General features: G+C 37.1%; 1 protein-coding gene across 5 annotated transcripts; it reads right to left on the reverse strand.

Annotated features, from left to right (window-relative positions):
- Positions 1-30,645: 30,645 nt before the first annotated feature.
- PLSCR1 (phospholipid scramblase 1) lies at positions 30,646-60,228 on the reverse strand. 5 transcript variants are annotated; one of them, XM_030822686.1, is made up of 10 exons: positions 59,835-60,172; positions 51,813-51,861; positions 51,652-51,677; positions 48,594-48,674; positions 43,741-43,958; positions 40,745-40,787; positions 37,007-37,155; positions 36,718-36,879; positions 32,477-32,638; positions 30,646-31,570 (listed from the first exon to the last, which is right to left on the reverse strand). In XM_030822686.1, the coding sequence occupies exons 2-10, from the start codon at positions 51,818-51,820 to the stop codon at positions 31,514-31,516; spliced, it is 906 nt and encodes a 301-aa protein (XP_030678546.1). In that variant the 5' UTR covers positions 51,821-51,861; positions 59,835-60,172; the 3' UTR covers positions 30,646-31,513. The 5 variants fall into 5 exon arrangements, with proteins under 5 accessions (XP_030678546.1, XP_030678545.1, XP_003256723.1 ...); XM_030822685.1 differs by having other exon boundaries at positions 37,007-37,227; XM_003256675.3 differs by lacking the exon at positions 51,813-51,861 and having other exon boundaries at positions 37,007-37,227; positions 59,835-60,228.
- Positions 60,229-60,948: the final 720 nt, after the last annotated feature.

Below are 60,948 nucleotides of genomic sequence, written 5' to 3' on the forward strand. Positions count from 1 at the left end.
TATAGCACTAAATGCCCACATCGCAAAGCTAGAAAGATCTCAAATTGACACCCTAACATCACAACTAAAAGAACTAGAGAAGCAAGAACAAATCTAAAAGCTAGTGGAAAACAAGAAATAACTAAGATCAGAATGGAACTGAAGGAGATAGAGATATGAAAAACCTTTCAAAAAAATCAATGAATCCAGGAGCTGTGTTTGTTTTTGAAAAAATTAATAAAATAGATAGACTGCTAGCTAGACTAATAAAGAAGAAAAGAGAGAAGAATCAAATAGACACAATAAAAAATGATAAAGGGGATATCACCAATGACTCCACAGAAATACAACAAACCATCAGAGAATATTATAAACACCTCTATACAAATAAACTAGAAAATATAGAAGAAATGGATAAATTCCTGGACACATACACCATCCCAAGACTAAACCAGGAAGAATTTGAATCCTTGAATAGACCAATAACAATTTCTACTATTGAGGCAGTAATAAATTGCTTACCAACCAAAAAAAGCCCAGGACCAGATAGATTTACAGCTGAATTCTACCAGAAGTACAAAGAGGAACTGGTACCATTCTTTCTGAAACTATTGCAAACAACTGAAAGGAAGGACTCCTCCTTAATTCATTTTAGGAGGCAGCATCACCCTGATACCAAAACTTGGCAGAGATACAACAAAAAAAGAAAACTTCAGGCAAATATTCCTGATGAACATCGAGGCTAAAATCCTCAGTAAAATACTGGCAAACTGAATCCAGCAGCCCATCAAAAAGTTTATCCACCATGATCAAGTCAGCTTCATACCTGGGATGCAAGGCTGGTTCAACATATGCAAATCAGTAAACATAATTAATCACATAAACAGAACTAATGACAAAACCTACATGATTATTTCAATAGACATAGAAAAGGCCTTCAATAACATTCAACATCCCTTTATGTCAATAACTCTCAATAAACTAAGTATTGATGGAACATATCTCAATAAGAGCCATTTATGACAAACCCACAGCCAATATCATACTGAATGGGTAACAGCTGGAAGAATTCCCTTTGAAAACCAGCACAAGACAAGGATACCCTCTCTCACTACTCCTGTGTAACATAGTATTGGAAGTTCTGCCCAGGGCAATCAGGCAAGAGATAGAAATAAAGGGTATTCAAATAGGAAGAGAGGAAGTCAAATTGTCTCTGCTGGCAAATGACATGATCCTATATTTCGAAAACCCCATCGTCTCAACCCCAAAGCTTCTTAAGCTGATAAGCAAATTCAGCAAATTTCAGGATACAAAATCAATGTGTAAAAATCATAATCATTCCTAGAGACCAAAGAATAGACAAGCAGAGAGCCAAATCATGAATGAACTCCCATTTCCAATTGCTGCAAAGAGAATAAAATACCTAGAAATACAACTAACAAGGGATGTGAAGGACATCTTCAAGAAGAACTACAAACCATTGCTCAAGGAAATAAGACACAAACAAATGGAAAAACATTCCATGCTTGTGAACAGGAAGAATCAATATCATAAAAATGGCCAATCTGCCCAATATAATTTATAAATTTAACACTATTTCCATTAAACTACCATTGACATTCTTCACAGAATTAGAAAAAAAACTGCTTTAAAATTTTTAAAATTCATATGGAACCAAAAATAGCCCTTATAGCCAAGACAATCCTAAGCAAAAAGAACAAAGCTGGAGGCATCATGCTACATGACTTCAAACTATTTTACAAAGCTATAGTAACTAAAACAGCATCGTACTGGTACCAAAACAGACATACAGATGAATGGAATGGAATAGAGATCTCAGAAATAAGACCAGATATCTACAACCACCTGATCTTTGACAAACCTGACAAAAACAAGAAATGGGGAAAGGAAAATTATTCCCTATTTAATAAATAGTACTGAGAAAATGGGCTAGCCATATGCAGAATATTGAAATTGGACCCCTTCCTTACCTCTTACACAAAAATTAACTCAAGATGGATTAAAGACTTAAAGGTAAAAACAAAAACTATAAAAACCCATGAAGAAAATCTAGGCAATGCCATTTAGGAAAGGAATGAGAAAATATTTCATGACAAATACATCAAAAGCAATTGCAACAAAAGTAAAAATTAACAAATAGGACTTAATTAAACTAAAGAGCTTCTGGACAGCAAAAGAAACTAGCATCAGAGTGAACAGATAACCTAATGAGTGGGAGAAAAGTTTTGCAGTCTTTCTATCTTACAAATGTCTAATATCCAGAATCTACAAGGAACTTAAAAAACTTTACAAGAAAAAAAACAACCCCATCAAAAAGTGGGCAAAGGACATGAACACACACTTCTCAAAATAAGAAATTTATGTGGCCAGCAAACATGAAAAAAAAGCTTAACATCACTGATCACTACAGAAATGCAAATCAAAACCACAATGAGATACCATCTCATGCCAGTCAGAATGACGATTACTGAAAAGTCAAAAAACAATGGATGCTGGCGAGGCTGTGGAGAAATAGGAATGCTTTTACACTGTCGGTGGGAATCTAAACTAGTTAAACCATTGTGGAAGACAGTGTGGTGATTCCTCAAGGATCTAGAACCAGAAATACCATTCGACCCAGCTATCATTACTGGGTATATAACCAAAGGAATATGAATCATTCTGTTATAAAGATACATGCACACGTATGTTAATTGCAGCACTGTTCACAATAGCAAAGACACGGAATCAACCCAAATGCTCATCAATGATAGACTGGATAAAAAGAATATGGTATATATACACCATGGAATACTATGCAGCCATACAAAGGAATGAGATCATGTCCTTTGCAGGACATGGATGGAGCTGGAAGCCATCATTCTCAGCAAACGAGCAGAAAACCTAACACAGCTTGTTCTCACTCATAAGTGGGAGCTGAACAATGAGAACACATGGACACAGGGAGGGGAGCAACATACACTGGGGCATGTTGGGGGAGCAGTGGGGGGGTAGCATCAGGATAAATAGCTAATGCATGTGGGGCTTAATACCTAGGTGATGGCTTGATGGTTGCAGCAAACCACCATGGCACACATTTACCTATGTAACAAACCTGCATGTCCTGCACATGTACCCCAGAACTTAAAATAAAATAAAATATATATTAAAAATAGCTATGTGGTGAAATATTATTTTTCACTGACTGAGCTCAGAGTTAGGTCAAATAAAGACAAGCTCTGCAAATGGATTTTCAAGGGAACTTGTAGACTAGTAAAATGGCAGCAATTCTTAGAGAATAAAAATTTTAGAGAGGTCCAATCATGTTCTGTTCCCTCCAGTGACTGATTGCTTGGCTGCTAGTTTTTCACACTTACTAATTTCTCTCTTTCTCTCTGTTGTAACAAATTAACACAAACAGTAATTTAAAGGAATGCAAGTGTATTGTCTTTCATTTCTGGAGGTCAGAAGTCTTAAATGATTCCTCGCAGTTCTTGTTCCAGAAACTATACAAAGAATACTTGTTTGCCTTTTCGATCTTCAAATCTTCTGACCTTGTGATCTCTCATAAGGACCTTTGCTGTTACAGAAGACCCACCCAGATGGTGTGGAATAATCTCCCATCTAGAGATCATTCAATTAGTCGTGATTGAAGCTACCTTTTTCCATGTAGGCAATACATTTATGATTTCCAGGGAGTATAATATGAACATTCTGGGAACTATTTTTCTCTCTACTATATTTCTCCTGCTTGCTTCAAAAGATTCATAGCCATCTCACATGCAAGGCACATTTACCCCATTCCAGGTCTCCAAAACCTCAACACATTACAGCATCTACTCAAGTCCAAAAATCTCAGCATAAAAGTCCCAAATCTTTTCATGTAGATCATATGTTGATAATAACTTTGAGAATGATCCATCTGGGTCAAAATTTCTTTCTTACTGTGGACTTCTGAAACTGGAAAAATAGTTAGTGCTCCCAAAACACAATAATGGGACATGTTTAGGATACCTATTATAGACGTTTGTATTCAAAAGGGGGAAAAAATAGAAGAAAAAGAGGAACCACCATTTGGAGGAAATTTGAAATTCAGCAAAGCAAACTCCATTAGCTCTCAAGGCCTGAGAATATTCCTTTGTGGTTGTCAGCTCCATTCTCTGAGCTGAGAGCTCTCTGCATTCTGGGCTGACAACTATGCCATGAGAATACTTCCTTCCTTCTTTGAAAAGGAAGCATGCCTTTTAGATCTGTTTGACACTGTCAATGGGATGTTGAAGACTCCCCTATTATTGTGATTATCTAATTGTGGTTATCTAAGTCTCTTTGTAGAACTCTAAGAACTTGTTTTATGAATCTGGGTGTTCCAGATTACATATATTTAGGATAGTTAAGTCTTTTTGTTGAATTGAACACTTTCTTGTTGTGTAATGCTCTTGACTTTTTAGGTTATTTAAAGTCTGTTTGATCTGAAATAAGAATATCAATTCCTGCTGTTTTTTGTTTTCCATTTGCTTAATAGATATTTCTCCATCCCTCTACCTTGAGGCTGTGGGTGTCATTACAGTTGAGATGGGTCTCTTGAAGACAGTATATGGATGGGTCTTGCTTCTTTATTCAGCTTGCCACTCTCTGCCTTTTAGGTAGGGCATTTAGCCCATCTACATTCAAGATCAATATCGATATGTGAGAATTTGATGCTGTCATCATGTTAGCTTGTTATTATGTAGACTTGATTGTATAGTTGCTTTATAGTGTCAGTGGGCTGTGCACTTAAGTATGTTTTTGTGGTGACAGCTATAGTTCTTTTGATTCCATGTTTAGCACTCCCTTAAAGACTTCTTGTAAGGCAGGCCTACTGGTAACAAATTCCTTAGAATTTGCTTGCCTGAAATAGATATCATTTCTCCTTCACATTTGAAGCTCAATTTGGGTGAATATAAAATTCTTGGTTGAAATTTCTTTTCTTTAAGAATGTTGAATGTAGGTCCCCAATCTTTTCTGGCTTGTATGGTTTCTTCTAAAAGTTCTGCTGTTAGACTACTGGGGTTCCTTTTTTAGGTGATCTGCCCCTTCTCTCTAGCTGCCTTTAAGATTTTTTTGTTGGTTTGTTTGCATTGACTTAGAAAACCTGATAACTATGTGTCTTGGGGATGTTTGTATTGTACAGTATCTTACAGGGTGCTCTGAATTTCTTAAATTTTCACGTTGAAAATTCTCTAGTAAAGTTGGGGAAATTTTCTTGGACAATATCTTCAACGATGTTTTCCAAGTGCTTGCTCTTTCTCCATCATTTTCAAGAATGCAAATGAGTCATAGGCTTGTTCTGTTTACATAATGCCTTATTTCTTAGATGTGTTATTCATTTAAAAAAATATTAAATTTTGTCTGCCTGCATTGAATCACAGGAATGTTCTTCAAGCTCTGAGATTCTTACTTCAGTTCATTCTACTCTGTTGTTAATGCTTCCAATTGCATTATTAAATTCCTGAAGTGAATTTTTTATTTCCAGAAGTTATTTTGGTGCTTCCTTAAAATGACTATGCCATTTTTCAACTCTTGGATCATTTTATTAGTTTTCTTGAATTGGGTTTCAAACTTCTTCTGTATCTTTGAGGTTCCTTGCTATCCATACTCTGAATTCTATGTCTGTCACTTCAGCCATTTCAGTGTGACCAAGAACCAGGAGCTAGTGCAGTTGATTGGAGGTAAGAAGACACGCTGGCTTTAAGAGTTTTCAGAGTTCCTGCACTGTCTTTTTCTCATCTGTGTGGGCTGGTGTTCATTTAACCTTTGAGGTTGCTGTCCTTTGGATGGATCTTTGTGTTTTTATATCCTTTGATGCCCTGAAGGATTTGACTGTGTTATAAGTTGGGTTTAGTCAATTGGCTTCATTTCTGAATGCCTACATGGCTCCGAGGCTCAGATCAGCACTTCTCAGCTGTATATTCTGACCCTACTGACCTGGAAACAGGCCTTCAGTTGTATGTGCTGGCCCCTTGAGATCAAGTACTCACTGCATTGCAGAGGCTGAGGTGTTCCCAGTCCACTGGCAACAATACTCTGCAGAAAACTAATGAAGCTATTCAGGACTTAAACTCAACACTTGACTAAACAGATGTAACACACATCTATAGAATACTCCACCCAATAACAACAGGATATACATTCTTCTCGTCTCCACACAGCACATACTCTAAGATCGACCACATACTTTTGCATAAAGCAATTCACAAAAAATTTTTAAAAAATCATACTCATCACAGTCTTGGACTACAGTGCAATAAAAATATAAATCAATACTAAGGAGATATATCCAAATCATACAATTACATGGAAATTAAACAACTTGCTCCTGAATGACTTTTGGGTAAAGAATAAAATTAAGTCAGATCAAAAAAAAATTTGAAACTAATGAAAACAAAGATAAAACACACCAGAATCTCTGGGACACAGCTAAAGAAGTGTGAAGGGGAAAGTTTATAGTGGCAAACACGTACATCAAGAAGTTAGAAGGTACTCAAATTAACAAGCTAACATCACACCTGGAGGAATTTAAAAAAAAAGAAGAAGAGGAAACCAACCCCAAAGCTAGCAGAAGAAAAAAATAACCAAAACCAGAGCTAATTAAATGAATATGAGATGTGAAAAACCATACAAAAGATTAACTTAGACCAAAACTTGGTTTTTCAAAAGAAAAATCAAGCTTGCTTTGATGGACCACTAGCTAGATGAATAAAGAAAAAAAGAGAAAATCCAAATAAACTTAATCATAAATGACAAAGGAGACATTACTATGGACCCCACAGAAATACAAAAAAAAAAATCTCAAAGACTGTTACAAACACTTCTATGTACACATACTAGAAAATCTAGAAGAAATAAATAAATTTCTGGAAGTATATGACCTCCCAACGTTAAACCAGGAAGAAATTGAAATCCTGAACAGACCAAAAACAAGATCCAAAACTGAATGAGTAATTAAAAACCTACCAACAAGAAAAAGCCTTGGACTAGGCTATTTCTACAAGATATACAAATAAGAGATGATAACAGTCCTACTGGAACTATTGCAAAAAATTGAGGAGGAGGGACTATCTTCTAACACATTTTAGGAGGCCAGCATTATTCTCATACCAAAACCTGGCAGAAACACTACAAATGAAAATCTTCAGAACAATATCCCTGTTGTAAAACCCCTCAACAAAATATGCAAACCAAATCCAGTAGCACATCAAAAAGCTAATCCATCATGATTGAGTAGGCTTTAATCCTGGAATGCAAGATTGGTTCAGCATATGCAATTCACGAAATGTGATTAATCACATAAACAGAACTAAGAACAAAAACCACATGATCATTTCAATAGACATAGAAAAGGCTTTTGATAAAAATTCAATATAAAAACACTCAACAGCTAGGCAGTGAAAGAATATACCTCAAAATAATAAGAGCCATCTATGACAAACCCACAGTCAACATCACACTATTAATAAATGAGTGAATGCTGGAATCATTCACCTTGAGAACCAGAACGACAAGGATGACCATTCTCACCACTCCTGTTCAAAATAGTATTGGTGTAATTCCAACAGTTTGGGAAGCTGAGGGATTGCTTGAGCCTAAGAGTTTGAGACCAGCCTGGGCCACATGGCAAAACCCCATCTCTACAGAAAATACAAAAATTAGCTCAGTATGGTGGCATGCACTTATAGTCTCAGCTACTTGGGAGGCTGAGGTGGGAGAATCATCTGAACCTTGGAAGTTGAGGCTACTTTGAGCCATGATTGCACCACTGCACTCCAGCCTAGACAACAGAGAATGACCTGGTCTCAAAACAATAAAAATTTTACTGGAAATCCTAGCCAAATTAATTAGTCAAGAGAAAGAAATAAAAGGCTTCCAAGTACGAAGAAAGGAAGTCTAACTATTTCTCTTTGCAGATGATATAATTCTATGCCTATAAAACCTCATAGTCTCTGCCCAAAGACTACTGGAACTAAAAAAAAAAAAAAAAAAAAAAAAGTTCAGTAAAGTTTCCAGATACAAAATGAACATATAAAAATTAGTAATATGTCTATACATCAATAATGACCAAGCTGAGAGTCAAATCAAGAACACAATATCATTTGCAAATAGCCTAATAAAGAATAAAATACCTAAGAATACAGCTGACCATGGAAGTGAAAAATCTCTACAATGAGAATAAAAAAACACTGCTGAAAGAAATCAGAGACAACATAAACAAATGGAAAAACACTCAATGCTCATAGTTAGGAAGAATCAATATTGTTAAGATGGCCATACTGCCCAAAGCAATTATAGATTCAATGCTATTCCTATCAAATTACCAATGTCATTTTTCACAGAATTAGAAAAACCTATTCTAAAATTCATATGGAACCCAAAAAGAGCCTAAATAGTCAAAACAATCCTAAGGAAAAAGAACAAAGCTGGAGATATCATACTATCTTACTTCAAACCGTATAATGAGGCTATAATAACCAAAACAGCATGGTACTGATACAAAAACAGGCACATAGACCAATGGGCCAGGTTAAAGAACTCAGAAAGAAAGCTGCACACCTATAACCATCTGATCTTCAACAAAGTCACCAATAAAAAGCAATGAGGAAGGACTTTCTATTCAATATAGGGTGCTGGGCAACTGGCTAGCCATATGCAGAATATTGAAACTGGATCCCTTCCTTTCACCATATAAAAAGTCAACTAAAAATGGATTAAAGACTTCAATGTAAAATCAAAAACTACACACCCTAGAGGAAAACTTAGGAAATGCCATTCTGGACATAGGCCTTGGCAAAAATTTTATGACAGACTTCAAAAGCAATTGCAGCAAAAACAAAAATAGACAAGTGGGACATAATTAAACTAAAAAGCTCATGCACAGCACAGCAAAAGAAACTGACAGCAAAGTAAACAGACAACCTACAGCATAGGAGAAAAAAATTACAAACTACTGTGCATCTGACAAAGGTCTAATATTCTGAATCTACAAGAAACTGAAATCAACAAGAAATTAACAAACGACCCCATTAAAAATGGGCAAAGGACATGAACAGACACTTCTCAAAAGAAGACTTATATGCAGCCAACAAGCATATGAAAAAACACTCAACATCACTAACCATGGAGAAATGCAAATTAAAACTGCAATGAGATACCATCTCACATCAGTCATGATGGCTATTATTAAAAAGTCAAAAAATAATGGATGCTGGTGAGGTTCCTGTGCTCACTGGTAATGGGAATGTAAATTAGTTCAGCCACTGTGGAAAGCAGTTGGATATTTCTCAAAGAAGTTAAAACAGAACTTAAAACCATTCGACCCAACAATCCTATTACTGGTTATATACCCAAAGGAATGTAAAGTATTCTACCATAAAGACTCATGCATGCCTATGTTCTTCACAGCACTAGTCACAAGAACAAAGACATGGACTCAACCTAGATGCCCATCAATGGTGGACTGGAGAACGAAGATGTGATGCATACATACCATGGAGTACTTTACAAACATAAAAAAAGAATAAAATCATGTCCTTTGCAGTAACATGGATGGAGCTGGAGGCCATTATCATAAGTGAATTAATGCAGGAACAGACAGTTAAATACAGTGTGTTCTTACATGTAAGTGAGAGCTAAACACTGAGTGTACATGGTCACAAAAGTAGGAACAACAAACACCAGAGTCTACTTGAAGGGGGAGGCTTGCAGGAGGGTGAGAGTTGAAAGACTACCTATCAGGCAATATACTCACTACCTGAGTGACAAAATCATACCAAACTCCAACAACATAAAATTTACCTATGTAATAAGCATGCACATGTACCCCCTGAACCTAAAATGCAAGTTGAAGAAAAAAAAAAGGTAAGCATGCGTTTTCAGCTGAGTAATTTTATTAGGCAATATTCTGTTTATAGAATTTCGGGAGTCCAGCGAATTTCTTTGATTTCTTCTTTCTGTTTTTCTCTTTCAGTCCAAGGTGGCATTTTTTTTTGCAAGTGTAAAAACTTTGAGAACATTGTGTCTCTAAAGTATATGTCACTGGATTCATTCTGTAGACATTATGTTGACATATATAATAATGTGTAAGATAATATGTTTATGGTTTTGGGGAATATGACATACACATCTTTAGGTGGAATTTTTCTGTTGATTACATCATGGCTACTGTGACTACAGAGCTGTTGGTTTGCAAATCTTCTCTGAATCTGGGGATTGGAGGATGGAAATAGAACAAGTTGAAATTCCACAGCTCACTGTTCTATGATAGTTTCACATTTTTTAAGATGACCTTCAGATTGTTTGAGGTCATTGGTTAATGTTTAGAGTTCTAAAATTTTGGTTTTGACCATTTTTACCTGGGTTCTGACTGCTTTCTTTGAGGCACAGATTTTTGGAGCCCTTACTCTGAATTTTTTTGTGCATATGAAATTGTACATAGACAGAGACTACTATTTGAAATTAAAACAAATAAGAACTATGTCACATCTATGTATATTGGTAGGTTCATAAATATTTCATATACATAAATGGCAATGTACTTAATTTAAAAATCCCAAATATGTATGTATTTATTAATTTTTATGTTTTATTAAGTATATTACCGTTTTTCATATTGTCTACATGTGTGCATATATAGTGCATATATGTATATATGTTTTAATACTTGCTAATAAGTATAACTATATTGATTTTTAAACATACATGTCACCAGACAAAATATATAATTATGCCAGACAAACTGGTGGTCTTCCAGTTGTTTTGTCAAAGAATCTCAATGTTACATTGTTGTATTATTCATAAGTCTATTTAATTTGATAAAGTAATATATTGCTGTCAGTGAACCTAAAATACAAACACTGTTTTTAAACACTCGTGGTTTAAATACTTTCTAAATCACAGATCTTCAAAGAATAGTAATAATCACACAATTATATTAGTTGGAAAGTTCTCCTGAAGTCTTAGAAGGAATATGCATTTTGCATTATGCTTCACCCAAATATATAGGTTCCTTAATTTTGAAAGAAAATTCAGACTTTCCTTCATGAGGTCTCATACTTACGAAACACTCTGTCTCTAGAAGTGTTTCCTAGTGGGTTCACAGTAGAAACCTGCAGATCATTTGTAGGTCAACTCTGATCCCAGTTTTATGGATCAAAATATGAGCCTCAGAGATGTTGTGTTATCCATTAGATTTATACATGGAAGAGCTATAAAGTGAATCCAGGTATCCTAAAGAAGAGGAATGGCAGGAATAGTGGACATAAATAATGGATTGGGAAAGAGGAGTATCAATTAGAGTAGGAGAGAAGAGGTTCATTCCGGGTCAGACATATGTCATATATATGGTGATTTTCAAGTTAGATGTAAGATGAAGTTGGAGGCTTTGTCACACTCCAACTATGGCATTCGTTTTTCTTCTCTCTAGAGAAGAACATAAATGTCTTCTTCTATTTTTGGATACTTTGTACTGAGTGGAAGCTCAGAGATTTGTCCCAAACCTGGAATCCTAGGCAATGTCTCTAAAAATACATCACAATATTCTTTTATATTATATGGGCAACAGTGAAGCATCAGCAAAGTAATAAATTCTGAATACTACAGTTTCCCAGTCCAGTGGACTGAATATATCTTTCTGAAATTAATATGTTAAAGTCCTAACTCCCAGTGGTTTTAGGAAGTAGGGCTTTTGGCAGATGATTAGGCCACAAGGGAGGAGTTCTCAGGATTGGGAGCAATGCCTTTATAGAAATAGACCCCAGAAAGATCCCTCCCCACTTCTGCCCTGTGAGGTTACAGTAAGAAGTTGTTCATCTGTGAGGAAGTGAACCCTCATCAGACACCAAATCTGTTTAATTTTGGGCTTCCCAGCCTCCAGAAGTAGAGAAACCAGTTTCTGTTATTATGTCACCCAGTCTATGGTATTTGTTACAGCAGTTCACACTGTTTAAGATACCTAGTATGAGTTTAAGGTCCCCATTAGGTAGTTCGTGAATAGGAACATAAGCATAAACAAAAGGGAGTATGTAGTAGATATAGAGACCAACATTTGAAGCACATTAGTCTCTGGAAACTACATGTCATTGGCTACCTGGGAGGTGAATTTGAAAAGGCTTCATTCTCCATTCGGCCTACAATCCACAGTCTCTCAAAATTATTGCTAGGAAGAATCTAAGATGGGCAGATACAAGCAACCACAACAATAGACACTCCATTTAGAACTTTGAAGCTAACTAGTTCTATGAATAATTGTACTCATACCAGGATATAAAGTTTGTAATTCTCCCATGGTGTTGGAATGGCAGCAAAGGCTCAAAGCAGTGGTCACGCCTCCTGTAAGCAGTGTGCCACCTCAAAGCAGTGTTCACACCTCAAAGCAGTATGTCACACCTCCTATATTCCAATAATTCATCAATTGGGGCCAGTTCCACATGAAGTTTCTGATACCTAAGGCTTTACCACTACATGTTAAACAATAAAATAATTACACGATGGTGCATAAAATGGTTTCAGAGCATTGTTCATTGTCCTCTGTTGTACTAGTTTCATTACTTTGCACTTTGTGCAAGAGCACACTGTTGAGAGATATTCTCAGTCATATAGAAAGAAAGCCTAAGTGGAATGTAAATTAGGACATTATGTTTTGTAGTAGAGTTTGAGTAAGAAGAAAAGTATCTCTTTGGTATCTCAGAACAGGAAGGAAAAGTATTCACAGTGTATGAGAGATGAAACAACCTGGATACATTTCAATTACAGGATCTAGAAGCAGAATGGTAAGGATACTATGTTAAGTGACTCTTTTGTGTGAGCCCATTTGCCAAGCTTAGCTATGGACAACCCAACAGACTTGGGTGTTTGTAATCCCCTCTGAACAAAGTGAAGGGATTTGGACTCTTGTGAAGGTACGTGGCCATGAAGTTACTTCTTCCACTGACCATGATGTCAATGAACCCCAGGGTGGTGGGGGGGTTGCATTTCCTGTGAATAAGGGCACAGGTTTAGCACCTCACAGCAGCAGCTGGTCAAGACAGATAAGAACCTACTGGCATTAATCAGTAGAAACAATATAGGATAAAGGCTGCCACTTTATGAAAGATGAGCTTGGCCTGTCCAGAATAAATTGTGTAATTTCCCCATGGAGAAGACAATAGAGGCTAAATAGGTCACAGGCAAATAGCAGTCTCATAAGCCCTCAGCCAGATTAGCATGTTGAAAACCTCCCCTTTATCTGGGCCAGTAAGGAGCAAATTAGCCTCCGAGAACTGGGCCCTCTTGGACCCACTAACCTAGGTCATAGGTTACAGAACACTGACATAAAAGTGATGAAACAAAATATGGAAACAACAGTGTCTCACTCCAACATCTAGTATATTCAGATTTTTAAAAGAGAAATAGTGCCTCAAAAGCTTCTTCACCCAGAACTGCCCTTTTAATTTCCTCTTTTTTCAGTCACTGAAAATAATATTCTATCTTCTCTGTTTTTACCAGAATCATGAGGTAATATAGACACCTCAAAACCCAGAATCTTTAAGGAGTAATATTAATATCATGAGCTTTAACATTAACTTAGTAACATTAAAATCTCAGTTTTTGTATTTATAAATTATACTGCAGGGTTTCTTCTGGTAATAAAATTCACTGGTAGTGCATACATTCTCAAACACTCTTTTTTGAATTCTAAAGGAAGTGATCATATTTTGATATAGAGATATTACGCTGAATTAAAATTATAAGTTTACAATTTTAGACAAAACAAAAAAACTAAAATTTGGAAATCTAAAATTGGAAAACAAAACTGAAGCATGTGTCTGTTGTTAAGTAAGTAGATATACCCTAGGAGGCGGAGCTTGCAGTGAACCGAGATCGCCCCACTGCACTCCAGCCTGGGCGACAGAGCGAGACTCTGTCTCAAAAATAAAAAAAAAATAAAATAAAATAAAATAAAAGTAAGTAGATATACACACAAATATATACTTTTCATTACATATCAAGTCCTGAAATTATGTCACAAACATACACCAGTAGTTGAAGAAAACTCTTAATTCCTCAGAAGGAAAATGCTAGATTAGATATATCCAATACCAAGGATGAATAAACAATCATTCTTTTAAAAAATTAATCACCTGTTAGATTACTACCTACATCATATGAAATTAATAAAAAATGGTTTGCAGCATAATGTCATCTGTGTAAGAATTGAAAATTAATGGTGCATTAATAATAAAAATAAGAATAATAATGGTAAAACATGCTTACTTTATCCTAATAAAAACTTTAAAATGAAGAAGTTATTATCCTAATTTTAGAGGTAAGAAAACCAAAGCTTAGATAACCTTCATTAATGTTTTTGTTCAAACTGACTGAGCTACAAAGTTCAGGTGCCTGAAATCAAATCCTTGTCATATTTGGATTTCAGAAGCAACAATGATTTACTTTTATTTATTTCTTATGGTTGATAATATAATTGAATTTAATTATCCAGCACTTACTTTTGCTACAGATGGATGAAGTCAATCTATTATTAGAAGAGTAGTTTGATTAATAATTTTCAAAATGCCATTTAGAGGCAAGGAGGTGAACTGGGTACTTATTTTTTCAATTGGAAAAGCTGGATCAGTTACAGACTTCCCATGAGTTTTGTGACTTGTACAATAAAACAGAACAGTGCCCTAAACCAAAAAACTAACAAAAATGGACCAGCTTTTAGATTAAATGGGCTTCACAGTTCTGTTTCTTTAAAGCTGATATCCTGTGATCTTGAATGGGAGATGTGGGAACACTGTCTGATCACTTGACAGAATCCTATATGGGAGATGTGGGAACACTGTCTGATCACTTGGCAGGATCCTAGAACATGCTGTTTTACAATTTGGCCACATGGAAACACCTAGATTATTTTATGTTCTGAGACATTCTGTACATTAATTAACAGTGAAAAGAATAAATTCCTTCTCTTAAGAATGTAATTGCTTCAATAAAACACACCCACATTTTCAGCAAGATAAGAAAATGTAATAAAATCAGGTGGGTTTATATCAGGCAATAGCTTGAATCATCCAGTATTTCAAAGTTCAAATACTAGTTCCCTCTCACATTTATAAAAGAAATAATAGCTGGGCGCAGTGGCTCACGCCTGTCATCCCAGCATTTTGGGAGGCCGGGGCGGGCAGATCACCTGAGGTGGCAAGTTAGAGACTAGCCTGACCAACATGGAGAAACTCCGTCTCTACTGAAAATACAAAATTAGCCAGACATGGTGGCGCATGCCTGCAATCCCAGCTACTCGGGAGGCTGAGGCGGGATAATCGCTTGAACCCGGGAGGTGGAGGTTGGGGTAGGCCAAGATCGTGCCATTGCACTTCAGTCTGGGCAACAAGAGCGAAACTCCATCTCAAAAAAAAAAAAGAATAAATATTGGGCACAAAAAAATCACCATCTATGGTAAAATTGGAGCATTATGTCCCTGGATATGAGTACTTCAATGTCAGTTTTACCACAGAGGGAAATTCAAATAAATCTTTCACATATTATCTTGCATTTTAACTTACGCACATCTATATGTAAGAAAAACTCAGTTACGATATACAAGCTCGATCATTAGTGTTTTGATTGGCCCTCCTCTTCCTTACATTATTTACTATTACTATGTCACTAATAGTTATTAAAAATTCCGTATTATATAGCTTTATATTCTTTCTAATTATACTTCATTAAAAGAAAATACTGTTCATTAAAAGAAAATCTCAAAATCTCATATACATACAGAATCACGTGCCTGGAAGCCAGAAAAGTTTTCTGTTTATTCATTATTTTATTTTTTTCCCAGACCTTTACCAAGGTGAGCAGGGGCCAGGAATGGGCATGAAGGAGGTCTTCCAGGAAGCCTTCCTGCCCCAAATGAGCAGTAATTACATACATATCTGTCAGACAACGATGAATGAGCTAATTAGTACTTTTAAGAAATTAAAAATCCCATGTTTATGAAATAAAATATTTTTTAAAACATGCCAATGATGGCAATTTAGAAATGTTACGTGAATATTAAACATCCTACATATTCATACTACATGATTATTTAATGTCTTACTTTTTAAATACATAGTAAATAATAATAATTTTCTATATCTATTAAATTATAAATGTGAATGTGGATGCTTGTATATATACACACACAGGGGAGTAAATTTACTGTTTACATTTTCAAAATTCTTTACCAAACAAACATTGGCTGTCATTTGCTAAGACAATGGTTCTCAAGTCTGGTCCCCAGATCAGCAGAATCAGTATCACATTAGAAATTGTTAAAATGCAAATAAATTCTCTGGGAAAGTCTGATATCTACTCAATCAGAAACTCTATGGATGGGCCCAGCAATCTTTATTTTATCAAGTTCTCCAGGAAATTTATATACATTCTAAAATTTGACAACAATCACTGTGCCAAAAGATCCCTAGCTGATAGGTTATGTGTAGTGAATACACCTGCTCCAAATTTTAACTAGAAATGATATTTTAAAATAAGTTTTAAAGGCAAGTGGTTAAATGACTTCAGAATAACTGAACTCTGCGTCTTAATTTGTTTGGTGTTGCTATAACAGAATGCCACACACTGGGTAATTTATAAACAATAGAAATGTTTTCTCATAGTTCTGGAGTCAGAGAAGTCCAAGATCAATGCATTGGCAGGTTTGCTGTCTGGTAAGGGCCTAGTCTCCACTTTCAAGATGGTGCCTTGAACCCTGCATAATCTGGAAGGGAGGAACGCTGATTCTTATGAGACAAAAGAACAGAAGAGAGAGAAAATCTGTTCCCACAATCCTTTGTATAACAGCATTAATTCATTCATGAGAGCTCCATCCTCATGACCTAAACACTTTCTAGTAGGCCCCACCTTCTAACACTGTTGTACTAGGGGTTAAGTTTCAGTATGAGTTTTCAAGGGGACAAAAACATTCAGACCATAACACTATGCAAGATGATACTCAGATATCAAACAGACTTTCACTTTAAAGGGGAAAAGTGAGTAACATAATAATAGGTAATGCCATTCTGCTGCTTGCTATCAACATGCCAGACATGGCTCAAAGAAGATTTCATATCAAAACTCATAAAATTCTTAAAACAACCCTTTGAACTGTATTGAAACTATTTAGAAGTGTGGCCACAGGTGGACTAGCTGGTTCCCCCTGTTAATAGGCCTATTTTACAGATGGGAACATTAAGGCATAGAAAAGTTATACGACTTGCCCAAAGCTCAAAACTGCTCAGAGGAAAGTGAGGCACAGAACTCGAATGTGGCAGAGCTGGGCTACTAACTCTAATGCGACATTTCCATGGTCTCCACTTTTAATCATGAGAAAATGCTGATGTTTATAATAAATCACTTTAAATACTTAAATTTTATTCAATTACTATTTTCTTCTGAGGAGTATTTTATGGATATGACAAAACTACTGGTAGGTGTGTGTAAATGGAGACATTTAGGGCTAATTAGGCCAGACTACCTTTGAGAATTTGGCCAGCAAAGTAGCCTGCTTGTGTGTTTTTAATTTGAGAGACATTAGCTGGGCTGCAGTTTTGGTTCTCTACTGATATGGTTTGGAAGTATGTCTTCTCTCAATCTTATATTAAAATGTGACCTTCAATATTGGAGGTGGGCCCAGTGCAGGGTGTTTGGATCATGAAGGCAGATCCCTCTTGAATGGCTTTGTGCTGTCCCCATGGTAATGAGTGAGTTCTCACTCCATTAATTCACATGAAAGCTGGTTGTTTTTTATGCCACCTTCTCCTCTCTCTCTCTTGCTCCCTCTCTTACCATGTGACATACATACTCCCTCTCTGCCTTCCACTATGAGTAGAAATTTCCAGAGGCCTCACCAGAAGCTGAGCAGATACTAGTGCCATGTTTGTACAGCCTGAAGAACTGTGAGCCAAATAAATCTCTTTTCTTTACAAATTACCCAGTCTCAGGTATTTCTTTATAGCAATGTAAAACAGACAAATGCACCTACCTTCCCTCATTCCTGGATGTCTTAACACCTGTAGTACTATGCATTTATCTTACTTGTCTGGCCCAAGCAGGCGGCTGAGTCATGAGTCTTGGTTATCAGGTTTAGACCTAGTCAATATGAGTCCTAAAACAAAGCTCGCAAAGACATACAAGTACATGATGGGATATATATCCTTTATTTTTTTGCTGACATGGGATTACTTTGTTCTCTTCTGGCCCCTACCTATATGAGGAGTTTCTCTGTGGGAACTTCACATCATTCTCCTTAGAACTCAGAGTGTAATCTGCTATGAGTTATGGCGAACAAGAAAACAAACAGAAATCTGTAGGAGCTGCCTGATAATAATTCAAATTCCCAGGGTATATATTTTCCATTTGAGTCACAGATCAGAAAATGATTCAATAAATATAGTTGATGCAAATCTCAGAGAGGTTTTTTCTTTTCTTTTTTAATGGTCTACTAATCTTTGTTAACTGAGACTTCCCTGTTCTCCAACTACCCAACCCATAGGTGGCCTGCAGCACCTGGTAAACAGAAAGGATAGATTTAATGGAAGGACTCCTTTTACTGCAAGGCAATTGACAAATGTTACCAGAAAATAAACTCCCACCATTCCCAAGTGAACGGATTTCAATCTGGTGGAACAGACTAGATAGACTACACGGAACTACACTGATTCTGACGTGAGTCAGCAGAGGGAATAAAGGACTGAGATACTTAGAAACTCTAGTGAGTATGCAAGTCAAGGTGCTTTACATATCTCAACTTCTTTTTTTACTTTCTCTCCCTTCATTTGTGAAACAAATTTCTCCTAGACCTTTCTCTAGTGGGGCACCAGTAAGTCCACAGGTGGCTACAACTGTAAATACTCTTGAATTCAGTGCACATGGATTTTCCTTATTATAACATCTGCAGTGTTTGGTTGGTGACTCATTTGCAGAGTCTGCGGGAGTGCAGGGGCTTGTGCAGATTCAGCTGTAACTGAGACTTAGGCCCAGCTTGGCCAGACACCCTCTACATTCTTACCTCCCTGCACTCTTGTGGGCTCAAGACTGAGTATCACTCTGTCCCCCAGGCTGGAGTGCAGTGGCGCCATCTCGGCTCGTTGCAAGCTCCGCCTCCCGGGTTCATGCAGTTCTCCTGCCTCAGCCTCCCGGGTAGCTGGGACTACGGGCGCCTGCCACCACACCCGGCTCATTTTTTTGTATTTTTAGTAGAGATGGGGTTTCATCATGTTAGCCAGGATGGTGTCGATCTCCTGACCTCATGATCCGCACCGCCTCAACCTCCTAAAGTGCTGGGATTACAGGCGTGAGCCACCGGGCCCAGCCCAATGCAGACATTCTTGATTCTGCTTCATTTCCCTCTTTGTTTTTTGTCTCTCTGACTGTATTCTATTTGATAGTGTATTTAATATTTACTCAGTTTAATTAAGCTTATTTTAATTGACTTGTAAGTTAAGTTGATAACTTTCCCTAGTTTTGTTACTGGAAAGGGGTCCAGATCTAGACCCCAAGAGAAGAGTTCTTGGACCTCATTAGAGGAAAGCCTATAGACTAAAGTGAAAGCAAGTTTATTAAGAAAGTAAAGGAATAAAACAATGGCTACTCCATAGAAAGAGCAGTGTCATGGGCTACTTGACTTAGTATGCTTATAGTTATTTATCAATTATATCTAAACAAGGAGTGGATTATTCATGAGTTTCCTGGGAAAGAGGCAGGTAATTCCCAGAACTTAGAGTTCTTCCTTTTTTTTAATCATATAGGGTAATTTCCAGACATTTCCATGGCATTTGTAAACTGTCATGGTGCTGATGGGGTTTTTTAGTATGCTAATGCATTATATAATTAGTATATAATGAGCAGTGAGGAAGGCCAGAGATCACTTTCCTTGACATCTTGGTTTTGCTGGGTTTTGGCTGGCTTCTTTACCGTGACCTGTTTTATCATCAAGGTCTTTGTGACCTGTATCTTTTTTTTTTTTTGAGACGGAGCCTCGCTCTGTCACCCAGGCTGGAGTGCAGTGGCGCAATCTTGGCTCACTGCAAGCTCTGCCTCCCGGGTTCAGGCCATTCTCCTGCCTCAGCCTCTCCAGGTAGCTGGGACTACAGGCGCCCGCCACCACGCCCGGCTAATTTTTTTGTATTTTTAGTAGAGACGGGGTTTCACCGTGGTCTCGATCTCCTGACCTCATGATCCGCCCGCCTTGGCCTCCCAAAGTGCTGGGATTACAAGCGTGAGCCACCGCGCCCGGCGTGACCTGTATCTTGAGCTACCACCTCCTGTGTCTTCCTTTGACTAAGGATGCCTAACCTCCTGGGAATGCAGCCCTGTAGGTCTCAGACTTAGTTTATCCAGCCCCTATTCAAGATAGAGTTGCTGTGGTTCAAATGCCTCTGACAGTTTCATGTGACAGTGACTCTCCCACCTGCATCAATTCGTTCTATAAAACATTACTTATTTAGGCACCGCTTATATTAGGTAAGTATGTAAAATAAAAAAGTATTCTACAAATTAGATAAACCAGTCATTTGTTAAGCCCACAAAACTTCAATACTTAACACTTACCCTTACAACTTCAGCTTTGTATCTTTTTTTCTATTAAAAAGCTTTAAAATCAAGTGATTTAAAAACATGCACAGTGTATCTTAAATATTTTACATATAATTAAAAATGTTGAATAGGAAATGTATTTTAATTACAAAATTAGATACATCTTTAAAGTCTTATTTTGACTCCCGTATTTCTTCTTTACCACAATATAACTTGCTTGTTTACAAACAAAACCAAAATTACTAAATAAATAATATATAGCTGTTAAAATACTAAAAGCTGATCTATTTTATCAGGATATTAAACGAACTCTGTATCTTGCTCCTTCCCTTTGCCTGTTTTATGTTCCATCGATAAATTGCAGCTGTTTAAAGGGACCAGACCAGAATAATATTCAAGAGGAAATAAGCTGTCAGGAATATTTGAAGGGAATTGTTTATACAAAAATATTGAGCAACAGAATAGGAGAGGAAGCTTGGAAACAGATCTACAAATCTATGAAAAGTGGATGGCTGGCAAAAGTAGCATTACAAATCAGTAGAAAAGATGAACTCTTTGCTGTTATTGGAGTGATTAGCTGTTTGTATACAATAAAATTAGGTATCTACTCATAACATATATAAAAAAGTTCCAAGTGGAGTAATGACCTATCTATGAAAAATAAACCTGCAAAACAAAAGAAAAAAAATACAAACCTTGAAAAAATGATAAATATGATGATTTAAAATTTCTCTAGACAACAAAAACATTATTTCACAAATAAAGTGAATTAAAAGCCATATCCTGAGAGAAGATATTTACAATGCATACAAACTTATAAAAGATTTGGTTGCATAAAAATAAACTTCTACAAATTAATAAGAAAGTTGACAGCAAACAAATACAAAAATCATTGAAGTATGCAAAAAGATGATTCACATTAGAGGAAACATGAACATCTAATTTTAACAAATGAAAACATACTCAGCCTCACCATATCATGCAGATGAAAACAAGAATGAGATTCCCAATTAAAAATATTGGGAATTCACCAAAACAAAACATAACCCAGCAATACCAGATCTGATGGGGGATGTAAAGCTATAGTGATGGTCATACACTTGTGTTTAGACAATAAATTGGTATTATTTATTTGGAGAGCAATATTACAATATTTCATAATGATGTTTAGACCGTTAGAAGCAGCAATTTTACTCATAAGGATAATCATAAATGCTTTTTTTGACATGAGCATAAGGATACATGTACAGAAATACTGAAGTTGATTATAGAGGAAAGTTGGCGTATTATTCAGGGTTCTCCAGAGAAAGAGAACCAACAGGGGAAAAAAAGTGAATATATACCGTGTGTGTGTGTGTGTGTGTGTGTGTGTGTGTGTGTGTGTATGTGTGTGTGTGTGTATAAACAAAAATTGTGGGAGGTCATTTTTTTGGAGTGAGCTCACGCACTATTCTCCAACAAACCAGATTAAACCAAAATAGAGTCACTCATGCCAAATGTTACGCAATCATACTGAAGCTTTAAGGAAGCAGATAGATCCCAAGCAGACCATTTTTTTTCCTGAAAACAGGAAATTTCAATCTGATTGAGTCAGCGTAATAAGGAAATCCCTCTGCTTTAACCCTTACAAAAAAGTAACCTGAAGTAACCTGATGTTAACCAATCATTTTTTTTTAATTGTGCCATTTCCTTGTTCCCACCTTACAAGGCCCATTGTCCTTTTATTGTCTAGTCAATGAGAATGATGAGAGTTTATTTCCTGGTGATATTTGTAAGTTGGCCTACAATAAGAGGAGTCACAACAGCCTTCAATTACATGGCTATCCTTTCTGTTTACCAGGAGCCACAGGCCACCTGTGGATTGAGTAGCTGGAGAACAAGCAGTCTCAGTTAACATAGATTAGTTGATTATTTAAAAAAGAAAAAAAAACTGCATGAGATTTGCATCAAGTATATTCATTGACTCATTTTCTAATCTGTGACTCCACTGGAACTTACTTCATTTTCTGGAGCCAATGTTTCTATAATGATCATTCCAAACTTTTTGCTAGAATAAATTCTTCAAGACTGAATTCTGATTCTTTTGATTATTTCAGATTGACAGAGCTAAAGACAGTGGAAACAGTTTCAATAGAAAGAAGCTACAGGACTTCTTGCAGGCCACAGTACCAGAACATCAAGCTATTTGGCTGCAGATGTGTACTACTCTTCAAGATAAGAAAAGCAGTAATCCTGAGGGCAATTCAGAGGTCATCAGGTCTGTCTCCTTGGTTTTCAATGGGGGAGAGAGCCATTGCCTTGGTTTCAACAGGCTAGACAGTGGCAGCCTGGAGCCTGGAGAATGAGAATTGACTCAGCTGAGCCTTGAGGGTGGATGTGACTCTCACACTGCAGAGCTTTGAGGGCACAACCCCCACCCAAAAGAGCCTTGCAGGGCATGGGTCTCAAAGACAGAGCATCAAACTAAAAAGAATTATTCTTGAGCCTCAAGATCTAATGGCATTTGTTTGCTAGGTTTTGAACTTGATTTGGACATGTTACTCCTCTCTTCCTCCCAACTTCTCCATTCTGTAATGGGAAAGTCTATTCTATGCCTGTCCCACTATTGAAATTTGGAAGTACATAACTTATCTGGTTTCACAGGCTCACAGCTGGAAAGAAATTTTGCCTCAGGATGAATTGTACTTTGAGTCTCATTCATATCTGATTTAGATGTTTCTTAAATGAGACTTTTAAGTCCAGAATTGGTGAGAGGATGAGTTATGGATTTTGCTACTATTGGGTTAGAATTAATACATTTTACATGCAAGAAAGACATGAATGATGGGGGGGGGCCAGGGGTGGAATGTTATGAACTAGATGTTTGTGCACCTCTCCTGCCAAATTCATATGTTGAAACTCTCACCCCTACTGTGATGGTATTTGGAGTCAAGGCCTCTGGAAGTGAATTAGGTTTATAAAGGTGGGGATCTCATAGTGGGATGAGTGTCCTTATAAGAGGAGGAAGAGAGACCAGGGCTTGGACTCTCTGCCATGTGAGAACACAATAAGAAGGTGGCTCCCTCCAAGACAGAAAGAGGTCCCTCACCAGAAACCAGATCTGCTGGTACTTTGATTTTGAACTCCCCAGGCTTCAAAACTATGAGAATTAAACGTCTCCTGTTTAAGACAGCTTATGATATTTTGTTGTAACAGCCTGTGCCAACTAAGACAAGACTGAAAAGATATGGATGTTAATGACTGATAAGTATACAAAAGGAAATGAGGAGCATGGTATGTTTTTTCTCTAAGAAAATGTTGATCATCTTAGAGAAGATTTACGTCAACATGAAGAGACCAATGGTAGAAATACAGAATTAAATGCACTGCAGGGGAAGGTTCAGATGAATAGAAAAAAACTTGTTATTGGAAACGGGAGGAATGGAGATCTTTTTCATATCATGGCAGGCAGCTCAGCTGAATTGTATCATGCAGTAAATGTAAAATTACTTACGATTTTATTTTTTGAAATTAATAAGTATCTTATAAGGAGCTACTTTGAGACAATGTAAGTACTGCCTATTGCTTTTCCTTAAACATTCATCAGTAATTTTAGCAGCCACTGATGTTTCCTAGCTGGAATAAAATTATTGTGATGATGACTTGACAGTCATCATCATTTCTTCTATATTTTTTGGTTGACTTCTACTGAAACAAACAAAAACCCCTTTTCTTTCTTCTTTCCTTTTCATTTCATCCCTCCCTTTCTTCTTTCCTGCTTTCTCCTTTACTTTTTGGAGCAGATAAGTTCTTGAGGGAGCCATGAATCATATAAAAAAGTGTCATATTATTTTACCTACTGGATTGATGGTGACTATTGTTTTCCTTGTCAGAAAATAATTATTAAAGAAAGTCAATATAGATACTCTCTATCTTAATTTACCCAAATCCTTGGGTTGACATTTCCTATTCTCTCTGTAAAACCTAATTATTAGCTCAAATTATGCTGAATACACTTGACTATTACCTTAAGAGGGTCCCTATTGACTCTCTAGTTCTAGGGTATGTCTACTCTCTCAAAAGTTCTACACCAACTAAAAGTGATTTGTGTTTATTTGTAAATCAGTTTATATAAAAGATTATTGTAATTATGGAAAGTAAATATTTTTACTTGCTTTGATTAAATATTAATGTAAAAGATTGTTTCTATGTAAGTTCATCTGAATTCCTTTAAAATGCTTATTAAGTCTACTCAGTAAAGTTGATTGCTACTGAGTTAGTAAAGGGTGAGCCAAATATGAATGACTGAAAAATCATAGTAAAAATTTACTGTTCCAAACTAAGATACCTTTGAAAGTGTCTTAGAATTCTGGCTGTATTGAAACAAAAATGAACTGTGTATTTTTATACAAGGAAGACAATGCAGAATAGTAGACCCACACTTGGCCCTTGCCCCTACTTGAAAGATTGACAAATAAATAAATGATATAATAATAATAACAAAATAATAAAATTCACCCTTAATTTGTTTTAAATATATTCATCTTTTTTACAGATATGCTTCTTCATCTTTTATTGACTTTTTTACTTACACAACTAATTATTAATACCAATCTCCTCAGATGAATGGACTTTGGTTATTTTGATAGCTTTCAGGACCTGAAACGTAAATGGATTGACACTGTAAATTTGAAAGATAGATAATTCAACAATTTTAGGCCATCTACCATGTATCCAGGTTTTGGTGATGAGGGAGATACCAAATCACCATGAGAAAATTTCTGTGTAGACAAAGTAACTTTCTCATCTGAAAAGGCTAGACTAGTTCCTAGAGAACAATCAGGCAAGACATGCTGCTTGGGGAAAAAAAAAAAAAAAAAAAAGTGCAGCTTTAGAGAAGTCCACCACCTGATTCCTAGAGACTGCGAGAGAGCTATGTGTGGGAAAGGACACTTGATCTTTCCTACCTCCTCCCACCTCAGCCTCTCAAAGTGGTGGGATTAGAGGTGTCAACCACCACGTCTGGCCCCAACCTGAACTTCTTAATGTGGCTAGGGCACTGTATGATCTAGCCACTCTTTAGATGTCCCACCCCCTGCATGTCTTTCACTCATGAAGGAACACAAAACCAGTGGCCTAGCCACATTTCAGACCCCTGAGGTGACTTCTGTTTATGTTCTTTCCTTTGCCTGAAATAATCTCACTTGCCTTTTGTCCAGCAAACTTTCTTAGTTTGAAAGTTACTTCCCCTAATTTCCTGACCATTAAAACTGAGTTCAGTGTCCCTACTACCCCTCTCCATAGTACTCTGAATCCCATAATCAAACATTCCATATGTATAATTGACCTTAAGCACCTTGTAGAAAATAATTTTTGTTGCTTATTGAGACCATCATACCTAGCATAACTACTGGCCCAGTGTAGAAGCTCTGTATATACTTGTTAAATAATTGACGAGCAGTTTCAGTGCCCTTAAATCAATCAACTTTATTTTTTTTAAATTCATTTCCTCCTCAGGTATAAAGAAAGTTTACAAATACATTTATGTGAATTATTTGAGTGAATCTGTCTTATTCATAAAAACTGAAATAGATTTGCAAAAAAAAAATAATTTTGTGAGTAAATTATCTTCCGCTTGTGACTTGCAATAACAGGGAGAGAATACAGGCAGTATGATTTAACAGAAATGTACTTAGTAGGTGCCATGGTTTAAAGGTATGTGTGCCCCCAAATTCATTTGTTGGAAACTAAGACCCATTTTGACAGTATTCAGATATGGGGCCTTTAGGATGTGATCAAGTCATGAAGGAACCATTCTCATGAATTGGATTGGTGACCTTTTAAAAGGGCTCAGTTGGGTCCCTGTTGACCTTCTGCCTTCCACCATGTGAGAATGCAGCAACAGGGTGCCATCTTGGAAGCAGAGAGCAGCCCTCACTAGACACCAGAATCTGTTGGTGACTTGATCTTGGACTTCTCAGCTTCGTGAACTATAATTAACAAATTTTAGTCCTTTATAATTACACTGTCCTTGTCTAAGGTGTTTTGGTATAGAAGCCCGAGTGGACTGGGTAGTAGACTAAGATCTAATTAACTCTGTAAAGTCAATATAACTGAGAATTTCTCTAAGATATTTTCAGGTGGTTGCAGTCTATTGGCAATACCTGACTAAAGTTGAAATGTTTCCTAGCAACTAACTCCTTTGCTGAAATAAATAGGCCAATGTTTGTTCCCTATCACTGCCAGACAGAATAACTTCAGTGTGTTAATGATGGAAAACCCCCAGAATTAACAGTAGGTTAATGTTTAACTTGAATGCTTCGTGTGTGTGTATGTGTGTGGAGGATTGTTAAGTGCAGAGCTCTGTGACCAGTTGTACTTGTTGCTTATCATTCTATGGCCCTTTCAGTTTGTAAATCATGAGTTCAAACCCTGTATTGTCAGTTGTTTCATCTGGTTTCATGGGCCCAGATTGTTGTTCTTCTCTCTCTCTCTCTTTTTTTTCTTGAGAAGCAGTTTCACTCTTGTCACCCAGGTTGGAGTGCAATGGCACGATCTCAGCTCATTGCAACCTCCGCCTCCCAGGTTCAATCAATTCTCCCACCTCATCCTCCCCAGTAGCTGGGATTACAGGTGCCTGCCACCATGCCCAGCTAATTTTTGTATTTTTAATAGAGACAGGGTTTCTCCATTTTGGCCAGGCTGGTCTTGAACTCCTGACCTCAGGTGATCCACCCATCTTGGCCTCCGAAAGTGCTGGGATTACAGGTGTGAGCCACTGCGCCCAGCTATTGTTCCTCTCTTAAAATGGCTTGCCACATTTTGACACTATAAGGCTAAGATTAAAAAAAAAAAAAAGGCTCTGATGCAGAAGCCAGAGACTGTGTTCCTCCCTGTGCCTTAATTTCCCTTAATCTACACTTCTGTGAGATGAGCATCATTCCCTAGCTTGGCATCTTGCATAGACTTTTTTTTTTTTTTTTTTTTGAGGAGATAGTATTCTTGCTAGGGTTTAAATGGATTTTACTTGCTATTCAAATCACAATACAGAAATTTACTTTAGGCCAAATCTTCCTCATTGGCTTGGAGGCACTTCTCTGTGTTCTAAAAACCATTGATCTTTACCAACACATAGTCCTTTTCATTTTTTACACTGGTTCTACTGCAGGAACCTGCTCAGGTCTCTGAACCTGCATTAGAACACTGAATCTTCATACTGGCCTTATGAGGTAGATAACATAATCAATTGATGACGATACTATTGACAGTTGAGAGAAATTAAGGCACAGGGAGGAACACAGACCTTGAAGGAGGAGACAGTACCAGGTGCAGGAACATGGCCCTAGAAACTCAGGCAGTGTATGCTGGGCTAGGGACAGTAAAGGAGAGACGCAAGACATGGAGCGAAACCCTGTACACTTTTCCAGCACTTTAAGCACTAGGAGCACTTCATTGTGCCCAGAGACATTTTAAATCATTCCATTCTTAACTGATGGCAGGGATTCTCTACAGAGTCTTTTCTAGTTACCCTAAAGTTACGGTTGCTCTCTTTGAGCCCAAATGCAATTAAAGCTTTAGTACTTATGCATAGAGTAGCTAGCTAACTTGATGCTGGGAGCCCAGACACTGACTTTCTGGCAATTTAATTGCCTGTGGCTGGTGCTTTTTGTTTTCTCCTCTCCCAGCCTTGTCTCTACTTTCACTTACACTCCCCTCACTCCTCAACCCTCCAAGAGGTACATAGGAGAGGTACTGACATCCCTTCATCTTATCTTCCTCCTCCCTCGCCATTCTCCCCCTTCCTCACTGACCACCTACCTAGAACTTCCTTCCCAAGATCAAAAATATACCTCCATGCCCTATCCATTACAGCTTTTCCTCCTCAACATTTTCACTAGTCAGGGACACGCAGTGACTCTCTATTCACTGTTATAACTCACATAGTAGAAATAAAAAAAATATGCAACATTTCCTCAAATCTCATTGAGATTACAAATTAAACTTTGAAAAACAATTCCTGGTATTTTCTTAAATTTCGAATTTTTCATGTGTGATTATTTTATCTACGTAATTATGTAATGAGAAGATATTTGTCTAGTATTTAAATAGGTTCTGCAGAAAATATGTGGGGTTTTGCTCAGATCTTCTTTGCAGAGTTGAAGAAAGAAAGAAATGTTTAGATCAGTTTAGTTTTATTTTGCTTAACCAAAGATCCAGAATCCTGTTGAGAGAGAGACAAATAATGAAAGTAAGATGTAGCTGTCACAGAGATAACGTCAGTACTCTAAGCCTTATTTTGGGTTAGTTTTGGCACATTATGGCCAGTTTGGAAATCCTATCCCCACCCTCTTCTGTAACTGGCATAACAATGCCATTGGGATCCAGCTATGCAAGTACCTCCACTTTTCTTGGCATGCTATCTGTACCAAGCACACGCTCTAAGTGAGTTCCATGGGTACACTTCATCACTGGAATTTGGCATCTGGTGAACTGGTTTTTTTTTGAGACGGAGTCTCGCTCTCTCACCCAGGCTGGAGTGCAGTGGCGCAATCTCGGCTCACTGCAAGCTCCGCCTCCCGGGTTCACGCCATTCTCCTGCCTCAGCCTCTCCGAGTAGCTGGGACTACAGGCGCCCGCCACCACACCCAGCTAATTTTTTGTATTTTTAGTAGAGACAGGGTTTCACTGTGGTCTCGATCTCCTGACCCCGTGATCCGCCCGCCTCGGCCTCCCAAAGTGCTGGGATTACAAGCGTGAGCCACCGCGCCCAGCGGCATCTGGTGAATTGTTTAGGCTTGTGGGAGATCATCTAGACTTGGCTTTTCCTGAAGATCTGCATACTAATGTTCTCACCGCTTGCCATTTGGAGCTATTGAGGCCTAGGGCACTAACACCATGAGGAGAGCTGCTGTTACAAGAATTGTGCTGAATATGAAAGAGACTCTTCCACATGCGCTTATTGCTTAAGCATACTTTTCCGTTGCATGAGGAATATTGTGGGTGGTTCATGTAATCTTTCAACTCAATCTTCATTACAAAAGAGATTAACTAAATTCTTACAAGCTTCTGACAGGTGGAAATCCTAGTTTCCAACACTGGTACAGATTTTACTACAAAGTGTCATGTACCTTTGCTCATTTTTAAAGGAGATTTGAAAGGAAAAGTCAGTTAAATATGATGGAGACAGGAGGCAGAGAAATTCTAGGCAGAAAAGGGTGAGTCCCCAGTGAAAACCCTACCCTCAAGCTGAAATGCCTGAAACCCCAGCCCAAAGTGAGAATTTATACCGTTTTCCTGCTTGAATGTTGCCTTTTCCTAAACTGCCCATGGCCTACCCTGCCTGCAATCCTGTGCCTATAAAGACCCAAGACTCAGTCAGAGAGGAGTGGAGACTATGGCTGGACATTGGAGAGAAGCAGCTTGACTTCAGAGGGACAGCTTGACAGTGTAACTTCAGAGAAGAATCCAGCTGGAGATGGCCAGACTTCAGGGGAAGATCACTTACCCCCACTGTCCCCTTTTCAGCTCCCTTTCCCACTGAGAGCCACTTTCATCAGCAATAAAATCCCCTACGTTTACCATCCTGCAGTTTGTTTTTGTGACCACATTTTTCCTGGACGCCGGACAAGAGCCTGGGAGCCATGAGTGCAGATATAAAAGGCTCTCACACTCGCCCTTTGCCCTTGCTGGTGGAGGGCAGCTTACCCATATGACAAGGCAAAGGGCCCACTGAGCTGTTAACACTTAAGCCATCCACAGACAGCAGAGCTAAAAGAGCACTGTAACACATCTTCTGGGGCTTCAGGAATCGCAGGCAACCCCACCTGGATGCTACCACAGGGCCTGCACGGAGTTTGTTCCTGCCCGTGCCAAAGCGGCCAGCCAGTTCCAGTGCTTGTGCACTCCAGTTCCTGCCTTGTTTGCCTATGCACTCCCTCCCAGGAGTTGAGAGTGGCAGGCTGCGTAAACAAGGCACCCCTGTCTGGAGTCCTGTGAAGGGGTCAGGGAAATATCCTGCTTCAAATGTACCATCATTTAACTGAATGAGTGCTCAAAACACCATTTGAACACATTTCGTTTCAAAACAAAAATCAAACATACAAAAAAATCAAGCTTTTATTTCAAATATTTGAATCTAATAGATTATTATTTAGGTTTATAATCTGTGAATATATATATAATATTATATTTAATTAACATCTGAGTAATCTCAATTACCATTTTCTAGGAGGGATAGAGTATAAGAGCTAAACATTTCATGTAGAAATATTAACTTTCAAAAGTTATAATAACACCAGAGTTTTAGAGTGAGGGAGTATTTAAAATGTGTCTTTCTTTGGGAGAGAATCATTTTGTTCTTTACTAACAATAATTTAAAAATTGGTAATTTAATATCTTGTGAATATGAAAATATTATGGTATAGATTAGCTTCTAGGAGAAGTTAAGTGTAGCATGATTTCTTGAAGATTAAAAAAAATTTAACTTTTTAAAGATAATATGCATATTGAATATTATTTGAACATAATAGTAAAGAAAATTATCTTTGAACTTTTTTGAATATATGGCATTTGCAAAATAACATTAGCTCTTATGCAAGAAATAAACTGTAACTAGATTTAATAGGACAAAATATAATTTATATAAAAATTAATAAGGCCTTAGTTAATATTTGGTAGTAAAATGGACAATGAATCAGAGATCAGAATTCAAAGCAGTTTTTCATAGGAAGTTTCATTAATAAATGCAAAAACTCGTATGTCCTTTTTTCTCAAATTCACAGTGAGTATTAAAAAATGTACAAAAACCTTTATAAATCAGTTATACAGAAGATAAACTATAATTTGAAAAGCAAAAGTATACAACCAGAGCTACAGGCATTACAGCTTAATTCATACAGGTATGAGTTTAGATAGTCTCAATCAATATACAGACTTCAGATTTCCTGAGGAGACTTTCACTAATCCACTACCACACTCCTGATCTTTGTTCCTGGCTGCCAGTGCTTTCAAAGAACATGAAGTCCTAGATAAAAACAAAAGTACACAAATGAATTTTCAACAACAAAACAGAGATCAATTATCAGATGCAGAAATACTAAGGGATCTAGTGAAACACAGTAACATATCTGTTAAAAAAAATTAAATGTAATAAGTAAATATACAAAAGCTCTATAATTATATAAGTTCTACCTTTAGCTTTCCATTTTAATAATAAATTCTATAATTCTATTCATTTATTGATACCTGTATGAATTTAATTAATCTTCCAGTCATTTTCTCTAAATGTTACTTTTTCTCTATCCACGTAATTCTCATTTTTGGCTGCGTACTGGAATCACCTGGAACACTATATGAACTTCGAAGTTTCTGATTTAGTTGAACTGAGGTATGGACTAGTCCTTGGGGTTTTTAAAGGTCCCTAGGTGGTTCTAATGTGAAGGCAATTTCAGAATCACTGCTATATCCAATTATTTCCTGTAATTTGGTAGTTAGGTCTACACACTTGAGTGAATGTACACTCTTATTGTACTTCATACTCCTATATTAGATGGTTTAATTTAATTACTATGAGTCATGGTAAAGTTTCCTTGTTTCACTACATTTTTTCCACATATGCCCACTTTCAACTTCTTCCTCAAAGCATCTAGGAGATGCCTGATTTAAGGGGAGACTAAAATCTCTCCTTAGTACATCTCCTTAGTCCCCCTCTTGCCATGTGAATATTCATAGACTCTTCAGATAGAAACTAGTCACCTGTGACCCCAGAGTGTCAGGATCAAATAGAATTTCAGAGCTAGGATTAAATGGGAATCCTGATTTAAAATCTATAAATTTTAAAATGTCATTTTGAAATATACACTTTACTGAATCATTTCAGAATGAACCTAGAGAAAGCATCTATAATCAAGATTAATAAGAACAGACTTACAATGAGGAAACAGGCACCAAGCATTACAGCTTTCATTTTAACATCAAGGTCTAAAGGGAACTGGATTCCAAAGTTATCAGCGTCTGTAAATGCCTCTCTCAAAATTCCAGTCCAGTGCTTGGAAATTTTGCCAACCACACACTGTTCATCAAGAGATTTAATCTAAATTGAAAAAAAAAAAGTATTAAATACTTTTAGGAAACTTATAGCAAAAGTACTTTCAAATTTGAAGTAAGATGAAACAAATATGGTATTAAAATTATGCACCATATGTAACCCTCATTAGATAACTAGAGGTTCCTGTATCTATTTATAGATATATGAAAAAAACTGTTTCATTGTATGGATAAATTATATTTCAGAAAGTTTTTCTGAAATATTTAACAATTTCTATTTTATATTAATACAGACATTAATAAATTATGTGAATTGACCCAAAAGAAAACTTAAGCAAAAAAGGATATAAATATGAAATGTTTCTTTGATGACATTTCTAGAAGCCATCAGGAAGTTAATGAACAAAACTCCTATTAGACTTCTGCTTTAGGAGAAGCACAGTTTACATAGACTGAAAGATTAAATATGATGAAAAGGCTTATTACCACCCACTGTGAGTTGCCAAACATGAAATGCTAAGCAACTAGAAAAGATTAGCAGTTTGGAGTAAAGGCAAATACCAATAAGTAACTTGATGAAATGCCCCACGCCCCACACCCAGTGGGGTGTGAATAATAAAAGACGAAGAGTGTATGAACAAATGAGCTCCGAAGTAGAAGTTTCCTAATTTTACAATTCTGCCTGCGGAAAGCCCAGGGCCATCATATAGGGTTGAATGGACTTTGCTCACACTAAGGCAACTCCTCTAGGAGGGCAGGTGGGGACTGAATGTAGCTGAAATTCACAAAACTATGTACACATATAGTTGTATTAACAGAGGAGTGTCCTTTTCAGCTAAATAAATGTGGGGAATCTAAAAACACCTGACTCATTTTATTTGAGTACAAGTGGATAGTTTGTAAAATACTAGAAATAAACATCTAATATGAAACTGATAGCGTAATACTGTTCATCAAATATTCATTTCATTCCCTCTCCTTCTGTAGTGCCAGTATACTTCCTGTTCCTTCGTAATTAGACTTGGCCGTGTTGCTGCTGAGTTTTAGGGATTATGTGTAATGAAATACTACCGTGGTGAAAGAAACTAATACAAATCCTTTCCTGTACATGTTAGTATTTTTCTGCTAATAGCTATCATTGAAGCATTTGAAGCTAGTAATGAAAACTCTTACGTTTTACTTTTTAATTCTAAAATTAAAAAAATTAAAAATGCAGCTGACAACTTACTAGCCACCGTAAACTCAACACTACACAGATAAAGATATTAACATTTGCCCTTTTTGATTACTACAGCAAGAAATTTAAAGAAGTAGAGAATACATTTTTTATGGCAAGGATAAGAAATGCAAATGATCTTCAACCAATAAATTGGCAGGACTAGATAATTTTTAGCTAAATTGTAGACATTTTGGAATAGAAAATCACTATAATAAAATGTCAACACTTGGAAATAATAAATTGGTATTGTATAATGTTAAACTTTTAAATCCATAAATGTAATACTAATTGGTAAAAGCATTCTAAAAAGAAAACCATAGATTCATCTCACAATGCAAATATAAATGCAAAATACTGAAATATAATGACAGCATATAGGATCTAGGTATGTAGCAAAGAAATATAAAAAGTGTATCATGAGTATATTAACAGTTGCTGGTAAGCTATTTTATTTACTTACTAATGATTTATTTATTTACTGTTATTACACCCAATTTTCATGTAAAAAAACTAGAGCAAAGAGAAGTGAAAGAATTTGTTTAAGGTTACACAGGTAAGTGTTGTGAAGATGGGTTTCAAATCTGGCATCTGGCTCCAGTGTCTATACTCTTGACCATTATGATTGTCTGCTTTTTAAAGACATATTTATTGAATACTAACGAAAATCTAGTTGAGAGGGCAGGAAAAAAAATCTGTGGGCTGTAGTTGACCATATAAAATTTATCACTACTCAGGATCAATTTCTATATTTTGAGATTCCTGAAACACAACAGTGGCAGGAATTCAGATTTCAAGCTCATAGACAGAACTGACTTGGTATGTCAGTTTCATGTGGCCATATTTCTTCCCCCTTACCAAGAGTCCTTGAAGGAGACAGACTCTCTTATCATCTGTATTGGATAAAAGGTCTACTAGGCTCTCTCTTACTCACCATTAAGATAACCTTCTTAGAGATTCAATTACTATCTGTTTGCTGAAAACTCTCCATTCTTTTCCCCTACATAACTAAAATCCAACATGACCTTAATTCAAGTCATTAACTTCCTATATGTATTTTATATAATGAACTAGAGCCCACTGATTATATTTTGCTGATCCCTGACCTAGATGTGTATTAGTATGTGATACCTTACTTTTTAAAAAGCAGAATATCATAATGGTCAAGAGGACACAAATCAAGTGTTTTTCCTCCAAGATTCTTAACTTGGCCAATGTAATATCAGAATAATAACACATCAAGTCTATCTCCAAAATTTTTTTCATACTCAATTGACATCAAATCCACGAATTAGTTCCACATAGTACACCTATGAAATGCCTCTTGAGTTATTCTCTGTTTTAGAGTGACTCCTGCCCCTGCTGTGGAACAGGCTTTTATCTCTTTCCATGCCCAGTGACACCCTGGTGGATTTCATGTTCCTTAGTGGTCTCTCATACTGATAATTTCTGCCTTGAGGTGTCAGAGTTTCCATTGTCAACCCTATGGAAAATTCTTCAAGTAATTATTTCTCAATTCTTTCCATGAGAGTACCTTGATATCATCATTCTAGATAAATAGAAGAAAAGTTAATTTATTACATGGAATGGATGCTTTAAGGTATCCATCAAGAAAGGCTGCCAGATGAAACATAAATTCTTTAGTATCAAATACAAGGATTACACAATGCTTTTCCAGTGTTTTCATTTATTTACTAAAAATAAAATATATGCCAGCCAAACTTCTGTTAATATTGTTCCTTGAATGAGAAATTACTTTTCACTTCTGTGGATGTAGGACAGAGATTCCGTCCCTTATGTGAAGAACTGCTATTATGCATACCCCTATATAAATTTTTTATACATGCATATTATGCACACATATACGTACACACACTATACAATCCCTTTATAAGAGCCTTTTTAAAGTTTCTACATCACATCCTCCTTAGAACTGCAAATCTCTGTCATTAGATTATGAAGTCAATGGGGGAAAGGATTCATCTTTATATAGCTAAGGTCTGATGGAGGAATCAAATACCATGTGATTAAAGAAGGCAGGCAGATCACATAAATGAATGACACTGGATACTGAAAAACCTCAGTAAGGGATGGAGACATTGGTAGAGTTCCCATGTCATTATTACAAGGGGCAGCCCCACACATCTTGAGTAGATTTTTGCCCTTTCTTTGGAAAAGTGGGCCCAGTTAACCCAATTTTCTGATTTTCCAAAAGAAACAAGAAATCAAGGTTAAGTTTTAAAACCTTCTGATTTTTAAACATTTGCAATGAAAAAATTTGGATTGTAAAAGTAGAACATCTGTTGTTGAACTGCTCTAATGAAATTCTACAATGTATTACAGTAAATATACAAATATTAATATGTTGCAGCTTCTAGTGACCTAATTTAATATAGGGAAAAGGAGAGATCACAGAGAAGCATAATTGGGTAGTACATATTATACTAATTTTCTCAAAACTATCTTTGCATAATTGGGCTTCTTGTAGGAATTCAAAGATGTCAGACATTCTGAACATGGCCTTGAGCATTGGCAGATGATATTTCAGATTTAAGAAGGATCCATATGCTTTGGCAATCAGACTTAGATGACAAGGTTAACATTCTGTTTAAAATGGATAATATACAGTGTCATCACATAGAAACCACCATGTTTAAGTGATGGATGATTTGCTTATTTTTATTTGACTACATAGGTCTGCTTCTCTTTTATCCATTTATCATGACCAACAGTGACCTTTAATAAGAGTGATAACTACCACTCTGACCAAAGTTAAATAAATGAGAAAATTATCTTGCTATTGAGACATTGGCACACAATACTTATTTAATGCATTTATAACGTCCTGCAAAATTACATTCTTCTTATATTAGGAAAGTAAATCTTATAAACATTATGACATCCCTTACCTCAAAATCAACATCTCCACAACAGCTGCACACAACACATGGACCACTTATTTTTAGTACATCGTCTCTTTTCTCATTTTGAATTGTAAACTTTGGTAGACATGGGTGCCAGGTCTGAATAACATAACCTATTGGTACACCAGGAGGAGACTGGATTTCTATCTACAAAGGCAAAATAATATATGTAAATGTAATAATCATAATGCCTAGGTTTGATGAAAGGTTCAATGACAGGGCAGAAATTCTTGCTGAACTATTTTACAAAGTGCCCTGGTAATTGATCACAGACCTCCTGAAGGCAGCAGGGACAACAACAGCTGCTACATCTTAGCGGTCTCTCCAGAGTTATGACTTCTTGACCCATATTATCAATAATCCTCAAGGTAAAAGGTCTAGATGGCCCACAGCAATTTCGGGTACAGCAATCAGTATCTTCCACTGCAAAGTAAACCCTCTGTCCAAAGCTGTTCTTAATTTCATATTTGTTATTAGTTTCAAAACCTGTTAAAACTAAAAACATAAAAGACGAAATCATAATCACCTCTATGCTAAAAATTTATCCAGACATTATAATATCTAGCTCTGCCAGTTTTAGAAGATACTCCAAGTGGCATAAGGAGAAGGAGAAGAAATGATGTTTAGAGATGATCCAGGCAGAGAAAAATAGCAAAAAAAAGGAGGAGGAGAGATTACCAATGTATAGAGAAATTAAGTCCTTATGCTGTGGGGAAAAGAAAGAGAGATGAGATTGTTACTGTGTCTGTGTAGAAAGAAGTAGACATAAGAGACTCTATTTTGTTCTGTACTAAGAAAAATTCTTCTGCCTTGAGATGCTGTTAATCTGTAACCCTATCCCCAACCCTGTGCTCCCTGAAACATGTGCTGTGTCAATTTAGGGTTAAATGGATTAAGGGCTGTGCAGGATGTGCTTTGTTAAACAAACGCTTGAAGGCAGCATGCTTGTTAAGAGTCATCACCACTCCCAGAGACACAAAACACTGCAGAAGGCCGCAGGGACCTCTGCTTAGGAAAGCCAGGTATTGTCCAAGGTTTCTCCCAATGTGATAGTCTGAAATACCGCCTCCTGGGAAGGGAAAGACCTGACCATCCCCCAGCCCGACACCCGTAAAGGGTCTGTGCTGAGGAGGATTAGTAAAAGAGGAAGAATGCCTCTTTGCAGTTGAGATAAGAGAAAGGCATCAGTCTCCTGCTCGTCTCTAGGCAATGGAATGTCTCGGTGTAAAGCCCAATTGTATATTCCATCTACTGAGATAGGGGAAAACTGCCTTAGGGCTGGAGGTGGGACATGCTGGCAGCAATACTGCTCTTTAAGGCATTGAAATGTTTATGTATATGCACATCAAAAGCACAGCACTTTTTTCTTTACCTTGTTTATGATGCAGAGACATTTGTTCGTGTGTTTACCTGCTGACCTTCTCTCCACTACTATCCTATTGTCCTGCCACATTCCCCTCTCCAGGAAACGCCCGATAATGATCAACAAATACTAAGGGAACTCAGAGGCCGGTGGTGGCCTGGGTCCTCCGTATGCTGAATGCCAGTCCCCCGGGCCCATTTTTCTTTCTTTCTCTATACTTTGTCTCTGTGTCTCTTTCTTTTCCAAGTCTCTTGTTCCACCTAACGAGAAACGCCCACAGGTGTGGAGGGGCAACCCATCTCTTCACTATGCGAGACAACAGAAACAAGTTATATTTTCCTAATTCCACAAATGTCTGTCAGAAGAGATACTTTACTGCTGAGAGTTGGGGCAATGCTGTGGGTGGGCACAGTGGCACTAGGTGTATAGAAAAAACGTCCACTAATGCAGGATAGTTTTTGTGTAATGTGGAGGGGAATATAAGAGGATTGCTGTTTATGTGCTATAAATTTTATATTAAATCAATTGGTTTGAGACTATCTTATAAACCATACTTATGTCTTATTTTTATGCAATGCTTTTGAAAGAAGGCAATGTACATGCATAAAAACCGAGGGAGTGAAAATGAAAGGTGAATTAGAGTGTCACATTGGACCCAGGGCATCCTTATTCAACTCAGCAGTAGTTGTTCAGAAGTGGGAGGTGGGTATTAGACAAAGGGTGTTCAGCAACCAAGACTTTAACTCACAGAATATCTAGACCATGGGAATCCTAAGTGAACTCTGCACCTTTGCTGGGCTAATCTCTTCATGATGGAAACAGATGGCTGCAAAATGCTGAGGCTCACAAGCTTTGTATCAAGGGCTTTCCAAATCTAACCATACATTGGAAACCTCTCCGTATTTAAAGCCAGAAAGGAGCAATAACTGTCCCACTTGTACATAGCCCTCAGTAACTGGGGTCATAGATGTCAGAAGCCTGGCTAAAATAATGAGTGATTAAAATAAATACTTGGAGGAAAAGTCACTCTATAATGCCTATATGGAAAGACTCTGAGTCGGATAAAGACGGCCTTCACAAGTCTTAACCACCATGAACTCCTTTAAGTGACCTTGGTGGGACACAGACAGACCCTGTACTCTGCATTTATAAGAACCACCTCTGATTTCAACATCTGAAATAGTCAAATGTTTGATGAGAAAAAAGTTAAGCTGATTTTGAGAGGGCATTTATTATCTAATTAATTGTTTCATTAAGTAGCTTAATCTCAAAAATCTCCAGCTTATTTGTAAAGCAACATTGGTTTACATAACCTTTAAGTTTCTTTTCATTTACTTAAAAAATGTAAACAAATTGTTTACATCTTTATTGTCTTCTGTATTTTGAATTGAGAAAAAAAATTAAGTGCCTAGTTTATGCTCAGATTCTAAAAAACTGAGTAATCTTCATCTTTTTTATACCACTCATGAAAAAATAACGTAGACTTTCAATTTTGGAGAAAAAGAAACAAAAAAAAACTGGAGACATTTCTTTTTTGAAAAATAAGCATAATTAAAAACTATTAGATTTGGAACTTTCTATTTCATAATTAACACATATTTAACAAATATTTATAAATCTACAAAAATAGTGTGCTGTGTAATGTTTGGTTATATGTCTGTTTGGATTTTATAGCCTTACTAATATATACTATAAAACACTAAGAAATTCAGAATACAAAGCTCTCTTCCAGAGAAAGCTTTGTTTAGATACACCAAAAAAAATCAAGTAAATTATAAATAATAATGTGCTTTATAAATAACTTCAATGTAATAGATGACAATTCTATATTTTAGCCAAATCCATTATTCTGCTTATACAATTCATGTTCTAATTTTTACCAGTGGAAAGAAACTTTGGAGACAGGTGAAAATGAATTTAGCAGACATAGTCCAAAAAACTGGCAGAGTTTTTGTTAAACCTTTTATATCTAGAAGGAAAACACTATGGTTCATAAATCTACCTGGGGTCTTCTTCCCCTGTCAGCCATTATAAAACATTAATTGGCTTCGTAAGTTTATTTTTGCACCTAAGGGGCCCTGGACCCAAGGAAATGTCAGGCCATTCAGCAGGAGCAGGAGTGCTCTTCTATGAAGCCAAGCCTGCAGGCTAGTTGGTCAGCATCCTCCAACACTGCAGTGGCCTGCATCTGACCTGGTATACAAAGATTTTATAGGGTTCATCTTAACTCCCAAGAGAAACTGTGGGCACAAATGATAATTTTCCCAAACTTCCTCATCCAAATAAAAAAGATAACTTACTTTGGAATGTGGCTCTCTGTGCCATTCTTAAGCTGATCACAATTATGGAGAAAATAGCTTAAGTGGTAGAAGTCAGATAAAAAGTGATGTACGAAGAGAGGAGCAAAATAAGGGTTTTGATTATTTTCCTTCTAAGTTAGTGTCCTGAGGGCAGGTGCCCAACATAATAGCATTTTACCTTTTGATTCCTAAATTTTAGAAATGAATTGCTGATAATGTTTATTATTGTAAATAACTGGTTTAACTGTCCCATATAAGTGAGAGTGTTATATTTGTGGAGGTCGATGTGCCTTTATCTGCATAAACTTCTACTCTTTATAGAAACAGGATTAAAACAATGAATACATACCTTCCAGAAGTTCAATTTGCTGATGAATCAGTATCTGATCTATCTATAACAGGAAAAAAAAAATAAGTGGTAAGTACATGTCAAATGAAGGTTTTTATAAGCTAACCAAATTAAAATTCATATATTTATATTTTTTACAGTATATGTAATCAATTATCAATATTTAACAGCTTATATTACTTTTTAGTGTAAAACTGAAGTTAATATTTTAAATTAATAAAATGTTTATTGTGTTCATTATTAATGTGGAAAAATTTAGGTCAAATAAAATTGATTTACACTGGAGTACCTTTAAAAATTAGAAAATTGAGGTGGCTCATGCCTGTAATCCCAGCACTTTGGGAGGCCAAAGTGGGCAGATCACGAGGTCAGGAGATCGAGACCGTCCTGGCTGACATGGTGAAACCCTGTCTCTATTAAAAACACAAAAAATGAGCTGGGTGTGGTGGCAGGCGCCTGTAGTCCCAGCTACTTGGGAGGCTCAGGCAGGAGAATCACTTGAACCCAGGAGGCAGAGGTTGCAGTGAGCCGAGATCGCGCTACTGCACTCCAGCCTGGGCGACAAGCGTGAGACTCCATCTCAAAAAAAAAAGAAAAGAAAATTGATACAAATGGCCAGTAAGTTTATGAAAAAATGCTCAACATCACTAATCACCAGGGAAATGAAATCCAAACCACAATGAGATATTATCTTTGTCCAGTTAAGAATGACTTTTATCAAAAAGACAAAAAAATAACAAATAATGGTAAAAATGTGGAGAAGGGGAAATCTGTTGGTGGGAAAGTAAATTAGAGCAGCCATTATGGAGAATAGTGTAGCAGTTCCTCAAAAACTAAAATTACAGCCACCATATGATTCAGCAATCCCACTACTGTTTTTTTTAAAACAGTATTTTTTCAAAATTTTCAAAATTTTCAAGACAAAAATTTTAAAGGAAAGGAAATCAATATGTCAAAGAGGTATCTGCAATCTCATGCTTATTGCAGCACTAACAGTCAACATATAGAATCAACCTAAGTGTTCATCAATAGATAAATGAAAAAAGAATTCTTAATACACACAATGGAATAAAAATCAGCCATAAAAATTAATGAAATCCTGTCACTGGCAGGAACATGGATGAGCCTAAGGGACATTATGTTAAGTGAAATACGCCAGGCACAGAAAGAAAAATACTGAATGTTCTCACTCATACGTGGAAGCTTAAAAAAATTGATTTCTTAGAAGTAGAGAATAGAGGCCGGGCGCAGTGGTTCACGCCTGTAATCCCAGCATTTTGGGAGGCCAAGGCAGGCGGATCACAAGTTCAGGAGTTCAAGACCAGCCTGGCCAATATGGAGAAACCCCGTCTCTACTAAAAATACAAAAATGAGCTGGGTGTGGTGGCAGGTGCCTGTAGCCCAGCTACTTGGGAGGCTGAGGCAAGAGAATAGCTTGAACCCAGGAGGCGGAGGTTGCAGTGAGCCACGATTGCGCCACTGCACTCCAGCCTGGGTGACAGGACGAGACTCCATCTAAAAAAAAAAGTAGGTAGTAGAATAGTGGTTACTAGAAACTGTGAAGGGTAGGGAGGAGAGGTATAAAGAGAAGTTGGTTAATGAATACAAAATTACAGCTAGATAGGAGGAATAAGTTCTAGTGTTCTATAGCTATGTGGGCTGACTATAATTAACAATAATTTATTGTATATTTTCAAATAGCTAGAAGAGAGGATTTGGAATGTTCTCAACACTAAGAAATGATAAATATTGAAAGTGATAGATATGCTAATTATCCTCATTTTTCATTACACATAGTACATGCCAGACTGTACTCCATAAATATGCACAATTATTATGTGTCAAAAACAATTCAAAAAGTAGAAAACAATCTTCCTTCCAGAAGAGGCTCAAGAAATATTGGTAACTTTTTTAGCCATCAAACAGTTTTTTTTACAAGTTTCAAATTTGTATTAAGCATACTTAATATCAACCTTTGTCATATGTGATAACATCCTTTATGTATTTTATGAGACCTTGATTTTTAAAATATCTATTTCTATGTATTTCTTGGATAATATAATAACAACCAAAAATTCCTACGATTGTGCCACTTAAACGCATTGTGGGAAATTAAGTTACTAAAGAGAGTGCAAGAAAGAAATGATTTATGAAATGAAAACTGGTTGAATATCACAAGAATATTTGTTTATATGTGTACAGACTGGACACACAGAGTTTCTTGTTTCTATTTGACCTACCTGATTTCTAACACCAAATAAATGTTAAACCTCTTATTGCTGAGATTAATTATAATTTAGTGCAACAAAATCCAGGACTTTTTACTCCTTTATTAATTGCATTTATAAAATTGGGTCTTCCAAAGAACAAAAGCAGCATCATAAAAATGCAGTTTTATTAGTTACAATAAAAAGGTGAGTCATACTACACATAAAATATTAACCCCTTGTTTGGGGCCACTTTTTGAAACTCAACAATAAACTTTATTTAAATTTTCTTTCAAATTATAAGGCAATTATTCAGTATCGAGATTAAAGAGCACTTCGCTCAGTACCAAAGTTTTGGGAGTAAAAAAACAGTCTTGACTCTTAAGGTTCTCACCCCAGAGTAAGCTATATAACCTCTTTGGACCTCAGTTTCTTCTTTTGAAAAATGGAGATAACTGTAACACCTATACATCATAGACTTTCAATAGGGATTAAATGAGTTAATACATGTATCACGCATACAACAAAGACAGGAAAACAGTGCTAATTAAATGTTTGCTATTGGCCATTATTATAGATTGTATTTAAGATCACAGAAAATACAATTTTCTAAGGCATTTGTATTTTGCTTTAAAATTGAACCTGACCTATAAGAATTAGAGTAACCTGTTAGCAGAAAATATAGTTTTGCTATTTCAGACTTTGGTGAATTATTCATTTGTTAATCTGGTTAAGCAAGCTGGAAGCACAGTTCTGTTTTTTATGAGTATTTTGTGTCTTTGAAATTACCTGACTTAAATATTCTAATCCAGGTGGACAGTTTAATGGAGGCGGTGGTGCTGGCATCCATGGTACCCCTGCAGCTCCACCTGGCTGATTATATACTGGCTGATTATACACTGGCTGATTTGGGACAGGAAAGCCAGCTGGGCCAGGACCTGAATGGCCGGCTGGTGGGGGTGGGTAGCCGACCTGGGGCCCAGGGTAGCCATTATATCCTGGAGGTCCTGAAATACAAACAAGTGAAATGATTTATAACTGCACCAAAAATGGAATCATGAACCATTTTAGGGTTATGCCATCTATCTATAAGTTGACATTTCAGCATAGAAATCTGTATCTGTGATGTTTAAGATATGCTTTTATCTTTCTGAGATTTTTCAATGAAATATCTGTGGTTGCACATCCACTTCTATTTTGATGATAGTAGGTGGTGAATAGCCTTACCCTTACCATTCAAAACTCAGATGGAAAATATGCTTTAATATCTGAGAAAATGAAAGTAAATAACCACTATCTAGAGTCACCTACATAAAGATTCTGGCAAGCCTTCAAGGGAAACAGACACGGCATTGGTAGAAGGCCCAAAATAATGGCTTTGAGTCAGCATTTCTAGGGCCAAAGTATCTTGTGAAAAATGATAATTCTGAAATTTGAGCAAATGACTTATAATATATGTATAGAACTGGGGGTAGTTTTGCCCCCTCTCTGCCAGGGATATTTGACAAGCTCTGCAGGCTTTTTTTGGTCACAACTGGAGGGGAAGATAATACTGCATCTGGTGGGTAGAGGCCAGGGCTGCTGCTACACATCTTAAAAGAGCCAGAACAGCTCCCTAGAAATGAAGAATTGTCCAGCCCAAAATATTATAGTGCCACTGTTGAAGGTGAAAGCACGTCATTTCTTCTTCTTCTTTTTTTTTTTTTTGAGACAGAGTCTCGCTCTGTCACCCAGGCTAGAGTGCAGTGGCGCCATCTCTCCTCACTGCAAGCTCCGCCTCCTGGGTTCACACCATTCTCCTGCCTCAGCCGCCCAAGTATCTGGAACTACAGGTGCCCGCCACCACGCCCAGCTAATTTTTTGTATTTCTTAGTAGAGACGGGGTTTCACTGTGTTAGCCAGGATGGTCTCGATCTCCTGATCTCGTGATCTGCCCGCCTCAGCCTCCCAAAGTGCTGGGATTACAGGCGTGAGCCACCGCACCCAGCCACATTCATTTCTTTTAGTACATTCCAGATGCCTGCTTGGGTTAATCCTTTGCCTTATGTTTTAATCCATAATGTATTGCTTTCCTAAGTCCTTCATTAAAATAAAATTTTATTATAATATTTAGGTTAGAAATTTAAATTTCACAATTTAACATCCTTTGGTCTCTGGAAAATATAATTTGAGAAACAAGGATGGCAAAAAATTGTAAGAGGCAGAGTAGAGGCAGAAATTTAATAACAGTAAATGTACTTCATATTCTCTGTGATGTGTGATTACAATGAAGATTTATATACCTGTTTGTATGGTCCACAGAGTAGCAATTCCATAGCAGTGGAATATAATTTCAAAGGACTGTGTTTCTCAATATTTTAACATTAAAGCCTATGCAAAATGTAATACTTAGAATAGGAAATTTATAAATTCTTTTAAATGGATCATTTATGATAAAATTCATTTGCCTTTCAAAAATAAGGCTTAGAAAAACAGAATAAACCTCACAATAATGCATCATAAATATAGCTTTTATAATTTATTCCTTTATGATGAATGAATATTTACAAATGATCCATAATGTGACTGGCTGTGTTGTAGAATATGAGGATACAACTCTCAAGGAGGCATCCTGCTGTCAGAGAGCTTACAGTCAACTTCTGGGAGAAAGAAAACACATTTAGAACAAAAAAAAATTCATACGGATGTGATGGAGAGAATGTATGCGGGGGAGGGCAGGGTATGGGGCAGTTACTTTAGGTAAATATAATTTATATCAAGGTCTAAAAGATGAGAAGAGAAAAGCTTTATATGAAGATCTAGTGATAAATGCTTCAGGAGGAAAGAAAGGCAAATAGAATACCTCTGACTTTGTAATGAATTTGACAGGCTTGTAAAAGAGAGAGGAATGTCATAAGAAAGAAGATGACTAGGAAAGGCTGTTAGCAAAGCAACAGGAAGCTGTTCAGAAAAGGAGGCCCTAGTAAGGAGTCTGGATTTGGTTCCAATTATCATTGGCAAGTACTGGAGGATTTTAAGCAGAAGAATGAGTTCCATGGTCTTATTTATATCTTACAAAATTTTCAGCAGTGGAAAAGCATTAGAATTTACAATGGAAAACACAGATGCGATCCCTGCCCATCATTGTTTAATGAGAGAGACGACTTTATATCTCCACTTATTCTAGGGAGCTATAATACCAGTGTAATTAATTGATTAATTAGAATTGGAGATAAATGCTTTCAAGTAAGAGACCACGGTTTTATGACCAGAGATGCCAAAGGTCGCTACTGAGATGGAAAGAGAAAAAGGGAAGGAGTAGGAGCAGGTGCCCTGAGGGGTCACCTTTATGCTGAGAGCTGAAGGATGCACAGGAGTTCAGGAGGCCAGAGTCACAGAAAGAACATTTCAGAGCAAAGTCCTGGGACAGTAACTAACATAGGCCTTTAAAAATCTGAAAAATAGCCAGTCTAGCTGAATAACAGCAAGCCAGGCTCAAGAGGAAGTTAAAGAGACAGCATGGAAAAGGCCATCCTGGGTTTAGTGTTAGCCTTTATCCTAAAAGTAATAGGCCACTAATAAAATAGGGGCTATATACTCTCTGTAATATGAGCAGATTTACATTTTTAAAGATCACTGGGGTCAGCACAGAAACCAGACCATAGGCAGACCAGTGGGGATATGGAGATGTGAGTTAATTTCTTACATTTTTAACATCATCATAATTTTCCCCAGACTCTGAAAGTATGATTGATTACTCCTCAAATCAACGAATTAAGCATAAAGAATTACCTGACATTTGAATACTAGTATCATTTATGTAAAGGCTAATTGATTTAAAATATTTTAAATATGTTAGCAAATACTTGTCATTTATTATTTGCAAGCATTGCGCTCAGTGTTTTACATATACTCTCATTTACTCTACAAAGCAACCTACATTGAAAATATCACCCTTATTTATAGATAGGAACTCTGAGGCTTTGAGGTACTGCAACTTGTTTAAACTACCACATAACTATTAGTACAGAAGGCAGAACCTGGTTTACCAGCACATTTACCTATACAAATTTTTTTTAAAAGCAGGCAGAACTTGAAGCCTGATACAAACTTCCTATGCCTCAGCTTTCGCACATACATAATGGGGATAACTGACAGTATTTACCTCATAAGAGTATTCTAAGAATTAAAAGTGTTAGTCCACATTAACTCCACATTTAAAACAATGACTAAAGCATGGTAAGCTCTCAATTTTAAATTATCCTTACTCTTAGCATCATTGTTATCTTAAGACTTGTGCTATATGTAATCTTGGACTTGAGAAACAAAATCAAGCTGTAGAGCTACATATATATATATATATAATATAACAAACTCTCAAGTCTGATTATATCTGAACTGTATTATTTATGTATATCTACTTTTAATTAGCGATAGGGTGGGTTAAATCATTCTCTTAAGTGCCTTGGATGAATATTACAGACTTACTAATGATTTTCCAAACACCAACCCTATAAGAATTTAGAGCAGATGTTCTCAACCCTGGCTTCACCTTAGAATCACTTGGGGTGTTAAAAGATTACTATTCCTTGAGTCCCACCACTGGAAGCTATGATTTAATTTTTCTGGAATAGTGCCTTTGCACTACTATTTTTAAGTGCTTCTGGGTGATGATACTTCAGCGCAGACATGGTTGCCATGAGCCACCACTTGAGAGTCTGAGCTTATCTAGCTCATATTCTTTTAGTTGCAAACATCTGGATGAGATCCGGGACCCACAGGGAGGTTTCTTGCTAGGCAATTAAACATGACATTCAGCTCCTAAGCACATTTGTTTACTCAGAGAAGAAAACACAGTGGGTACATCCTTCTATCCAAACCACATTCTCTTTGATCCTAAATCCCCAGGATGCTCTTTCAAGATGTGGGTAGCCTGTCTGCTTGTAAATCTGGACATGCCATGGACTTTGCTATTTTTAAAGTTCTAGTAGTTTTGATAATTGCATTTGCCTAAATGAAAATCTCCGAATTCTTTCAGGCATTGGTTGAAAAGAAAAAATGTACTCCATTATGGATGTAGTCAAATGACGCAATTACTTTTCTTAGAAATACAGAGCTGAATCAGCATATATACAAAAATAAAGCTTTCATATATATTATAAAATTAAAATGAGAATTATTCCCAGGTAACTGAATTTCTATTACTTTCAGTTTTAAGCAGTCTTACTATTTTGATGTGACTCTCACTGAACACATGCCAAGCTACTACATGACTCAATTTACCAGAAATAAATTTCCTAAATGTGACTAAATGATCATAATTTTCAGAACAGATGGAGGATCCATAAAATATTTTACTTAACATTTGTATTTTGGGATGTGCAGTCTTGTATTTCATTTGCTAAATGTAAACCTAATGCTGTTTTTGCTAGCTTTCTTTATACCTTTACTGTCCTCTATAAATAAAAATTACTTCTATGGAAAATGATAGCCAAATAAAAATAATCAAGAACAACTAGGCTGCCAAAATTTCATTAATATCATTTTTAAAAAAGAGCTACTAAAATAAAAACAAATGCACAATTCTCTCTCTCTCTCTCTCTGTCTCTGTCTCTCTCTCGATTGATTAATTTTACTTTTTCTTCTTTCAGCAACTACTTTACCTTGGAATGCTGTGGGTGGATACTGAGGAGGATACCCAACTGGCAAGTTTGTTTCCGGGTGAGAAGCATTCATCTGTGGGTCTGCAATTCAAGAAGAGGTAAATAGATGTCTGATTAAATAAAATATATATTAGAAAGAAACACTGTATTGTACTTAGATAATTGTCACTTGTATGGTCTTATGCTGTATTGAAATAGGGAAAGTAAAATTTTCACTTAACGTAAGCTGTGCCTGTTATCAGAGCTAATTTGCAATTAGCAAATGTGTTTCAAACAAATTCTCCTTTAGATAAAATGAGACAGTTAAGTTACTGGGGCTGAATTACCAGTTTTTGAAACATCCCTGATGAATGTTCAGTTCCATGTTTTGTTGATAATAAAATAAAGATAGCTTTAAAATTACATATAGACTACGAAGAAAGAGATAAATGAAATTAATGGGATGTGAGGATGGTAGAATTATGGATGATTTTAAAGACATCTATCATCACTGCTATTAGAATTATTAAATATTTAAAATAATGAATATACTTCAGTATTTATATATTTTATGCTTAGTCTGGAACTACACCAATAAAGTTGAACCATATGAAATTCCCCAAATATGACTGTTTTTGACCCACAAAAGCCATGTTTAATTATAATACACTAGCATATTAAACTTTGTTATTTGCTAATAAGGCTTGAGTAACCGTAATATATACACAAATGGTTCAACCTCCTAAATATTAATATTCATGTCTATCTCGTCATTCAGTTACCTACCACAGCCAGTCTCTAAATATTTACTGAGCATGTCCTGTGTCACCCTTGAATTAGGCTCTGTGGCTACAATGGCTCTGCTTTCACACAGCTTAAGGTGTAGTAGACACTATACTTATCTCCTTATCTGTTTCCTTATGAATTACTAACTGTAAATTCAAAGACTTTTGTTTTAGAATCATGGAGACATGGCATCAATATAGAAGAACATATAGGTCAAACTTTCACTGTAACACATTTTTTTGTATGTGTCTCTATTATGAACTTTCAAAGACCACTCAACTTGTGAATCGTGTGATTTTTTCAGGAAGATGGGATTGTTTCCCCCGCCCCCTGCCCTGGCCTTTCTCCTTCATAAATGGCTTCATCATGACTTCAGCAGAATGCAGTCCATGGTGATTGCATAAAATCAGACAAAAAAACCACTCTCTTACTCATTCAAGACTAGCCTGGCCAACAAAATGAAACCCCATCTCTACTAAAAATACAAAAATTAGCCAGGCATGGTGGCACACGCCTGTAGTCCCAGCAACTCAGGAGGCTGAGGCAGGAGAATCACTTAAACCTGGGAGGCAGAGGTTGCAGTGAGCCGAGATCGTGCCACTGCACTCCAGCCTGGGCGACAGAGCGAGACTGCATCTCAAATAAATAAATAAATAAATAACACAAAACAACAACAACAAAAAGATGAGGACTTTTCCCTGGACAAACATTGCAACATACCCTGTGATTTCTGAATCATCACAAATCTCTGAAACTCCCCATCATTCTTTCCCATCCATTCTCTTCTATTTCTCAGTGTCAAGTGACTGACCTAACTCCCTAGTTCTCTAGCTAATAAGGCCCTGCCTGCAGCCCCTACTCCCAAATTAAGTTGGAAACAACAGCATCAGACTCAGAATAGATTTCAAGAAAATACTTTGCAAGTCTGAAGTAAAGATCTACCCTTGACAGGTATGTCACATTGTGATACCTCTTAATAAGCAACATTGTTTGAATACTAGAACATAGAACACACATGCATACACATATCCAGGAACAGACAGACTCAAGAAATCATGAGCTCACAATCTCTGGACTTTTGGTACCAAAGCAATGATTCTGATTTCAGGCATTCCAGGAGGAATTCATACAAGGAGAATGAGTGAATGGGCAGGTGTTCAAGTAGAACAAAGAGCATGTTAATTATGTTTTGATTACTGCATTTTTGAATGCGACTTAAAATGGCTTACAAAAAGTACAAGTCTATCACATTGTCTTAAAGATATTTTATTTTTATGTCTACGTGTATGTATATATACATATTTACACATTTATTCACACACATATACACATTTTATTTCTATTTATGCAAATGCATTCGTACATACAATTATATATACAAAACTGAAGAGTTAAAAGTTGACTATGACCATGACCAGATAAATTTTTGTAAATTGAGTGGAATCAACTTAAAGCCTGTGGCAAATAAAACAGTGTAATTCTATATAAATTTACATTTAAAAAGCTTTAAGTTTTGTAAGTAAAAAGAAAATCATAAAACTTCACATGGGAAAAAGCAAGGAGTCTAGTCCTGGAGATTATTTCATACATCTAATAAGGGTGACACTGTAGTGACGGATAAATATTTTTTTGTTACCTCAACAAAGATGAAAGAGAGAATAAAGAAAAGCATTTCAGAAAAAAAGGATTTAATTTTTGAATTTAATTTTCCCTATGTAGTGGGAATTTTGAACATAATTTTCCCTCTGTTCTTCAGAACCTTGATATCTTAATAAGACAGTCTTTTATTACTTGCTTGATAAATATCCATCTTACTTAGAATTTTCTTGAGAGAAAAAAAGTCAGAACATATGACTGGTATTTACTTAAAACACAAACATGTGTCTGTGATGAAATATACATTGAGGTGTGTTTCTGAGGAGTTTATTACAATGAACTCAAATCTTATTATCTGTTAATTAGTATGACTTGAATAATCTTTACATATATAAAATACACAAAGAGAATATTGTTCTGGTTTAAATATATGTTACAGAACATATTTCCCAATAAATCTAGCATTTCTTAGCTTTCCAAAAGGCTTTCTTATTTTTAATGAAGAACCTAGTGGTAGTGCTATTTTTGTACATCTTCTCTATAGTCAAAATACTGAACTAGACATTGTATTCTGGAGCATAAACAACAGAAAGCAAATTATATACTTTCAGACACTGAATAAAACATTATGACAAATAAGTTACCAACAGATTAACATTATAAGGAGGAAAGTAAACATTTAAAATAAATTACTTACTTTGTTTGTCCATGATTAAAACAGTTCTGAAAAAGAAGATCTGATATTAATACACTGTCTACAAGGCCACAGGTCAAATATAACAGTTCAATCAGGATACTCTAAAACTACATAGTCACATTCATAGGATATTCCTCTTTATTCATCCAGCCCAGCCTTACCTGTTCATTTAAGCCCTTTGTGCTTGACTGCATTCCCCTTGCTGTGTTTCTGAGTAGGAATTTAGAAATTGTTGGTCAGCTCATGATGGTGAACACATTCTAAAGCCTTTTGGGAAGAGGGTCCAGTGAGGCAGAAAGCCATAAAGACACACTATGAGCTAAGACTCCAAGTAGTAACCGAGCTAAGACTCCAAGTAGTAACCAAGCTAATAACATCAACCTTCACAACTTGCACAATCTAAAGGAAATGCTTGGTTCAGTTCCCAGTCTCCGGACTTGGGTTCCAGGAATATTCCAGCAGGAAAGCAAAAAATGTTAATTATCAGGTCACACTACTGCAATTATCTTGGGAAATGTGGGTCTTGTGGACCTGTTCTTTGCAAATTTGAGAAGGCCTGAGACTACTCTGTGCTTTCAGAGATTTTTTTTTTTTTACCAGAAAACCCACTCTCAGGAGTTGTCACAGCCATAGCACCTTGACCACCCAAGTGAAACTTTGTACTCGGTATTTATACAGAAACATAAATTGCAGCAAACATTCTACTCAATATTTCTGCCTTCCAGTGCCTTGATCCCATCCTACTTTTTCCCACTACTATCCTGTCACTACTTTTTCCATCTCCTGTAGATCCCGATGCCCTTCATCCCTTTTAGCGACAATGCATTGGGCAAAACTCTGTTACTCAACATTTTTATCTTGGACCCATGCACACTAACACAAACTGCCCTTCCCCTTCCCAGGCCCACTCCAGTGCCAGCTACCCTTTAAATTCTCTTACCGTGCAATCCTAAGTGGTTAGTAAGTCAACTGATCCCTCTACATGCTCAACTAAAACCTAGACTTCCCAAGAAGAAACCGCCTTCCTCCTTGCTGTTTCAGAATTATTTTTGGCCAGGGGTGGTGGCTCATGCCTATAATGCCAGTATTTTGGGAAGCTGAGGCAGGAGGATCACTTGAGTCCAGAAGTTTGAGACCAGCCTGGGCAACATGGAGAGACACTGTCTTTACCAAAAAAAAATTAGCCAAGCATGGTGGCATGCGCCTGTAGTCCCAGCTACTCGGGAGGTTGAGGTGGGAGGATTGCTTGAGCCTGGGATATTGAGGCTATAATGAAGTATGATGTCATCACTGCATTCCAGCCTGGATGACAGAGCAAGACTGTGTTTCAAAATAAAGGTTTTTTTTGTTTGTTTGTTTATTTTGTTTTGATTATTGCCAACTTTAAGCACAAAATTTTATAGTCAACTTAAAGTCTTAAGAACATTCTAATAATAGTCAACTCTTAATTATACATACTCAAGAAGTTCAGCAATGGTTGAATAATTCAAAATGGGTTTATGTGGTCCTGAAATAAATCAAAAGATGTGTTTGTGTTACTAACTTCCTAGATTTTCTTAGGACAATAGGAATCTCAGTTTGCATTAACTGGTCAGATATTAATGCTGTAGACCTCATCAAGCCAGAAAGGTAGAAATATTAAAATTTATACTTTTCTGCTATTAATCTATAAGGTGAACAATAATAAACACATGTAACCAAAGTAGACTAAAGGTTTTCAAGACTACATTTGTGTTTTAGATTCCATCATATGAAGAACTGTATAAGACTAAATTCATACATAAGAGGACATGATTTTTGTCAACCTCACATTTCTACCATCAAAGACTATACTTTAAAATGCCAATTTTCTTAAAATATGCGAAGAGTACTTTAACAGATATATCAGAAAAGATTAATACATACCGAATTAGAAATAGGTAGTATCCTTTAATTAACACACTGGACTACACATCTCTAGAGTCTTTACCTGCCCCTTGCTTCTTATAGGATACCTCTCTATAACATGCTTAGCTTAAAAAAAAATTCTATGGCCTTTAAGCAATTTTAACATAAATTTTAAGAAACTAGTGATTCAATTATTCTCACCTTCCCTACAAGGTCAGAAAAGCACTAAATAATGTCTAAGGGCAAATCCTAAATAAAATGTAAGAGAAGAAACTTAGGCAAGTTTTTATTTGTTATTTTTTTTGGCGAACAGACTACTCAACTGAAAAAAATTCATAGTTTCTGGATTGCAGATCTATACATCTGAAATAGAAAATATTTTTGTCATAATTTTAAAACTAATTTTTCTTAGCATTTAGTTGTTTTAGGCTTTCAAGTCCCGTGCAAGCCAGAAATAAAGGATGTGCTGCAAAGATAGAGAATTCATAAACCCATGCTACTTATCCTGGTAAACAGTGGTCCCCAACCTTTTTGGCACCAGGGACCGGTTTTGTGGAAGACATGGACCACTGGAGCAGGGGATGGTTTTGGGATGATTCAAGCACATTACATTTATTGTGCACTTTATTTCTATTATTATCACATTATAATACATAACAAAAGAATTTTACAATTCATTATAAGGTAGAATCAGTGGGAACCCTGAGCTTGTTTGCCCGAAACTAGACAGTCCCATGTGGGGGTGATGGGAGACAGTGACTCCCATCATCAGGCATTAGATTCTCATAAGGAGTGTGCAACCTAGATCCCTCACACGTGCAGTTCACAATAGGGTTCTTGCTCCTATGAGAATCTAATGCCGCTGCTGATCTGACAGGAGGTCGAGCTCAGGTGGTAATGTATGTGAGCGATGGGAAGCAGCTGTCAATACAGATGAAACTTTGCTCACTCTCCAGCTGCTCACCTCCTGCTGTACAAGCCCAATTCCTAACAGGCCACAGACTGGCACTGGTTGGTGATCCAGGAGCTGGGGAGCCCAGCTGTTAAGAATAGGTGGAGGATCTTAAGCAGGGAGTGTCATGAGTTTCAAGTCCTTGCCAAATGAGTACCAACCATAAATACACATGGTATTTGCCTTTCACAAGGTCAGAGATCATTCTCTCCTTGCACAGAAATACCAGAAAGGAAAAGAAGCAGATTCTAAAACAATGATAATTTGTTCATATTTGCTCGTTTTCTTCCCACTTGGTTACGTTATTTTTAATCTTAAAAGATAAGTTAGTGAGGATGAGACTTACTGGCAAAACTACTGCAGTATAAAATCTGGGTCTTTGCTTTACTATAGGTTTTAGAATTTTAGCATTTATATAATATCTCAAGCATTGAAAATGGTATGTAATAAGCTCTGGTGCAAAATGTTAAGTGTTCCTTGTACCTGTACATGTGCCAAGTAGAGAAGGCACCGTGTGCCAGGTCACCAAAGTCCACTATGTGGATGCCCACATTCCTGTTTGCTGTTATAATGATCCTTTGGGTGTTCCCAAGCGTAATAAGTCTATTCCAAGAAATATATCACTCAGTTTGGGGAATAACTGGGTGTGCCCTGAATGAATTAATTAACGAGTTAATTTAGCATGATAATTCATAAACAGTGGCTTCTACCACACTTATTTCATTTTTAATTTCAGAAATACTTCAGAGAAAGGGAAAATCATCTTTATGCTGTACCAAAATATGTAATAAAGTTATGTTGTATATTGTACCATTGGAATAATAATTACTCCAGTATGAACACAGAACTTCAAATATAATCTGATTTTTCTAACTCTGTTAACTAAGACTTTGGAGGAAACTGAGGCATCATATATTATTTGCATACAAGTACACCTCTGTTAAAATTTTTCTATCAGAAATCGTAACTTCCCATTGCTTCTCTGGACTATTTGATAACTGTAACCTCTACTACCACAAAGAGGAAGACACAGCACAGGGGATTTCCAGTTCTGGCTTCAAAATTCATATTACAGTGAAACTCTTTTGACCCATCTCTTGAGGTCCTGAAATTTTTATCTTACTGCTTTCAAAAAGTATTACTGTAAAATCTGGACTCCAAAGGGGAAGCATACTTAATTTTGAAAGTTCCTAAAACTAAAATTTGTTTGCCCACACCAGATTTGGATTGTTTATTTAAATTTACTTGTTAATTGCCTAAGAACAAGCTCCTTCCCTCATTCCCTCAAAACAGAGGATAAAGCATTTCACATTCTCTTCCAGCCCCAAGATAGGGATAAATGTTTTGAATGATTTTAGCAAAATTCTACTGCTCTGAAAACAAGAATTCTGGGTCCCTAACTTCCTCTCAATGACTGAGAATAAGATACTAGACTAGAGGGAAGGTAGGAATTTCAAGTAGGCCAGGGGAACATTACATAGGTAAGTCACAAATCAAGTAACTTCCATGTCATTTGGGTTATGTTTGTATGTAAATTTTGTACCTTTAAAAATGTTTAGTTAACATCTAAGAAGGAAAAATATTCATCTGTTGAACTCCAGTTTTGGTAAAAATTAAGCTTAGAAAAAATGGATACATTTAAGCAAATGGGTGGGGCAAGCAGGTGGTGAGGCTTTGAGTATACAGCACATCATACTTGTAAGATATGGGATGAAACTGAGGTGACTGTGGCTGATTATAAATGCAAAGTACCTTGTAACAAGGAGTCATTCCATAAAAATCCTCTTGCGTATTTTATGCTTAGCAAACAAAATAAATATGCTTAAAACCAGTGTAGGATAGCCTTTTATAGCATTTTATATTAAACCTTGAATAAAAATGCAGATGATACATCAACTAGGACCAAGTGAGATGGTACAGATCAAGGGTTCTACAAAACTAAAAAGTAAACCAGAGACAAAGGAAACAAATACTGAATCAGTTATTCTCATTTGATTGCTTTACTACTCTGAAAAGCCTTTCCTGACCACCCAGAGCTCCCTCACAAATTGTTTCCTTTCCTCCTAATAAATGGTGAAACTAAACCCATAGAAATAAAAGTGATTTTAATAAATGTGATACAGTTTGCTAACTAGCTGAATTAAGATGATTAATAATTCATATTCTTTGCACCGATGTCTCTAATTCACTGAAAAAAGGAAGACTCACATCCTTCAGTGAAATTTGTTCGAAGACTCTTTTTTTTTTTCAAACTCACGAATGGGATTTTAATGTGCTGTATGGAATTTGAAGCCTCAAACTTAAAGAACTTTCCACCTGGAAAGCATTCTTAAGTCACATCAATGAACTATCCTCCCTAAAACCTAGACACAGTATCACTGTGGAAACAGAATAATAGTTCTGGAATCGATTTAGGATTAGGTTAGGAGCGCCTACACCAGGAAAAGCTCCCGGGAAACGGTTTTAGGACAGAATCAAGGCACACCTGTGGAACCTCTTTCTGCATCTTTCTTATGTAAGACAGAAAAGGCTTGAATTTCAATTTACTCTTGTGCCACTTAGCTTTAACTAGGCCAGGTACTATGGATAGAATGTGTGAGCTAAGTTCATGTGTTGGAAACTTAATTTCCAATGCAACAGTGTTGGGAGGTGGGGCCTAATAAAATATGATTCGTTTATAAGCACTCTACCTTCATCAATAGATTAATGTCGTTATCTTGGGAGTGGGTTTATTATTGCCAGAGTAGGCTTGTAAGGAAATCAAGTTCCACCCTCTCTTGCTGTCTTGCCATTCCACTTTCCACCACGGGATGATGCAGTAACAAGACCCTCACAAGATGCTGGTGCCTCCATACAGTCATGCACCACAACAACAGATCACATATATGATGGTGGTCCTGTAAGATTATTTTTACTGTACCCTTTCTATGTTTAGATACATAAATACTTGACATTATATTATACTTGCCTACAGTATTCAGTACAGTAACATGCTATACAGGTTTCTAGCCTAGGAGCAATACCTTATTCCACGCAGTCTAGGTCTAGTAGGCTATCTGCCACCTCACTGGTCATTCCCTTTGTTGAATGAGCCAAGTTCCCTCCAGCCCAGGACTTCTACCTGTGAAGTTCCCTCTGTCTATAATGCCCTCCACCACCCCACTCACCCACACGTCTATAGACTAGTTGATTTGAGACTTCCTTCAGCTCTCAATCTGACTCTCCTCAACACCCCCAACCCCACCACCCCAGCCTAAATAGTAGGCTGGCTATACTATCCAGGATTGTGTAAGTAAATTCTATGATGTTCTCACAACCACAAAATTGCCTCATGATGCATTTCTCAGAATGTATTCCCGTATTTAAGCAACACATGATTATGTTGGACTTCCTAGCCTCCAGAACTGTAAGAAATAAATTTCTGTCCTTTATAAATTACCAAGTCTCAGGTATTCTGTTACAGCAGCAGACAACATATGGAGACATCATTTTTTTTCTAATCACTTATTAAAAGAACATATGGAAAATTGAAGAGTGCAATTGTTAAGTTCTGATTAAAAAGTGTTTTGGCTTTTTAATTTAGCACTATTCAGGGCAGTGCAATAGAGTGTGTATATACACAGATACACATATATACATATAGAAATTCTTCCTATATAAATATTCACTAAATATAAAGCTTGTGTGGTTTTTAAGGAATTAATTGAAGGCATAGAGCATGCAAGGCACTATACCAGGCACTACAGCACAATACCTAGACACTAGGGGAGACAGACAATTAAGAATTAAATATATTATTAAAAATACTCTAAGTGCTATAAATAAAATTAATGTTGCTATAAGAAAGGGTTATGGGGCACTAACTTAGATGGTGATAGGGGGTTTAAGAAAAGTCAGACTGGGAGCTGAAGGAAGTCTCAAATCAACTAGTCTATGGAGGTATGGTGGGTGGGGTGTTGGAGGGCATTATAGATAGAGGGAACTTCATAGATAGAATTCCTAAGCTGGAGGAACTTGCCTCATTCAAGGAAAGGAAGACCAGTGAGGTTACAGAGCAAAAGAGGGAGACATTCTTAAGAGATGAAGATGGAGAGGTACATAAGGGTCTGCTCACACACATTTGATGTCTCTCCACCTGTACTCTAAGCTCCTTTACAGATCTAAAGGCAGTTTGATCTATAAACCAGCTATTTTACGTGCCACTTTTCTATCCAATTGCAGAAATCCACTCTTTCCCTTTATATGTCTTTTTCATTTCCCTGCATTTTCTCGTTGTTCAAAGCCTACTATTGTTGTAAACAGGGTGGCATTAAGAGAAAGGTGTGCTCTTAGAAAAAGTTCAAGAAGGGAGCCCCCAAACTGCCTGACACGTTTAAGTGTCACTTGTAGTAACCATGTATCTCAATGTGATAAGCCAGAAAAAACAACGACTGCCTGTTCCTGGAACTGGGAAGTGGCCATGCCAAGACTTCCAGGAATAACAATGCATGAATGAAACCACATGGGAACCAGAGAGTCAGCTTGGAGAAGCAGGAACTTTGTCAAATATTTAAAATAATAAAAGCTAACTTTCACTGAGTACTTTCTGTAGTGCCAAGCACTGCTCTAAGAACTTTACATTAACACACGTAATACTCTGTAGCTCATTTAATAGTTACACAGTTTCAGAGATGGGGCAACGGAAAGAATATATGTAAGAAGAAAGTGGCTGACAGTCCACAGATGTGAAGCAGTAGAGGCCGAATTTAAAGTCGGGGAGCCTGACTGGAGCTAATGGTCTTAGGAACCGTGCTAGATACCGCCACTATCTTTTCTAAGCCGGTATTGTAGAGGGCCTAGCATAGATGTGGGCTCCTGGCGGACTTCATTGAATACTTACTTATAAATGACAGCTTGCAGGCTGTATTAACCGTCGCTTCTAAGGGCCCCACTATGCTGGCACATGCTCCTGAGCCCAGCCTCTGCCCAGGATTCAGGGCCGGTCTCTACCTGTAAAGCAGTGTAGCTAAGGGGAAGCTGAGCCCCGCGAGGCGTTTTCAGGCAGGGCACCCCTTGTCATTCGAATGGTTCTGGGGTGAGCCCGGGTGCCGCTGGGCTGCCTGGGGCCCCTTGCCGTGTACCTGCTCCACTTCCAGGGTCCTTTTCAGAGGCCTCTTGCATTTCTGGCCCCAACCTTCACCCCACATCCTCCACCCCCAGAGCAGCAAGCCCAACCTGCGGGCCCTCGCGCCGATTCCCCACAAGTTGCCCTCCACACCTGACCCCGGCCCTGGCCCCAGCGCAGGCTCCACGCAGTTCCTGCGCCCAAGTCCCCGGGTGGCGGCAGAAAAAGCCGCCCGCGCACCTCTGGCTGCCGCTGTTTCGGCTCCCGAGCGAGACGAGGTCCAGACAGCCGGGGCCCGGCGATGGCTTCTTCTTCTGCGCCTCTAGACTGCCGGGCACGGCTGCTGCGCAACCTTCTCAGAAGTCAGCCGGAAAAGGGTCTGGGAGTAACCTTTGCGCCAACACCCGCGGCTCCTGGTTTCGTTTCCTGGATCTTACGTACACAACGCAGCTTCCTTTTCCCGGTTCCCGCGCTGGCGCCCGGGGACCCACGGGATTACTGGAGGGTGAAGGAGCTCGAGGAAGGACTGCACCCACCACCTGGTGTGAGGCCCCTCCCCTACCCCCGACTTGCTTTCTTCCTCATTGGAGAGACTCCAGAGACGTTTGTCCGGTGGTTAAGGAGAGGAACTGGGACTCCCACACTAACTGGAACTGGAAAGTCATCAGCTGGGGAGTGGCCTCCCCGTGGAACTTTCTTTACTCTGGCTTTGACCTCCATCCCTCGGAAGCCCGTGGCTTTTCAAGGTGAGGGAGCAGACGCAGCTTAGACTACAAATGAGTAGGGGCCAAAATTGTTTTTCTTTATGGTGCCTTTTCTTTCTTGCTGTCTTGCTCTTTCTTTCCTTCTATAAAATTATATGATATTATTTTTTAATTTTAAGCAGTTATTTGAATGTTTTCGAGCTCACTTTATTTTTTTATAAACATCGTTCCTTTTTAAACGAAAATAGTTTTTATTCTGTGTATTTAAGTTATTTGTATGACATATCCATCAACTCCTATAATTACACATTTCCCCCCTTGGGGCAAGAGCAGCTATAATCTACTCATTTAGCATAAATCCTGAATACCACTATCATTAACTATAGCCCTCATGTTGTACATTAGGTTTTCCCATTTATTCATCCTACATGTTTGTAACTGTGTATACTTTGACCTAAATTTCCCCATTTCTCCTGACCCCACTCCAACCTGGATGACCCTGGATAAACCAGTGGTCCCCAACCTTTTTGGCACCAGGGACCAGTTTCACGGAAGAGGATTTTTCCATGGACCAGGGTCGGGTGGCAGACGGTTTCAGGATGATTCAAGCACATTACATGTATTGTGCACTTTATTTCTGTTATTATTAC

This window comes from Nomascus leucogenys, chromosome 11 (assembly GCF_006542625.1).
Source record: "Nomascus leucogenys isolate Asia chromosome 11, Asia_NLE_v1, whole genome shotgun sequence".
NCBI classification, from domain to species: Eukaryota; Metazoa; Chordata; class Mammalia; order Primates; family Hylobatidae; genus Nomascus; species Nomascus leucogenys.

Coding starts and splice junctions, on each gene's coding strand:
- PLSCR1 (XM_030822685.1), bottom strand. Junction 48,675..51,651: donor TTTAATCATGGACAAACAAA/GTAAGTAATTTA, acceptor CTTGAATTGCAG/ACCCACAGATGAATGCTTCT. Junction 36,880..37,006: donor GTCCCTGCTGCCTTCAGGAG/GTCTGTGATCAA, acceptor TTGCCTTTGTAG/ATAGAAATCCAGTCTCCTCC.